This window comes from Cupressus sempervirens, chromosome 11 (assembly GCF_028749045.1).
Source record: "Cupressus sempervirens isolate cs-2001-9-10 chromosome 11, ASM2874904v1, whole genome shotgun sequence".
NCBI classification, from domain to species: domain Eukaryota; kingdom Viridiplantae; phylum Streptophyta; class Pinopsida; order Cupressales; family Cupressaceae; genus Cupressus; species Cupressus sempervirens.
Window position 1 is genome coordinate 413,210,300 of NC_143128.1, and position 72,089 is coordinate 413,282,388.

Genomic DNA, 72,089 nt, shown 5'->3' on the forward strand with positions numbered 1-72,089 from the left:
CCTAGATCATCTAAGATGCAATTCTAAGCCTAGTTTGGAATTAACAAGGACCAAATGATATTTCTTAAAGAAATAGGTGATACTTTGATCAATAGAATATATTGTACATGTTAGTGAACAGATTTTCCTCCAAAGAAAAATATACAAATTAACCCCAAAGCCCAGATAGAAAGACTAAATATGCACTAACAGTTGGATCATTTTGCCATTGAAAAGCGTAAATGCCCTCTGAATTTATTTGGGTATAGCGCCTCATGCATGATTTACAATGAATTCATAGCAATACAAATATGGATTCTTTTAACTAGAAAGCACAAAATATTTACAAACATATATTTGTAAACATGAAATAGATGTGAAGAAACTAAGCGGCTAAAAGAAAATAAATGACACAAAGTCCACTTATTCAGATTTTACATAATAGAAAGAACAAAAACAAAGAATAAATCTTCCATCCTCTTGAGAAAGTGAAGAATTAGAGCTTTTAAAGATATCTTGAAATGATAACATAATTAAAAAATAGCGACATTAAAATGCATTTAGAGAAAACTGAAAGCTATACAAAGATCATGATCAGTGGAAAGAAAATTGCCCTTACTCAAAGTTTTGATGTGCAATTATCTTCCTAGTCTCCCTTCTCTAAAGCATAAAAGATTATGCAGACCTTATTACACATATGCATCAAAGTCACTACATAGAAGAAACAAAAATTCCACCCTTACATTATGCTAAAATCAAGATTTCCTCACTTTTTCTAACACAGTTTACAAAAATGACAAAAACTTTGCACTCTTTTCGCTCAGAAGGACTGGAAAAACTTTGACAAATCTGGAACAAAATTGGAACTCTCTGTCTATGTTTCTATGGTTTATTTAAAATCTTCTCTTTCCTATAACATTTTAGTTACATAACTAATTCTTGGAGATTTTTTCCCATGAAATCCCTTTTATCCTTGTGTTATCCAAAGAATTATGTTTTTCTCAGGTGATGTCTAACAGTTTAGATGACTACCCCCTTTTACATTACATTAGGAGTTTCATATTTACAAATTTTATATTTATAAATGGAATGAGAAAGGATTCTCATGGGATTAAGAGTGAAGGCACATTTAAACAAGTGGCACTTGCTGGTTGTAAAGTGTTGTCATCATTTCATGATAGTCATAGGCAAGTTTGATAGCATTGCACTCAGTCGAGCATAACTTCTTATTTAAAATGAATCGTGCAACACCTTTTGGAGAGGATTTATAAAATTGGCTTTTACAACACATATCCAAATTTTAGGTCAATCCAATAGTTGGATTGTGAGATACAACCCCTACAACATGTCCATTTTACTATGCTCTGGAATTTGTGACTATTCTAGGTAATTTTGATAGACCCACACACATTTATCTATATCTTGCAAACCAGACTAAATTTTGAAGATCACTCTGGCGAGAATTTAGATAGCTAGGTTACGTCTAGCATATTTCAATCTCAAAAAGATCCAATAGTGGAGGTGGGAATTATGGCCCCTGAAATAGGATCTATTTTTTCTAGCATCATTTTCTAAGTGTCGTGGATGATTTTGACAGTACTGCATTAAAACATGTGTAACTTTCTATCCATCAGGAATATTTCCAAACTGTTTTGAGAAAGTTCAGATAATTAGTTTTCTTCAAACATATCTAAAAATGAAATTTGATCCAATGGTTGGATTATGAGTTATACCTCCTGTAAATCTGTGGTCATAAAAATTATAGCAGCTTCTTGAATCCCTCTTTCCATACAACATGGAAACACTTTTTTTTTGTTTGTTTATAGATTGTTCAAGTTGTTCATTGATAACTAAGATGGATTTTGATCTTCTTTGCTTCCATACTTCTTGAGTCTATGAGTGATTATGACTGACACTCACCCATTTGAAGCTTTTAATCCTTGTTGGCATGCATGATATGCTCTGCTTCTTCCAAGTTCAATTCAGATGCTTAGATTTTGCTTCCATAATCAACTCACTGGCCCCATTTAAATTGATATTTTAATCATAATATACATGTGTGAATACTTGAGAGCCCACTAGATTTTTCCTTTAATCTGTGAATCATATATGAACTAGGTAAACCGCATCGTTCTTATTGAATCAAATTTGATCTTCAAAAGAAAACTCTAGATTTTTGAAATACAGCATTCTGACATGTTTGAACCAATCTAAATTGAGTCACAAAAAGTGTGAGAAGTTGTGAGCTTTTCTTTTATACCTAATTGCATTAATGATATGAAGGAGAATCTATGAACTTGGCCTTAAACATAGACCTTGCATTGTTGAACCTTCGAATTTGTAAACTAACAAATTGCATTTTTGAACTGGAAATGAATCACTAAACCTAAGCTAATGGATTATACATCTAAACTTTTCAGAATGAACTATTGAACTTGTGAGAACAAATTAAACCAGTTCAAACCACTTTGAACTTCTTTGAACCTTAGTTCAAAAAGGTTCAAGATTCCACACTAAAAAATTTTAATATTGGGTCTATATTGAGTACCAATAGTATGATAGACTTTACAGTAGATGGGCAATACTTTTGTTGCATATGATAGTTTTCCTTAAGAAGTGTGATGGACTTTAGAACTTGCAGGCGATAGAGTTTGCAATAGCTAGATGATACTTTGACGAGCACGAAATGTCGAGTGATATTTATCAAAAGGTCATGTGATAAAGGGCCAGTGAACTATGAAAACTATAGTTTAGAGCTTGAAAATCATATATTTTGGGTTGATTTTTTGAATGTTTCAGACTAGAATGTAGTGTAGACAGTAAAGGACCTCAATTTATAGCAAAAAACATCATGGTTTGAAAAGAGCAAGCGTAATTAACATGTAATCAAACAATTGGACAATGGAGAAAGAAACCTTGCCAACACACAATTGGGATATTAGAAAGAAGATTACTATGAATGCTAATGAGATTGTTTGTTGTTCAAGAACATTTACACAGGTCTAACACATGCCAAAAAATTCTACATAAGGTCATAGTTCATTACTCAACAACTTGGCCCACACTTAATGCCCCTTCACCTCATAGCAAGTGGTTACCCATGAGAAATATTGGCTTTGTCATAGAAGTTCCATTAGCACAACCAAGGGGACACATATGGTGAATGTAAAATCTTGGGGTGATCCGGGTAATCCACTAGGATCAGTCCTTGCACTAAGATATTGAGTGGAAAAATAAGGTAGTTTCTCACCTAGGGTGTTTAGACAAGGCTTCTATTCATATTACTCACCTTGCACCCAATTACGGGACACCTTACCTTGCAAAAAATAACAGACCTTGCAGTCACAAAAGTACCTTAGGCATTCTTTGTTAGATTTTTTGTCATGGTTCCAATCTCACAAGTACTAGGTCTACCAAGGTTTTATGTCTTTGATAACCTTAAGTTTATAGTGGGTCATAATAGTCGGGTTCACTTGTCCCCACTTGGGTTATTCCTCTTGATTGCTCAAGAGAAGGCCCTATAAAATATTCTAACTTCATAAAATTGTTGACAATTGGCTAATTGTGATATGTAATTGTTATCATTAATAGCAACACATGATGTACATGTTGACAAGAAACCTCAGAAATAAAAATACTTAGTGTTTGGTTATTAGAAAATTGTCTAAGTATAGAATTTGGTTTATAGCAGTGTATTGTTTTGTTTGTAACTTGTTGCAGATGTCATATTATGACAAGCAAAGTTACATGGAGATTGTATACATGTTGGTAATGATGTGTATAACCTCAAGAAATTGTACAGACTATACGAAACAAAGTTAATCATGTTTTGATGAAGCAGGATAGTAGAATTGAAGGAAATAATTGTTTTGTTTGCAAAACATCTACTTGTCCAATTAGGGTCGACATTCTAGATGTTTACTCTAACTTGAAAAGTGAATTGTGGTCTTAGTAGACCTAGCAGTATTTTATGTAAAGACATGGTATTTATGCAGAGGACTTATTGCGATAAGAAGTGTGCTATTATGTATCAAGTGTGCAAACTTGTGAAGATTATGTAATTATGCAAAGTAAGCAAACTTTTGTGAAAGCGATATATGCGAAGTTTTGTATGAACTATCTGGTGATTCGAGATCAAGTTGAAGATCGAGGATCAGTGAAGGAAGGAAAATAACAGTATATTACCTGTTTGAGTAGTGAGCTTTTCTTGTAGTTGAAATTGCATGTTTGGGTAGTGGGCTCTTTTTGCATATATTATACTACAACTCCTAACAGGGTTGGAATCTCCTAACAAGGATTCAAAGTCTCCTAACAGGGACTGTTATACTGAATTTTCTCATTGACTCCTTATAGGGTCAAACCTCTAACAAGGAACATATATAAGTATATTATCTAGTGGGTATCATTGCCACCGGAGTTTTCCCTTAGCCAGAGTTTCCCTAGTTAACAAAATATGGTGTTATGAGTTATGTTTGTGCATTTTTATTGTTACTATTCAACATTACTTTTTTGCTTTGTTATGCATGGTTTAAAATAAGTAAAAATATCCAATTGGCGACTAAAGTTTGTAGATTACAAGCATTTAGAGCCACCTTACAAGAGAGAAACGTTAGTCCAAAATAATGCAAAAAAACCTGTTGTAAAACCTCTATTAGACAGTAGTAAACTTATGAAATCTAAAAAATAGAATGTCGAAGACCCAAAATTGGCAAAACAACTCAAACAGCAACAAGTTCCAAGTTGGGTGATAGTTTTCTACTGACAAAATATCGTACGATGCTTTTTAATATAGGGATACAATACTTCTCTTATGTGTGATATTTCCCCCTACAGCCGTGTGATATAACTTCATATGCTAGTGCGATATAGTTTGTTTAAGTGTACGATACTTTTACTCAAAAAGTATCGCACAATAGTATTGAGAACTATCGTACAATATTGATAAAGTATCACACGATGATCACAACTATAGAAAAAAGAACAAAAATAGAAAGAACAAGTGGAAAATGCAAGATAAAAGCACAAATTACGAGGCAAAATTAGAACATCCAACCCCACGATGGGTGCTTAAATTTACACTAGAATTGTGCATTTCTCTAAACCATTGTATCCAAGATATGTTATGGATTGGAACACTCGAATGTTAGCTTAGAGCTCCCTAGTCATGGAGTACAGGAGGCATAAGACAAGCATGAAGTGAGCTCTCGAATGAGCCTTAGAGATACAACCCTTGCTAGTAAACTATGAAATGGGACATTCTTGAGACAAGAGCAAGGATGCAAGTTTTCAAAAGAATTAAATCTTTGGAGATAAAGAATTTAGTGTTATGAAAAGGAAAAGACTCAGAAGTGAAAAATGTTTACTTTGTGAGTTTGAGCCCAAATCACTAAAAGATGCTTTAGAGAATGGGGATTGGATTCAACTAAAGAATGAAAAAATTGAGTAGATAAAAAAGAACAAAACATGGACACTAGTACCTAGACCTAAAGATAAAAATGTCATTGAAAAAAAGTGGATATTTAAGAATAAACTGAACAAAAAAATGAGAAGTCACAAGGAACAAGTCGACACTAGTACGCAAAAAATATTTACAAGAAGAAGGAATTGACTATAGGAAAACATTTTCCCCTATCGCAACATTTGGAGTTAGAACACTACTTACACATTCTTCTTATAGAGGATTTAAGGTATACCAGATAGATGTCAAATCTGCATTTCTAAATGGAATACTTGAAGAAGTCTGCATAGATAATCTAGAAGGATTTGTTGACCCTAGCAAGAAGAATATGGTATGCAAGCTACACAAGGCTCTATATGGAAACAAGCCCCTAGAGCATGGTATAAAAAAATGCACAATTATATGGTGAAGATTGGTTTCGCAAAAATAAATGATAACAAAAATCTATATTTGAAGACTCGTGAAAACAATGAGGTATTGTTGTTTGAGATATTTGTTGATGATATCATATTTGGAGGAAATGAAGCATTATGCAAATAATTTACATACGAGATGAAAAAAGAATTTGAAATGTCTATGTTTGGTGAGATCAAATTCTTTGTTAGTTTACAAGTATTTCAAATGAAGTAATGTATATTCATTACTCGAACCAAATACATCAACGAGATAATAAAAACATTTGGAATGGAAGATTCAAGACCAATTAGTACACCTATGATTACTAGACATAAGTTATCTAAGAATAATGATTCTACTGATGTGAACCAAACATTGTATAGATTAATGATTAGAAAACTACAATATGTTGTTCACAAAAGACTTGATATTGCATTAGTAGTTGGGATAGTTGTAAGATTTTTTGCAAGTCCTAAGGAGAATCACGTGATTGCAGTGAAAATGATACTAAAATATCTAAAAGTAACAAAAGATTATCAATTGTATTACAAGAAGAATGATAAGTTTGAACTGAAAGTGTTCATTGATTTAGATTGGGTAGGAAATATTAATAGTAGAAAAAGTACAAGTGGAGAAGCATTCTTTCTAAGAAAGACACTAGATTCATGGACAAGAAGAAAAACTATATTTCTAAATCAACAGCTAAAACTGAGTATGCGACAATAGCAATGAATTGTTCAAATATCATATGGATTAGGCAATTATTGAAAGGTATGAAGGAAGAGATTAATAATCCAGTTATTATTTATTGTGATAACTGATGTAGGAGCATCTTGAGTTGTATTGCTATCCTGCATGATTTTTTTCTTATTTGTTACCGAGTTGCAATGCTTTGCATTGTCAAGCTTCGCTAGTGGTTGTCAACTTCTCTATGTTTGTTGAGTTCATAGTTGTTACTAAGTTATCCTTTGTTCGTCGAGATTTATTTGGTTGTTGAGCTCTCTTTGGTTGTCGAGTTATCCTTTGGTCATTGAGTTATCTTTGGTTGTTGAGTTATCTTTTACTCATCAAGCTTTCTTTGGTTGTCAAGTTACTTTGGTTATCGAGCTTGTTTGGATGTGGAGCTTCTTTTGGTTGTCGAGTTATCCTTTGGTCATTGAGTTTTCTTTGGTTGTTGAGTTATCTTTTGCTCGTCGAGCTTTCTTTGGTTGTTGAGTTACTTTGGTTACCGAGCTTGTTTGGATGTGGAGCTTCTTTTGGTTGTCGAATGTTGCTGAGTTCGTCGAGTTGTAGCATTTTTTGCATGGTCCTTTGTTTGCCAAGTTGTCTACGTGTGGTTTCTTGCTAGAGCCAACTTTTGCATTTAATTTAGTGATAGGTGTTTGTTAAGAGAAAACTTGTGACTTGTTTTAGCATTTAAAATAAGAGTTTCTCTTGGTTGTATTTGCAATAGACCAACTTGTGGTCATGCATGTTTCTAATAAGGTTTTGGGTAGACTCTTAGGAGGGGAAGCAAGACTGATGAAGGTAGGAAGAGAAGAAGTAAGGAAATGTGAAGTTTATCTTCAGTGTTCAATTTTTGGGTTGTAAAGTTGGTTGTAACCCAAAAGGACTTACAATTGGGCATGAATCTGATATTTTGATGAATATATGAATGCATTTGTTCCTCTATCTCTCAAGTATGGTGTTATTTAGTGTTTGTTCTATGTTGTGTTAACTCTTGCAGATGGTTTGAATAGTTGGGTGTGTCTTTGGCCCTGGTTATCTCATCCCTCCCTGCATCAGGTGGTATCAAAGCAGAGGTTCATCCTTGTGGAGATTGGATCGAGTAGAACCCAATGTGAATCTGGTTGTAGGGTTGTAGATCTACGGATTTGACCTATAACTTGCAGAGGGTTACGATCTTGCAAGAACCTGATTGTAAAGATGGTTCGAGATAGAGGAAATGTTGACAATGCCATGTTGGATACATTGAGACAAATTGCAGCCAGGTTAGATGTTCTAGAGACAATCCAGAGAAGAGCGCATCTTGATGGTGTGAGTGATGATGAAGTAGTAGCACCAAACCCTGATCCAGAACATGAAGAAGATCAAGATGATACAAGGTTGTTGAGAGTATTATCTAGGCCAAAAATTCAAAACCTATTGTTGAAGTTGTTCCTTACAGTGGAAAATTAGATACCAATGTTGTGTTGAATTAGATCTTTGAAATGGAGAAGTTCTTTGAATATGAAAACACTCCTAATAATAGGATGGTGAAGATTGCAGTTACAAGGTTGAAAGGACATGCCTCACTGTGGTGGGAGCATTTCCAAACTGATAGACAAAAGAGAGAAAATGAAAAGATTAGGACTTGGGCGAAAATGGTGAAAAAGGTAAAGAACAAGTCCCTTCATGTTGATTACCAAGTTAGCCTTTTGAGGAAGATGCAAAATTTTAGACAAAGAGACATGACTGTGAAAGAGTATACTAGGGAATTCTATAGATTGGACATCATATCTAGAGATGTGGATGATGATGTTGAGAAAATTGCAAGATACATAAATGGATTGAGACTTGGAATACAAGATGAGATAAGTTTTGTGAAATTGGAAAGTGTGAAAGAAGCATATCAATATGTCTTGAAAGTTGAGGAGATCTTGACAAAGAAGCATGAACAAAGACAAAGAAGAAGAGGAGATAGATTATAGAGAGGCAAAGGTAGATCTTATGGAGAAGGTGGCAAATCTGTACAGGATAAGGGCAAATCTAAATGGAAAAATGATGATAAAGATAAGACCAAGTGGAAAAGTGGTGATTCTTACCGAGGAGGTACTAGTTCTTACCGAGGAAGAGGTAATTTGTATTCTAAAGGTGGTTTTTGTGGTAATTGTTTCAGATGTGGTAAAGAAGGGCATAGATATTTTGAATGTAGATCCTCGACAACTTGGTAAGGTAACAAAAATGTTGTGGTTCAAGGGCACACTAAGGGTTCACAAGTGGACCTGAGGCTGGAGAAAATCTAATGGTGAGAAGAACCTTATATAATAAGGGAAGTTATGAAGAACCTATCCTAAAGAGAAGTCTTTTCAAAACCAGATGTAAGATGGCTAAAAAATGTTGAAAGGTGATCATTGACAGAGGAAGTTCTACAAATTTGGCATCAGAAGAAATGGTCACAAAGTTGCAGTTGCAGAGGTTAGAGCATTATAAACCTTATCATGTTTCATGGATCAAAGATGAGCATAAGATATTGGTAAGTGAGCAATGTATTGTGAAGTTCAAGATTGCACATTACTTTGATGAAATTTTGTTTGATATTATGCCTATGGGTTGTTCTCATATTTTGTTGGGTAGACCTTGGCAATATGATAGATATGTTATATATGATGGAAGATTGAATCAATATACTCTTTGGGTGAATGGAAATAAGAAAATATTGTTGTCTTTGTTTGAAAGCCCAGATGAGGTTAAATGTACTACTGTGAGAATTTGCATGGTTAATGAAAAGCAATTTGAAAAGGAAATGAAGAAGAATCAAATTTGGTTTGTCATAATTCCTAAGAGACCAAGTTGTGCCAGTAATAACCAAATGTCAATCAATAGTGATCGAGTGATGGAAGTAAATGGTAACCGAGTGACAACAGAAACTGGCAATATTGACCAAGTGCCAGTAGAAATTGCAAAATTGTTGAATGAGCATAAAGATATTGTTGCAGAAGATATACCTAATGGTTTACCTCGAATGAGAAGTATAAGTCATTGCATGGATCTGATTCTTGGAGCTAGTTTTCCGAATAAAGCACCATATAAATTGACACCTATTGAGAATGAAGAACTTAACAAATAAGTGCATGAATTGTTGGAGAAAGGTTTGATCAGAGAAAGTATGAGTTCATGTGTTGTGTCGGTCGTATTAGCACCTAAGAAGAATGGCTAATGGAGAATGTGTACTGATTCCAGAGATGTTAACAAGATCATAGTGAAATATAAGTTTCTTATGCCAATGATGGATGACATAATGGATTGTTTGAGTGGAGCAAAGTATTTTACCAAGATTGATTGGAAGAGTGGCTATCATCAGATCAAAATCAGAGAAGGTGATGAATGGAAGATTCCTTTCAAGACAAAAGATGGTTTGTATGAATGGTTGGTAATGTCTTTTGGTTTGACTAATGCACCTAGTACTTTCATGAAATTGATGAATGAAGTTCTAAAGAGATTTTTGGGTAAGTTTGTAATTGTTTACTAGGATGATATTCTGATATTCAGTAAGACTAACGAAGAACATCTTGAGCATGTTAGGCAAGTATTGTAGAGGCTGAAAGAGGAAAAGTTGATTATTAATCTAAGGAAATATTCCTTTATGCAAGAGAAGATTGTGTATTTGAGATTTGTGATTTTCGCTAATGGTTTGAAGATGGATCCTGAAAAGGTTGAAGCAAAATTGGAGTGGCCTACACCTAAGAATGTGGGTGAAAAAAGGAAAGGAAAGGAAAGGTGGTTTTATAGTCCACGACACTATGCCATAGTTTTTGAGTTTTACATATGGTGACAGTGATATGGGACTACCTCGAACTCTTTTTCAAGAGGCGCTTGGCGCTACAAACGAGGCGTACATACCCTACCCCCCAGTGGGATTTGAACTTGTGACCTCTCTTTCAAGAGTACAAGTTCTCCACCACTAGGCCAACTCAGGTTGTACCACTTCCTGAAGAGGTAAAACCATTTCATAGTTCGGCTAATTTTTACAAGAAGCTTATAAGGAATTTCAATTTTGTTTGTAATACTATGACTGAGACAATGAGAGGAGATAAAAAGGGATTCAAGTGGACACATGGAATTGATAACAGTTTTGAGATTTTGAAACAAAAGGTTGTTGAGTTACCTATATTAGTTTTGCATGATTTCAATAAAGTATTTCAAGTTGAATGTGATCCAAGTGGTAGTGCAATAGGAGTTATATTGAGTCAAGAAGGTAAGCTGCTTGTTTTCTTTAGTGAAAAGTTGAATGATGTTAAAAGGAAGTATTTTGTCTATGATCAAGAGTTTTATGTTGCTGTTCAAACATTAAAAAAGTGGAGACATTATTTGATTCCTAAGGAGTTTGTGTTGTATACTAATCATAAAAGCTTTACAGTACTTGGGAAGTCAACATAAGTTGAATCAGAGACATATGAAGTGAGTTGAGTTTTCATAGAGTTTTGCATTTGTGATTAAGCATAAGAGTGGAGTCACTAACCGAGTTGTTGATGCATTGAGTAGAAGATGTTCTTTGTTGACCAAGATGAAGGTTGAAGTTCTTGGTTTTGATGAGATGGAGTTGTATGACACCGATCCTGATTTTTCTGAGATGTCAAGAAAGTGCAAAGCACCTAGTTTGATAGAACCCCCAAGTAAGTTTGATGAGTATTTTATTCAATAAGGTATGTTATTTAAGGGTATTCAGTTGTGTATTCCTAAGAGTTCTATGAGATTGAATTTGATTGAAGAAAAGAATAGTGGTGGATTGGCTGGACATTTTAGAATTGATAGAACATTAAGAAAGTTGAGAGAGAAATATTATTGGCCTCTAATGTATAGGGATGTTCAAAAGTTTGTAAAGAGTTGTGGAGTTTGTCAAGTTGCAAAAGGAATAAGTCAAAACACTAGTTTGTATACACTTATTTCTATTCCTGAGAAACCTTGAGTGATATCAATATCAATTTTGTTCCTGGATTTCCTAAGACAATGAAGGGATGTGATTCTATATTTGTTGTTGTGGATAGATTTTTTAAGATGATTCATTTTATACCTTATAAGACGACATCAAATGTCGAGCATGTTGCTAAGATTTTCTTCAAAGAGATTGTTAGATTGCATGGATTACCTATAAGTATTATTTCTGACAGAGGCAGTAAGTTTGTTGGTTATTTTTGGAAGATTTTGTGAAAAAAGATGGGTACTGAGTTGAAGTTTAGTTCTACTTTTCATCCACAGATAGAAGTTATGAATAGAAGCTAGAGTAATTTGTTGAGATGCTTAGTTAGAAATGAATCACATAATCGGGAGATGATATTAGCACAAGATGAGTTTGCATATAACAATAATGTGAATAGAAGTACATGGAAAACACCTTTTGAGATTGTTACTCGAATGAAATCTAGAGGAGTCTCAGATTTAAGGGATATTGTTGGTGAAGAAAAGAGAAGTGATGCAGGAGAAGAGTGTGTTGATTTTATGGATTCTTTGCATAAGTGAAGTTGAAGTTGGAACAAAGTAATCAAAAGTACAAGGAAAATGCTGATAAATCTAGAAGACATCATATTTTTGAAATTGGTGATGAGGTGGTGGTTCATTTGAAGAAAGGAAGATTACCTGTTGGAACATATATAAGTTGAAGATGAAGAGGTTTGGACTTTGTAAGATCCTGAAGAAGTTTGACAGTGGTAATACTTATGAAATTGAGTTACCTAATGACATGGATATATCTTCTATATTTAATGTTGCTGATTTGTATAAGTATCATGAGTCAAATGATGAAGTTGGTGTATCATATAATTATGCTAGGAAGCAAATTGAGAGGTTGAACAGATACTAGATCAGAAGGTTGGTAAGAGCACAAGAGGAAAAGATTACTATAAGTATTTGGTGAAGTGGATAAACATACCAATGGAAGATGCTACATAGATTTCCCTGAATTGGATTCAACTCAAGTTGTGACATCTCAATGATCTAGGAGAATCATTTTTTCCAACCCCGATTGTCTGATGCAAGAGCATCCTAGGTTGCATTGCTATCATGCATGATTTTCTTTCTTAGTTCATGATGAGTTGCAATGCCTTGCATTGTCAAGCTTAATAGTGGTTGTTGAGTTCTCTATGTCTATCAAGTTCACAGTGTTGTCAAGTTATCCTTTGGTCGTTGAGCTTTCTTTGGTTGCTAAGTTATCCTTTGGTTGTTGAGTTTTCTTTGGTTGTCAAGATACCTTTGGGTGTCGAGCTTTCTTTGGTTGTCGAGTTATCCTTTGGTCGCCGAGCTTTCTTTGGTTGCCGAGTTCCTTTGGCTACCAAGCTTGTTTGGATGTCGAGCTTCTTTTGGTTGCCAAGTGTTGTTGAGTTTGCCGAGTTGGAGCATTTTTTCTTGGTCCTTTGTTTGCCTAGTTGTCTGTGTGGTTTCTTGTTGGAGCCGACCTTTGCATTTAATTTAGTGATAGGTATTTGCTAAAAGTCAACTCGTGGCTTGGTTTAGCATTTAAGAGTTTATTTTGGTTGTATTTTTCGTGCATGTATCTAATAAGGTTTTGGGTAGAGCCTTAGGAGGGGAAGCAAGATTGATGAAGGTAAGACGAGCAGAAGTAAGGAAATGTGAAGTTTATCTTCAATGTTCAAATTTTGAGTTGTAAAGTTGGTTGTAACCCATAAGGCCTTACAATTGGGCATGTATCTAATATTTTGATGAATATACGAATGCATTTGTTCCTCTCTTGAGTATGTAGTTATTTGGTGTTTGCTTTTCGTTGTGTTAACTCTTACAGATGGTTTGAATAGCTGGATGTGCCTTTGGCCCTGGTTATCTCATCCCTTCGTGCGTCAATAACACCAGTACTATTAACATTTCAAAGAATCATGTAATGCACACAAAGATTAAGCATATTGCTATAAGTATCATTATTTAAGATAACTAGTTCAAGACAAAAAAAAAAAAGTGAGATTGGAGTACGTATGCACTAAGGATAAAATAGTTGTTATATTCACTAAAGCTTTACCTAAGGATGCTCATGAATATCTAAGAGGTAAATTAGAGGTGATTCTCTTAAACAACGCTACTTAAGCCTAGATGGTGCTCTACATAAAATGTATTGATCAATAAGTTGATGCAGAGAGTATTACTTTAAGAAGTCTCCTAAAGTAGTAGTGGAGGAAGAAGGACATGATGTTATATCAATCCTACATAGCTGACAAAGGATGAATTTAGTACTAACATAAAGATATCTACATGATCAAAATGCATGAGATAAATAAAGTGTCTTTGGCATTGTTGTCAAAGAGGGAGATGTTGTGAAGCAATTACTATGAAGAGGAAGAATAATTGAATTCAGCAAGAGGGAGAGATTGACTAAGAATGAGGGAGTTCATAGAACTTATAAGAGGTGTTGCCAGCAATACAAAAGAATCTAATTGATTTCATGCTCTGATATGATGGAGGGAGCATATGTGTTGTATATTAGAGTTGCATTGATGAGAATCACAAGGAAACTAAAAAAAAGAGATCGTTGGACACTGAGATGAGAATTAGAATACAACTAAGGATATTTATAAAGATTTGATACTGCACACAAAGGGAGTTTTATCAATTCAATATATATTTTGGATTGCATGGTTACTAAAGGTGTTAGCATCAATGCCAAAGTGGGAGATTGTTCAAAACTACAATTGGAACAATTGTTATGTTGTCATTGATGTCAAACGTTATTAGTGAGAAAATTTGCTATCTAATTTTAGCGTCGTCAATATGATTGATGAAGAGGATTTGAGAAGTTGGTCATAATAAAAGAACCTAGAGGAAAGGTTGAGTTATGAGAAGAAACTACAATGTACACTTGATTAGTTAGAATTTGACAAGATAAAGTAATTGTTTAAATCATGTTACACATGAAGAAGACAGTTTTACTAAAGCCTTGAAGAAGTGATCAAAGATTGACCAAATATATAGGCTTGACCGAGCAACAAAGAAGAAGATTAAAGAACTCGAAGTATATGCCGAGTGATGCTAGTGTTGACCGAGTGCCAGTACAAGTCGAGCAGAAATAGTATTGACTGAACATCACTATTGACCAAGTGACAGTATATGTGTGAACACAAAAAAATTGTAGCGATTGAGTAAACCAATGATGAACAAATGTCAGAACATAGTGTTGGCTGAGGGACAACATTTTATATCATTTAAGCATCATCAATACTTAGAGAAGAGCCAATGATAAAATAATCAAGCAATCAGCAATATACTGACTTCTAATGAAATCATGGGCTGGGTCAAGTGGGGCAGAAAGCCTCCAAGGTGGAGTGAAGGATAGAATGGATCTGAAATCCTTCCATTCTCTCATCATACGAGGACGACCATCCTTGACATTGTGATTTGCAAGCATTTCCAAAGAATTTGTGATGTAAGGGTTATATTATGAAGTATTTATCTGAATATTAGTAATGATGTGATTTATTGATCTATCATTCATCTTTAACAAAACAACTGTAGAATTATTGCAGAATATTCTGAATTATTTGTACTATTATTAATTAAAAATGGAATCCCATAATACAATTCCTTCATTTTTATTCAAGATATATTTACAAATATATTGCAATTCTCTCTTAGATGGAGTTATTTTAAGGCTAAACTGGGAACAGTGTGCATTTGGGTGTGCACATATGAGGATGACAGCACAGGTGTGTGGGTATACTTGTGCATGTCCTGTATAGGTTTGTGAATGCATGCATGCATGGGCATGCACAAGTGTATGAATGAATAGGCATCATAAATGTGAGTTCATGGGTGTGAAAGCACCCACATGTAAATGCACCCAGCCATCAGTGCATGTGCGTGTATCGGGTGTCCCTATATGTGTGTGCATTAAAAAATGTGTATGCAAACATCTGTATGGGTATGTGCACATGAATGTGTGTAAGCATGTATAAGTGAGTGAGAACATTGCATTTGTAACATCCCCAATTTAGCTGTAAGATAGTCTGCATTCCTTGGTATAGTCTATTTGAACTGGCAAATGCTGCTCAGTGCATAAATGGAATTACATTTATAAGGAAAGAGTAAGACTTGTTAGAAAGCATATTAAAGATTACATACACAAAAACAAAAAGGTGAGTACCATCCCTATCTGACATGTGAGATTCTGACCATTGTGAGCTGATACTCTAAACGAATATTTTAAAAAACAAAAAGGTGAGTACCGTCCCAATCTGAAATGTGAAATTCTGACCATTGTGAGCTGATACTCTAAAAAGAATATAAGTATAAAAGAATGAATCTAATTTACATAATCTGAGAGACTAGAGAAGATTTGAATTTGAAAACTGCTTGCTCCATTGAATCAAATATGATGTGACGCATTTGGTACGTCTCGTATTCCGTTACCTTCAGCCTTTTGCACACCTCATTCAATTCTGGACTTGGTCTGGGAGGGCTGGAGTATGAATTCTAAGCTGTTGACTGGTATAAAGTTGAAGACTGGCTGCTGCATTGAATCAAACATAATCTGAATCATTTAAAAATATTTCATATTCTGTTCCTTTGAGCTTTTTGCACACCTCATTCCAATTCTGGACTTGGTCAGAAAGGGCCCGAGTATGAATTTTAACCTGCTGGCTCTCCAATTTCCTTGATGATACGTTTAAAAACTCTTGCACTTCCAATGCTTTCTGCATCATTTAAAAATCGAATTTACGCATTAGGAAGGTAAGTTCACATAAAATTGATTCTATGAGCTCCAAACAAAAACACTGTGAAGGAATAAAGCGCATATATGACAGACCATAACAGCTTGTTTTATATGACAGACCATAACAGCTTGTTTAAGTAATAATACCTTTGGGTTATTGATTAAGTCTTCATAATATAATACTATATGACGTGTACTTTTGAAAAAGTTCAGAGCATCTCGAGACACCTCCTCAATTCGTTTCAGGTTAGCCAGCAAAAATGTAACATTGATTACTGGCTTATATGTTGCTAACAAAGCTGCCTGCTAAAATGTCATGTTGGTCAAAGCCTTTAGTGGAAGCTTACTATCTCCACATCTAGTACCATCAAACATTCAATTAAAATATGAACAGCTAAGAAATGCTAGAATTTTCCATACAACCAATGTCTCGATCAAATGTGGTAAAAGTGTTTTCTTGATTAATCAATGACAATTGTTTTCAGTTTTTAGTTTCATATATGATAGCCAGATGCATACCTCTTGCTTTGAATGTACATGTGATTTGTGTGTGCCATTCAATTGCTTTGTTTCACGATCATAAGCATTAGCCAACACAGAGACCAATCGTCGCAAAAGATTACGTCTAAACAGCAAGATGACAGATACACCTTTTCTATTGAAATAATCAACTATTTCCCTGTTGTATTCCATCACACCCTGCCATGTACAGTAGGTTAGAAATAATAAGCTAAACTAGCAGACACACAGCTCACATCAAGAGAACTAACTACAAAACTGGGCCTTGTTTCTCATTATCTAAACTGAAACATTGTCGTAGGTATATTTAAAAGAAATAATTAGATGATACAGAATCACAGATCAAGCAACCAGTAAAATATTCATTTTCTTTGTTTGTTATTTTATAAATGTCTAAGTTCAATAAGTTGATGCTGCAAACAAATATTCTCTGTATGGAGTATCCCAAGTTGATGAAATTACAATCAAATATTGTATAGCTGTCCCAGCTTTTCCCACTCGTACACATGTATAAAATGACAAAACCACCTCGCTAATGTGACAAACACCATATAGGTATAACACATAGGAAGAGTATCATCAAAATCCAAAGACATGCATATACTGTAAAGGCATCACCTAATTGGTACTCAAACCTACTTTTCTCCCAGATTACCTTGAAAGTTGAAAGCTGAAAACTAGAAACAAAGCAATAAAAATACAATAGAAAAAAATGTATAACCAAAGCAACAGAAATGCAAATGCCTAGAGGGCCAAATGTTTTTGCAGAGTACAAAGGCTTCAATATACAAATGTTTGGTTCACTTCGAGGACTTAAAGAATACTACATAAAGCTTCTTTAGAGATTGAAGCAAGCTCTGCAGACATACCAACACCTGTGGATTATGAAATATGAGGAACTCATAATAAAAACATACAAGACTAGCCAATTTGTCACCACAGGAAACTACAGCAGAAGTAATTTAACCAATCAGCGGTACATTTAACTTCATAAAGGTAAAGCAACAATAATTACCATGGGCAATAATTGCAGCAAAGTTCAAGCATTACTAGCTCTTAACCATTTATGAAATTAAAGTTGATACAGATTATTTCTAGTCAGAACCTGATAGCAGTAGTCCATTTCCGTCGACATGTTCGGGACATTTGACACACACCTCTGACGCTGTTAGGACTCACCTAATTGATGTTAACAAACAAACTAGATCCAAAAGCAAGTCAAACACTGGAATACTATCCTTGTTCCTTCTTAAAACTCCTTAAAATAAAATGAGTAATGACCTATAAAGAGGCTGAAATGGGATATTTATCCACTTCCAAAGCAATAAATAATGTTTGTATGACAGCCAGGTCTACCTTGTCAATTTTATTAATTAATTTATCTTGGAAAAAGCCAAGGTATATATTTTGGAATGTATTAATCACTAACTCATTAACTTAATATTATTGTATAGTGATCACTATGTCATGAATGCTGTCCAGAATCTATTCCCTGCTGAGCAGGCAGTAAAATATCCATTAGCCCGAATGTACAATTGATCGTCATATTGAACTGTAGTCCTAGTACCAGATTTGTTGACCTATATGGTTCCTAATTGTTTGACAGAAGCAGAAAGTTGCAAGTGGCATATTCTTTCAGCCTATCAAACTACAGAACAGCATATTTGCTAATAGTAATTTCTTAAGTTCCAAGTGCTGTTTTCTTCTTCTAGTATTTTAACTGGATCGCAGACTTGTATTTAAACCACATTTATTAGACCACAATCAAATATCTTGCACATTTATGTGATATGGTAGCTGAAGCTCGTACCATACAGTTGTAGATGAATGTGGGATTAAGTCCTCATTGGCTGTCAAGTGAAGGGTACATACACTGTGACCTGGTGTCTCCAGAATGAACAGAAAAGCGGTATTGATCACCAAAGCCCTTATACTAATATAAGTCTTCCCATTATGAAAGCATCACCCTCATGTGAGAAATGGAAGTTATGAGCTTAACTCAAGAAAAAAAATGAAATATTCATGCTAACTCCTGTTTTCTGAAAGATAATTCAACTGATAAATCAAACAAAAAGGAAATATGCTTGGAACCAATAAACTATGCTTCTATTTCAAATTTAAGGCACAATTACAACATGTGCATACAATTATTTTTGTACTATCCGAATTTCTAATTACAGAAAGATTTTCAGATATCTTACCATTTCAATAGCAACAGAAAGTCCAAGTTTTATAGAGTCATGAAGTTCTACAAAAGATCAATATCTAATGTTCATATCAATACTTCATTTTTCAAAGCACAAAGTTTCTATAATTATGAGGGACCGTTTCATTTTAAGCATTCAGATCACCTTCGTAGAATTAAGAATTCCACAAGACCTTGTATGTAGACATGACTCAGTCTCTTTATACAAAGAAGTTGATGTCTAATTGATTATCCATTTAGAACACTCGATATACATTACATAATTATACTTCACCAATCAACCACGGACACCAAATCATCACCATGACTTTCAAGACTCAAAAAACAAACAGGGATATAACCATGACAGTTTGTCAGCAAGAAGGGGAAACCCACATGACATCTCCCTGGCTCTGCAAAAGAGTATACATCCTTAGATCTCCAATAAAGCTTTCTTAGAATCATAAAATCCAACAAAACATGAATCCAATGTTTGTATTTATTAAAGTGGTGCTTGACCATGATGTCCCAATGCCTTAGCCTTCCTTTTTTAACAAACTCATTGTCCACACTGTGAATGTAGGATTAAGTAACCAAATGTCTGTAAAGATAAAATATACACATACTGTGATGTGGTCTCAGGATTGAACACCTCTTTGAACACAGTGTAAAGAGCTAGCATCATTAACCACCAATGAATCATGTGTGGATGTTGCAAAAGCTGCATTTATATAGGAGATAATTTGATACATTTTCCTATATAAAGTGAAATAAGTGAGTTGACTCCTAAGTCAAGTTTATCATCCATTATGAAGCATCGATAAATTATATATTGATCTGAACGTTTGGCTTCTGTTTGGGTACTTTAAATTATTCTTACAATAGTTCAATCTTTCATCCATGCACATTAGTTTAACCTTCATATTTTGAAAGACTTACATAATTTGAGACGGAACTAAAGTATAAGAAGATGCTACAAAAGGTGAAAGTTCCTTTAATATAGTTTTCTCAGTTACAACTTACAACATGAGAATTTAACATCTCCATTTGCTCTCATTGAACGTTTTAGGCTTTCCATTTATTTGAAGGCTGATCTCTACTACTAAAGTTTGTTTGTAAATGTTGAAATAAATGTATGTTTAAGGAAACATGGGAATGTAAGAAGGAAATGTCTAGCAGAAAATAGCATGGAGATGGGATCAAGCAATGGAGATCTATTAGAGTAGAACATAAAAATATGCCCTACCTGATGCCATGTGATTTTAGGATGTCTGTTGCTTATGATATCCTTCAGCGAATTGCAATTTGAAAATGTTTCTTGATGACTACAACTATAAGATAAACCTTGTATCATACACAAGGAATAAATCTATAACTTGAAATCTCCCAAATAACCCTATGACATTAGGGGACTAACATCAGCAAAATATACAATTATATTTTCTTATGTGATGTTAAGCACTGAAAAAGTGGTAATCTTCCCTGACATAGGTAAGCTTCCAAGTTGATTAATTTAAGAATTATGACAAGTTATAGAAAATAAACTAGATGGCATGGTCAGTGAGAGGCAAACAATCTTCCCTTCTGCCTGTTGCTCCTGTTCCTGTTCTCCTCGCACTTGGTGTTCCTCATCCCTTTTATGCCCATGGGTGCTCTTCCTTGCTTTGCAGGTGCTGGTGGCATTCTTGGATGGTGAGCTGGTCTCTTCAAACTTTCAGATTGTGTTGCCATTGTTCTATTTTACATTTATTTCTAGGATGTTGAGTTCATCCCTAAGGGCCCCCTGAACAGCCATTGGTATGAACTGATCAATGGTTCTGATCCAGTCTGTCTGTGCGTCCAGACAGAGTTTGGGCCACAGGGGGAGGCAGGTTGAACCAGACCACACCCAGTTTAGACCAAGGCGGACCAGGGTGGAAAGCATGGAACCACCAGCAAACTTGGTCTCGTGGATGGTCGAAGTCAGCAAATGTAGAAGAAGATGATGATGCTGATGATGGAGGAGAAGAATATTAATAAATTTTGAATCCATTAGTTGAACTTGAAACAATGATACCTTCACTTAGTGTCATGATTCATTACTTGACATTTTAATGCTTTGAATCCTTGATGTTGAACTTGAGTATATGTCAATATGATGCAATGATAGTGTGATCATGATTCATGATGCTATGGTTACAAGTTTATGGTGTTTAATTGTTTTAATCATACTATGTGACATCCAAACCTTAACTCATGCTTCTAGGCCACACAAACACACTAACGAACCCAAACCCCTTTTCAAAATTATGCCATAACGACGAATTGGTCATTTGCACCCAAACTTGGAACTGAACCCGCATCTTAGGTTCAAACCCATAGGGAAAATCCTTTCATATCTTACTACCCTGCACTTTCTTATCCTGATGATGGATCATGTAGTGTGATCCGAAACGTTGATGAAATAAACAAACACAATCTAATCCAGAAAACTCAGTACTTCAAGAAACAAGGTTTACCCTTCATCGTCTTAATGCTAGGGTTCTTATTTTACTTAAGAGTCTTAGACCTAATGAGAAAATGCCAAAAATTTTGGAAAGCAATCTGAATAATTCGGTAATCTCCTATGGTACTGAATGCGTAGGGAGTCTTAAGACCTGTTCCTTTGTAAAAGGAATGGGCATCAAAGAAAGGACTGCCCTAGGTTGCCAAAAAAGGTGCATAACCCTACAATTACTAGTGATAATAAAGTCCCTAGTAGAAAAATTAAAATTAAAATACTCACATCATCAACGAAACTACTGAAATCATTCTGAAAGAGAAATAGCAAATATTACTTCTACCAATGAAAAAGCTGTGGAGACCACTGATATTCATAAAAAAATCTCCCTTACAAGAGATGAGGAAATATTCGTACAAAAATGGTTGTGGTGAATGTATGTTTACCACCCAAGTTTTTTTTTGTATTAGATAGAAATAGTCCAAAGATTACAACCTCAACCGACTTATCAGATAAGTTTGACAGATCAGGACATTGTCATGAAAAATCATTCAAGAACTACTTATCTAATACAAAAAAACAGTCTCTGTTGACAGAAGAACTGTACGAGTAATTAGATACAAAACCAGTAAGATGGAACATGCTATAAGGAAACAGTAGGATGGAGCTCAGGCTGTGCTAGTGGGATGGCCTCAAATGGTACCTCCATTTCCTTGATCTGCTTTTCTCTGAAACTGTTTTGATCTTCAACAAAGTTCATAATTGCAGTCTCAAACTGGGATCTCTCCTCTGTGTGTCAGCCCATACCATTTTGCAGCAGGTCTTTGAACTTCTTCTTGTTTAACTTGATTATCATAGAAATCTACATATTGATATTAAATATAATGAGTCTCCTTTGAGACTCAGTAAGAGCTCTACTTTTGCCATTAAATAAATAGTCATTCCTACTCCTCCAAATATTCCAAAGAACTTCTATAGAAAGACAAGATAAAATGAAATTACATGATTTCCTATAGCTCAGGATGTGATCTGTAACCAACTCTAAGACACTGACATTGCCATTAACAGATATACCACAAAGATTCCAGATCTCTCCAGCAAATATACAATCAAAAAACAGATGCTTCAATGTCTGGGGAAACTTTACAGAAAGTGCAACTTCAAATTAATATCCAAATTGAACTGAATGGCCTTAGGCTCTTGTAACATCAAAATGTCCATACTCTTATTCATATTTAGAAATCGTTTAATGATATATTTCCTCTCCCGGAATTCCAGCCCCCTAACGTTCCAAGATGCCAGTTTTAATTCCATGAAACTCAAGGGGTGGTATCCATTGGAGTTTTAACACTTCTGAAACATTTAGGTAGCTCATCCCTGTTATTAAAAGTTTCCTTCTTGTCGGTGGAACCCAAGGACCTCCCTCTTTTCTTTTTCACCTTGAAATCACACATTTGTTCTGCACCCAAGGATGGCTTATTAATCTTTTTTTCATTTGCATCCTTTCTTTTAGCTTTCTTCTTACTTTTATGCATACTAAGGGCTTCCACAATGGCCTCACCCTCCATCTCCTCAGACTTCATCACATAAGGCACAATAGCCCAATCTGTCTAAGCAGAAGCAACCTGGGGTGACTCCTCCAAGCTTGACTTCTCCTTATCTTTTTACAACCCAAGTTTCCTGAAAGAGATACAAGAAAAATGACCAACAATTGGCTATTGACAAATTTGAAGCCCAAATTGTCAGCAAGCTTCCTGAGGGAGCCAAGGACTCCGACTATAAGGAGTCCTCCCACGAGCCCAACCTAAACAAGCAAATTATGTATTGGAACATAATAACCCACTCTTTATAAAAAAGCTTGAGGATATAGGTCACAAATCACCAGGATAGCAAAGTCAGAAAAGGAGGCTCTCTGAACAAATTTGAATAGAAAAAGAGCAAAGAAAAAGGTAAAAGGGAAAGGATTCCAAAATGTTTTGATTATTTATTAATTTATATAAAAATCAAAAACCTGGTTCCTCTTCGTCTCCTTCTCAATGACCGTGTTCTGTGTTATCTGGAATATTGGGGAACAGAATACCCTGACAAAAAATACATACTGAGATTGTTTTGTAACATGATGTCAAAGATCCAAAAAATAAAGGCAGTTCACATTCAGTTCATGCACGTATTATAATTGGTCTAGAGGAATTTGTCTTTTTCTCTACCAATCATATGAAGGGAAAGGCTACTGCTGCCACCATTCTGTTATGAGATCCTTTGACATCTTTCATGTTTGTAAAGGGGGGTTACCCTTGTAATAGAGCAGTTTCTGTTAACTTGAGAAAAGACAAAATTGTGCTTACTATCCACTCCATATATGCTCCTAGCATGTGTAAAGAAAGATGTATGCTGTGGAATTGACTTGTGCAATATCTTCCAAGGTTCCCTAAATTTTGACAGGGGTAATCAATATGGTTGAGAACAAAGAGAGAGGCAAGGAGGTTCTGTGCAAATGCATCACATTGTTTTTGGTCCGAAAATCAAAGGGGTTTTCAATACCAAGGACCCTCTGGAAAAGATCAAAAAATCCAAAAAGATCTAGTATACTTGGTGTAAGAACCAAGCCCCTAGTAAAAGCGTGTACTTGAGACTGGACAGAGTATATGTCAATGCAGATTTTCTTAAATTATCTGAGGTAGTGGATCAATTCCCAGTAATTCCTGCTACTGTGTCAGACCATTTCTCCATCAAAGTATTAATTAACTTTAGAAGAGGTATTTGTAAGACTCAAAGTAAAAATTCTCGGTTGTTCAAACTGATTAGCCAGCTGATTCAAGATGAAGATTGTATTGGTCAATATCTGAAGGGTGGGAATCATTATCGAATGTTTCTTACACGACTCGGCCATGGTAGGATGGGAAAAGGTTACAACTGCTTGGAAAGAAATTTGGAAACTTCTCAAGAAGAAAAGGGACCTCAACGGGAGGAGAGTGGAGTGTTTTCTTAAGGAGATATTATTGAAGTTGGAATTTAGCATGCAGCAAAACATTTCTAATATCCTTCTTTTTAACAGCATGATTGAGACCAAAGATGCCTTCAGGACTTGTCAAAAATGGTGCTCAAATTTGAGCTAAGCTCACCTGGCTCAAAGAAGGTTATAAGCGGACCAAGAAATTCTTCAATATCTCGAAGGCCATGCATAATAGGGAGAATCAGCCCCATTCCGGTTGGAGAAGATTTACTAGAATATGTGAACATGATTGAGGAAGCCTTCCTTAGTTTCTATAAAAATTTGTTCTCAATGAAGGAAAACTCTTCCAGCTTAAGCTAGTAGAACATTTATTACAAGAATCATTCCTTCTAACATGATCATTGTGATAGAAAGGAGCTCAGTACAAACATTGATGAGGATGAAATTACTGAAGTAATTATTCTTTCAAATCCAAAAAGTCCCCTGGATATGATGGTATCCCTAATGAATTTTACAAGAAAAGATAGTGATTGGTTGCATTGCCAAAAGTCTTCTGACAGTAGATGTATTTTGCTCCGAACAAAAATAGAGATTGTTTATACTCTTGGACTGTGAATAAACAATGGATTAAATAAGTTGTTGCCAAAAGAAAGTGATTAGTCCTTTGAATTCTTCATATTAAATCTTTGCCAAGCTGCTTACAGTAAGGTTGAAAGATATTCTAATTGTAAATATTCCAATCAGTCAAATGGGTTTTATAAGGGGTAGTTATGTCTTAATAAACCTCATCACTAGAAGGAAACTAGGCCAAATACAATAACCCATAGTTTAAAAATTCGATATTGGCAATATCTCGCCCAGCCCAAATTTTTTGAAAAACTCGGAATCAGCAAAAACTCGGCAAAAAATTCGGCAATAAATCAGCACTTTTATCAAACATTTGAAAATATATAATTTCTTAAAATATTCTTAAAAACGCATACATACACACCAAATTTGTAGAATATATAATAATTTGAGATATCCACCATGTATCAATCAAAGTTTTTAGTTAAACAATAATTCATAGCAAGTAGAACTTCGTAGATTAACATAGTGCTAGAATCATATACCAAAAAACAAGTAGAACATCTGAATATAAATAAATACAATATATAGAAGTCAAACTCCATGAAACTACTACTTCTGAATACATATTAAGTTCAAGTTTCAGTATCAATGATAATTTAAAGTAGCAATCGTAAATTGCATCTACAAGTAAAACTCAAAAGGGATTGTTGTTGTTGGGTGGGTGGTGTTGAAGTAGTTGTTGTGGCAACATCCTCAACAGGTGCCCTAATAGGTGCCTCACACTTGACAAAAGCCTCTGATGGATGACCAAGCTCATGTTGCTCCTCACGTGCTGCCACATCCATTCCCACTCATTTGCTTCTCTCTCAAACTCAGCTAGCTGCTCATCTATCAATAAAGGTTCACCCACATCCACATCTGCATCCTCACCATCAAGAGGAGCAATCCAATCAGCTGAATATGGATCAATGTCATCCAAGTCTAGTGCTTCATATGAAGCTTTCCTTTTCACCTTCTTCTCGTGCAAGAGAAGGTTGTACTTCACATAAACGAAGTGATTCAAGCGCTTTTGAGTCAACCTATTACATTTCTTTGTGCGAATATTTTGAAAAGTACTCCAATTTCTCTCGCAACCAAAAGCACTACAAGGCTGCAATAAAATTTGGATGGCAAGTTGTTGAAGATTAGGCGTTGTGGCACCATAATCTTCCCACCACAGATCTGCAAGGATTGAAAAACCATTTATGATGTGGTAAAACTTCCAATAAACTTCACGAGCAAAATAAATGGTATGATAAAACTAAACACATGTTCTTTTTTACCTTGCTACAAGGGGTATCTATTACTTTTGCAATTAGGAGAAGAAAACAATGGCCCCTCTTTCCTCTTGTAGCTCTGCAACTCATCAAGTATGAGGTCTCAGAGGTTCGTATCAGCAACCAATCGTAAAACACGTGTCCAAGCCAATTTGAACCTCTGCAGCTACTTTAAAAGTGTTGGAGAAATAGTACTTGGGGTTCAAGAAGTAGGCACTTGCATGAATGTGTTGGAGTTGTTTGTTCCACCTACAATCAATGATGTTCCATATGGGTCTACATTTGGTCTCATTTGACCTATACAAGTGTTGAATGGCCTCTTTTGCCCTATCCATGGCCTCATATAAAAACTCCATGGGGTTTTTATCCCCATCCACAATTCATAGAACCTTCACCAACAGTTTTGACACCTAGACATAATAAAACATACAAAAATCAGCCAATGAAAATATTTCAAAATTAAATATTAAATCATCAATGAAGGCTTGAAAACTTACTTTGACGTCCTCCATTAGCTTTTCAAAGCTAGCATCAAACACAATCCTCACAATCTTCTCTGCTTCAGGCTTCCTAGCATAAGGACTCTCTAACCATTTCTTATCAAGAAACATGTGCCTGAGGTTTAGCAATGTCTCAGATATGCTTTGCAAGTTTAGAAAATTAGTAGCAAAGTGTGTGACCCCTGCTCGTACAAGATCCTTACCACTAGTGTGCTCTCTCATAAGACTCAAGACCCATGTATGATTGTAGATGTACTTTGCAATATTCCTTCCATCTTCAACCACCTTTTCCACTCAGCTCAATTTCCTTAGATCCTCAAGAAGAAAGTCAAGACACTAGGCAGCACAAGGGCTCCAAAACAATGTGAGATGTCTCTCCATCAGAAGTCCACTGGCTGCCACATACGCAGTTGCATTATCAGTCACAATCTGGATTACATTAGCCACTCCCACTTCTATTACCACCTCATCCAACACGTTACACAAATTTTCTGTATTTTTTTTACTTGATCAGAGGCATCAACTGATTTTAGACATACCAATTGCCCCCATGAAGCAACTATAAAGTTGATGATCGTCCTATTCCTGCTATCTGTCCACCCATCAAATATAATAGTGCAACCTTTTCGTTCCCAAACTTTTCTTTTCATTCCCAAACTTTTCTTTTCTCTTCCACAAGCTGATGAATATTTATTACCTCGTCATTTAACAATGGCCAACTCGAGTCATAGGGAGTTGGGGGCTTGAACCCCTTACTAGACAAAGAAATGGAAGTTACAACTTGATCCCAATACAGAATACATAAAGCATTGAAGGGAATATCATTGCGGATCCAAAATCTTGTCATCGCCACCTTTGTCTTCTCATGCATCTCTTTGTTCCATGCAGTGCTTAGCAATCCGGGTTGAGCACTAGGAGTGTTACGTGGAACCCAAAAGTTTGCCAAAGACCCACTTGTACTTCTTAATCCTCATATCCGAGGCCGAATAGAAGAACCCTCTCTACCTGTTTGTGATCCTGTAGAACTAAAAGTCCCCATTAGGGCTGCCATGGCCTCGAATGTCCTCTCTTTTTCTACCTTACTTTCTGCATATTTTTGTAGGCTTGTAAAAGCCTCTCTTGTAACCTCTTCCAAACATGCATCACATGGTGTAATATCATTGCATGGAATCTTTGCAAGATGGTATTTCAATCGACTTATCCCTGAAGTCATATGCTTATGGCAATGGATACATTCGACGTGTTCATTGATTACCCCTGGGATCCCATGTTTCCATAAAGGGTCCTTACCTCTACCACCACTGGTCATCTTGTAGACTTATTGAACCTAACACAAAATAAACGATGTATAGTTAGAAAGCATACATTATCTATTAAAAATTCAAATACTAAATTATAAATCTTTTTAAAAATACACTTAAAGTTGATATTGTTATATATAAATTATAATAGTTAAATAAAATAGCATTATTGTAAATTCACTAAATACTATTACATAAATTTCAATAAAATAGTAAATTTAATTACAGTAATGCTATTTTATTTAACTATTATAATTCATATATAATAGTAACAAGTCTAGTTTTTAAAAGATTTATAATTTAGTATTTTATAATTTAAATATATTATAATTTATAAATACTATTAATTTGTTAAATATTGTTGGATAACAGTTATATAAATGAGAAGAAAAAAATACAATCAATTTTAAATAATATATACTAAATAATTATACAGTGACTTACAATTTACTATGAAATTTTAGTGTATTTTTAAACATTAAATTTTTTATCAAAAACAAAATTATAAAATTATAAATCATTTAATATATTTTAATTTTTAGTATTTAGCTTTTAAAAAATAATTAAGTTTTAAACATTTTTAAACTAAACTACAAATAAATTAAATTTTACATTAATATTTAGAAAATAAAATTTTAAACATACTCGGGAAGTGTCAACTTGCAACCTGTGATGAATGCAGCAAATGAAGTGTTGCAGTCTGTCAAAGCTCAATATGGATGTTGAGCTCGGGAGGGTGACGACGTTGTGAGAAAGACCAACTGGAAGTGCCTTGTGGAGGTCGAATCTGAAGATTCTTGAATCCCCACAATGTTCTAAGTCTTGAATCTTGATCGCACTCAACTCTTGACCGACCGGCTTGGCATGAAAGTTGTGATTCAGTGGCTCAAGAACAGGAGTTCTATGAAGTATGAATCACTTGTTTGCACACCTGTTGAGAATCACCTCCACAATTGCCAAATGGAGACCTGCCATCGGAGAACAAAAAAGCCGCAAGCTAAAACAAAAAACTTTAACTTAAGTCCAATATATTTAGCTTGTTAAACCTAAAGTGGAGATGACTTTTCAACATTTTTTCCACCGTGTTTTACGTATTTCTCGCAATATAAATAGGAAAAATTGCGCCGTTATTTGACTTTATTTCGCCAACGATATATTGTGCGTTTATTTCGGTAGACTAAGCGGTTTTAACGAAATACCGCAGGTTTTTTAAACTATGCAATAACCAATAGGTGGTTATGGTGTTATTGGATTTTATAAAGAGCTATGATAGAATCAATTTATCAATTCTTAAAGGGGACCTCTTAGATATAAATGACGTGTAGGGCTCAAAGAATATATCTCCTTAAGGAAACTAGAGGAATGCATCTTCGAAAGCATGGATTGCACCAAAAGAGTGTATGTAAAACATAGTACAAGACATTATCCCTTAATCTCAAACCCTTGCTCTCGTTATACATACATATGCATGTATGTAATTGTACACACAAACACGCATATCCATATATGTATGTACACACACACATGATTTGAAGAATGAAGAACTCCTCTCCAAGAATACATCCCCTATAAAGAATTGGCGGAATCCATCATCAAACCCAAGAGGCGAACCAATTGAGTGTGTTTGTAAACCTACTACAAGACATTAGCCCTAGACCCTAGACCATCGCTTTGGTTACACACATACACACACACACACACATTACAAGGAACATCTAAGGCTCAAAGAACACATCCCCTAAATGGAACTCAAGGAATGAATGCATACAAACCTATATGATACAAGACTTGAATGAAGAAGGGGGCCTAGTTGATCGCAAGGCACATACAAAGCTCAAAGAAAACATCCCCTAAGGGAACTAGAGCAATCTATCTTCAAAAGCTTGGATTGTATCAACAAAACATATTAAACAGTTAATTCCCTCCACCTCAACCCCTTGCTCTACTTATACATTGCTCCCCAAATTTGGGTTCATCGTCCCCGACATCCCCCATCTCCTATTCCCAAAACTCCATACTTAGATTTATGTGGTAAGAAAATATATTTTTACAAGTATTAAAAAAAGAGAGAGAAGAGTAAGTTTGTACTTTGGACAAGTTGCCATGCTCTTGTATACAACTTTATACCTCAGCTTCCTCCATTAACCTTAACCAAGATGAGATGGGATGATATTGGGTTAATCTACATCTTCTATCACACAAAACCATAACTCGTGCATTATGCACCTCATGCAACAGACTTAGAAGTGTTTTGCCTATTAACAAGGTTGCACGAGTATAGGGGCACTCAGGTACTTTCAGTATGAGTACAGCTATTTTTCAAAATAGGGGAGGGGTGTACTTGGGTACGTAAAAAAACTTTTTTAGTATAATTTAATATTTTGTAGAAAATCTGAAAATATGAGTCATGACAATGAGCTTTCAAAACAAGAAAAGTGATAAATTTTGCAGATGTAATGTATTATTTTCATGCTTCTGGGTACGACTGTGTGTGAGTTTATTAGCATCAATGTTTCCTATCATACTTAATGATCCATCATTAGGATTAGAGAGCTAAGAATGTAAAGAGATAATAGGAAGCAGACCCAGACTTAGCTCTCGCATCCTGATAATGGATCATTGAGTATGATCCGAAACATTGATGCTAATAACCTCACACACAAGTGTACCCAAAAGCATGTATTTAATCATGGATTGTGGAAATTTGCTATCACTGATGTAATGTATTGTTTTCAGTTTCAGATTCACAATATGTTTGTAATAATAATATATGCTAAATGTGTAGATGCATAACAGAGAAGGCAAACTTTAAACATGAACAAGAAAATAATAAATCATATAACAATGACATAAATGATAAAATTCTGACTTGCACAGTGATAAATTTTACAGTTAATAATTAGTGTATCAAGTTTCACACTGATTACATACTGAATTAAGCTTGATAAACAGCAAGATGATACACAGAAAAAGCTGAAACAAAAATCAAGGTCCTTAGCTATGATGCTCTCCACTGAGTACCCATTGAGAACCTGGTAATTGGGTACATGTACCAGTACCTGGTACGTGTCCCAAGGGTATGGGTACAAGTTCTCATGGAACATAGCCTATTTATATTGATTTTCAATTTATGTGATACAATTTTTATAATTTTAGCACCATTTGAGCTATCATGTTGATGTTGAATCAATTTCCAGCTGCTGCTCCATGCTGCTGAGACCCACTTACAAAATTCTCTGAGGTACTGCACCCAATCCCATTAGCCAACATTTGGATCCCAGACAATAAAGAGTATGGAAGGAGTTAAACCAACCAATCAAGACCAATTGGGAAGAAGCTAAAGAAGAAAATCCAGCATATCCTCTAGACTAGCGTTCATTTTTCTCAAGCTGACACAAAGATCTGATACTATTGAAGATTAGATGATTGAGATAAGGACTAGGCATAAAGATTTTGGGTCAATAGACTGGATCTAAATTTTGCCCAATAAGCTGCCACAGTGAATTATAATTGGAAGCTTAAAAAATTACAAAATAGAATGATTGCCTCTCTATCCTAATGCCTGAATGCCAAAGAGCTAACAAATCAGCATTGTTAGCATTTCAACAATAGCTTATTAAAAACTTATTCTTTATTTTTAAACAGTTGCAAATGGCACACCATACATTAATATATTGTTCACATTTTAAACATTCTCTCTGGATGATGAGCTTTATTTTTACACTCAACTAAATAGCAGTATCTATCTCAAAAATAGTGAAGTTTAATGATGATCCATATATAGCGAGCTCTAGTATCAGCTATGTCCATATCTATAAAGCCCAACTTACAATTTGGAACATTTCCAAGAATAATTTCTGTTTTTTATTTTCAACTTTGCTATTTTTGAGTCTACCAGAACGAAAAAAGGATACTATCCATGCATTTATTTTCATGAGGACAAAAACACCTAGGTTCTCACTATTATTATAAGTGGAAATCTTTCCTCTCATAGGGTCTAGTAGTCTACTGTGACTGCACACCAAGTAATATCTCAAGACTTGCCATTCTGTAATTCTCCTATTTTGTTTATACCAAAATAAGGAGTTATCTGCATTACTAACACTTAAGTTACCTGTTCTAAATGACATTTTAAAAATGGTCATACATAATCATATATCTCTGTTGTTTACAATCTTTTATTGGAAACTCATCCTTATAAGGTGTTCCTGTATAATTTTATTGGCTGAATACTTTTCCCTTTGCAGGATCAATGACATGTAATAAACCTTTTCCATTTTTGTCATGAGTATATTAATTATTCTAATTTAAATTTTTTTTGGCTACTAAATATTTAACAAAAATTACTTGTGTAATCCTTTTTATCTTCTCAAAAAGTAGCACCCACCTTTCTTTCAAAACGTTAAATCCATTAGGTGAATGTGACAAGCAAAGTTTTACTTGTCAAATTCAATTTCACCTATAAGAATGAAGGGCAATCCCCTCTTCACATTTTAGTGGTGATTGTTCCCTTTAGAATTCTTCCCTCAACTTTTTGGACAGTAGCTTCCATAGGCTACATTGACGTGTGCTATATATCCCTCTACTCATCTCTCCACTTTGAAGGGAAATACATGGCTCCCTTTTCCAAAAGCAACATTGTAAGTACTCTTTAACACCCCACATTGGGCTTTCCAATGTCAATTTCAGATTGTAAAAGTTGCATGGAAGGAATATCATCCATTATGGCAACCAACAGCACGCTATCAAGAATATATCCATGTAACTTCTATTCTGTTTCTTGAAATGGGATGATTCAATTCATAGATATGCAAATCTCCAAACAATACAGATCTACACACATTCCTCATCAAAGACACCATATGAATTTTCAATAAAGTAATCACTCTCGCAAGAGCCATACTTGCACCTGGCAGGCCTAATAACAGCAATTATATTGTCTGTCCATCCTAAAAATGAATCAATAATGAGCTCTCTCATAAGTTATTTAAAGAATGGCATATTTCTCAGATAAAAGATCCACAATGGAACTAAGAAATCTTCATTCCAGTTATCACGTACAAAAGACATGAAAAAAAAATCACAGGGTTAGACAGATTTTTCACTCCAAATTAGAAACATGTACTTTGAAAAACAGACGTACAAACATGCAGTGACCATTTATTTAAAGCTCTGTAATAATTGCCTCAATCCCAACCTCAACAGGTAAGATTAGTTTCAGATAGTAATTTTACAATGAAGAAATTTGTGCAAGGTCAAATATTACAAATTTTCAACAACAAAAATTCTTGCTCATTGCTTGTTTCATATTAATTGGCACTTGTATGCAGTATCAAAATAGTACCTGATTAAGCATCCATTTAAGTCCTATTGCAGCCGAACATTCATTCTTGGCAGCACTACTGGACCAATCCATATTATAAACATTATCCAGTGTTTGCAATATTGTCGAAACATTTTTTCTTCTCTCTTTCACAGAAAATACCTCTCCATTTGAGCTAATGTTTGGATGGCTATTCAATAACGTTTCAAACCACCCACTTCCAGACCTTTGCATGGATAAAATTGCAAAGAATTGCACTGGTGTACAAGCACATTCCTCCCTATTAAAAAAAGGAATTAATGGAACTTTTAAAATTAATTAATAACCCTGAAAAATTTATATCACCTTCAAATACATAAAAATGACTAAGACGGTTGCAATACCTATTATATGTTCTAGGTTGTGGATAGTGTATATATACATTTTCCTGTGACACTGTCGCTGATATCTGACAGGAGCGATCTCTCATTTGCTCTTGACGAGGAAGTACATATTTGGTTTTAACATCTGTATCACTTTGCTTAATGCAAATAAAGCATATATAAATCCCAAGTAATGCAGTGAAAGTCAGTAATATCATTCTCCCTAAGAGAGGTGATTTCTTGGATGTTTTTCCCACTAGCAAATCCTGCATAGAGAAACAACTTACCTCGTCACTATTTCTTATCCATCAGTCAGAAAAATATCTTGAAGAGTAATCACAAATATTTTCAAGGCAAAATAATAAACCCAATGAGATAATTCATAAAACAAAGAGAAGCTTAAGAGTAGAAAGAAGAATTCATTAAACATAAGCAAACAGCCCATGGTCAAATTTAATGATATATTATTATATAGGTTTACATTTCAAATACGCAGGTTCAACAGTAGATCATTTAAAATCATTATTGACAGTGACCCCTTAGACATTTTTTCAGGAGTAGATTACTATTTTTGCCAGTGATGTTTTTAACATTTATTCACAATTAGATTATTGTTTTTACCAGTGACCCTTAGAAAGAAACTGACTCATTTTTTCTGTGTTTATTATCTTTCTTTTTAACTCTGAGATTTTAAATAAAGCTTCAAGCATAGGAGACAACATCACAAATTTCTTTGTGACGACAATCATATTTCTGCATTGACTACCCACTTAGGAGCTAATTTTGCAGATCTGGGAATATAAGCCCAGACAGCTTCAGCTCAGAATTATTGTCATCACTCAAAATTTCTTATCATAATGACTTGGCTCAAAAATATATGACATTTATAACAAATTATATTGCTTGTGTCTGCACAATCATTACAAGTTCCTGTAGAACCCGCGAATATACAATGAAACAAAGAAAGGTATATTTGGTGTTCAAACAATTATTTAATATTTCAATTGGTATTAACATAACTATAAACAACTATACATGACTACCCACTTAGGAGCTAATTTTGCAGATCTGGGAATATAAGCCCAGAGAGCTTCAGCTCAGAATTATTGTCATCACTCAAAATTTCTTATCATAATGACTTGGCTCAAAAATATATGACATTTATAACAAATTATATTGCTTGTGTCTGCACAATCATTACAAGTTCCTGTAGACCCCGAGAATATACAATGAAACAAAGAAAGGTATATTTGGTGTTCAAACAATTATTCAATATTTCAATTGGTATTAACATAACTATAAACAACTATACTTTATCCAATGAAACATGTGAGCATCACCTAGATCCAAAGAGTGTGAAGTGTTCCATTTATTCTCATGAGAGATGGATGGATGTTGAATCACTACTCATGAAACATGGGTCAATGAGTTTGACACAAAAACACACAATTAAATCCTGATAGCAATATCACAACTATACTTTAATTAAAGATTTGTCCACCGAAGAGGCACCTAGCTGGAGGTTATGCCAATGAGTACTAATCAATGTATTGAATATTCTAATCCAATAAATTATGGTCAGTCTCACTGAAAATGAATTTTGTATGATTAGTTCTAAAAAGTAAATAGACAATGGAACAAAAAAAATTATAATCATTCTGATGGAAATAGGAGGATGGTACAGAAGACCGTGAGAGTTTTCCCAAAGGGGCATGATGAATCTGTGTCGGTCTGAACTATGTTTTGTGAAGCTACAATTTGGGTTTAAGACTCAAGAGGAGCAATAGGAATCAACAGATTAGGAAAGAGGTTGCCTTCCACTAGAAAACAATCCAAGACAATTAAATAATACACACACACACACTCTCTAACAGGAAATGAGTTCTGATCATGTTTTTAATGAATATTCTGATGGCAAAGGAAGGGGTTACTGTCCAAGTGTAGAATATCAAATGACACTGCACCAAATTCATCTAGTAATATTTACCAAATTTCATCTCTAAAACAATTTCCATCCTAACAAATTTGACTAGTAATCTGAACTGAGTCACACAGAAAACTAAAAATGGGATTGCAAAAAGAAACAACTTACATGGGGGAGAATTTGAACTGGCATCTTCATTCCATTTGGCCATGATACAAATTGAAATCAGTTATGCACATTAGAGTGCTTATTGTCTATATTTTGTCTCTAATTTCTTTATATACTATTTGCGATGCATATCATGAGCTACACCTTAAAAGTGCCAGTTAACATATTGATGGTCATTCGAGAATTGTTTTTTTGAAGTTACAAGCGCTCAAATTGTTTTTTATTTTGAGATTTATAAGAGATTTTTAATATATAAGCAACTGGTTGTCCTGATGGGAAATTGATTTTATATTATACCACTTTATTTTACAGCCAAGGATACAACAGAGTAGCGTACAATATCAGTAAGCTCAACTCCCGCCAAATATGGTTGAGATGAATGTCAAATAGCATTGGCCATTTGATTTATTGGCTTACATTAAATTTGGATATGTCCATACTCTTTCTGCCCAATTCAAGATAACAAGCAGTGACACTTACAAGCTAGTATAACAAATCTTTCCAAGGTCAAATTCTTTTATTGTTGTGGAGTTGTCCTTGTTTGAGTTCTGTTATTACTCATGTTTCATTTCCAGCAAATTATTCACACACGGTCTAGAATAAACCATGCTCAATCAACTTCCATTCGATGTTTATTCCAGCAATAGCAGGAATATTTATATTCCAAAGATGCATAATTTTCAAGCGAAAAATTAGGTAATTGTAAATCTTACCAAAGAAGTTAGATTTTTTAATGTTTTTCAGAAGCAGGTAAGTTAGTTGTGTGGACATAGAAGGAAGAATTGTACCCTTATCAATCAAATAGGTGAGACAGACTGCTAGAGAAGAACTGTGGCATGGGGGACTTTGAAGAGCAAGGCATGACATTTGCATTCATAACTGGAATTCAAGATAAATAAACAAAAACTTATGGTAAAGCAACAAGCATCCACATATAAGGTGGTTTGTGTCTTTTCCGAAAAACTTGAAGTAGAAGAAGAGAAGCACCACTAAGAAGAAAAAAAGAAATGACAGATGAAGAAAAGAACAATCAAGAGAAAAACTATGGACCCAAGATGCTGAAAACATAGATTGTTGAAGCAAATGTCTGTATGCTATAATGTGAGTGAAGTTGATAAAGCATTAAAGGTTTTTTTGCTTTTCTAAAAATTGAAGAGAGATTTAAGAAGCAGCCAATAGTTGCTAAAAGATGATTTCATGGAACTGTTAAATACTATTTTAGTACATTTTTCCAGAAAGCACAAAGGAATAAGAAAGCAAAAGGAAGAGAAAGGAAGTAAAGCATGCAACAGAAACCTACGTGGACTAAGTGTGCATAAACACACTTGGATAACTCAAAAAATATGAAAATAATGTCGATCAGAAGCTCTGGTCTCTCATTGAAATGGAAATGTATGTATGATTTTCACGATGGGACAAATAAAACTTATTAAAATACAAAGTCTAACTTTCCAATATCAGGAAACCTACAAGTGAGACAAAGTATCACCATTCAAACTCTATCATCAAAAGTACAAGATAGTGTGCACTTAAGAAAGATCTACAGGGTCTGATTGAATGTCATTCAGCAAATTGTATAGTTGAATTTTATACAAACAAATATCAACTATAGCCATTCATGAGCCTCGTATCCTATTTGTTGAAATTACATCCATTAACACTTGTACAAAAATCACAATGTTACATCCATCCCAACTCTAAGAGAAGAAGATTCTGTGTTATTCTTACAAAATCTTCAAAAACCTAAGAGCTCCTGAAAATTCTTCAAATTCTACAAATATGCTCCATAACTAGAACCTAATCATTCATTCTTACATTTTGATTTTATTTATTTATTAATAGCACGATATGACAATACTCGACTTTTCCTGCGATCACAGCCTTCAGAGATATTTTGCATTCCTGGGTCCATACATATCTTGACATATTTTTAATAATTTATTTAATTGCAGAAATTTTAAAAAAAATAATATTACCTAAAACTAAAAGTAAGTCCTTTCGACTATTTCAAGTTCATAAATCAGATTTCCCTAGACATACTTGGCCATCATAACATTACAAGTTCATCGGGCCACCTGAAGATTAACTGGTTGAATACAATGCGAAACCAGTGCCTTATATATTAAATAACAAAACTAATGAAGATTGTGCATTATGAAATCACAAGTAGGATCAAATGTATGTCCCAGGATTAAAAGCGCATCTTCATTAAGACAGCGCCCTAAGGGAAAAATAATATTGGCCACAATGATGGATGAGTGGCAATTTTGTCTAGGATGTTTCGCACATTATGAAGACGTCCTCATACAGCTGAATTGAAAAATGAAGTTCCGAAGTTTGTGAATGACCGCCTCTTGCCTTGAAACGGAGAAACCGAAGGTGTTATTCCTATTAACAAAATAGGGTTTAACACGAACAAAGAACTCCATATGCAACATATATCTTTTAAAACGCTTATGATTCCTTAAAACATATGTCATGGCTTCCAAATAAAACGCAAAGTTTAAGGAAGAAGAATCGTAAATTAAAACTTGACCCCTTATCCATCTTCAATTTTTCTTATTTTCGCTCAGATCTTCACTCGAACATTAGTAAAATTTAAAATAAACCATCAATATCGCAGGCTCAATTGCCAGATATGACCTACAGTGTAACAACAAGTGAAATAATTTCCCGGAGTGTCCTTTGTGGGATAACAATTATTTAGCTGGAGAAAAGGAGGACTGAAAATAACACCACACACGTTCATCAGCGACTGTCCCTTTGCAAATTTGGACCGAATTGAATAGCTAATTTACAAGGCTGCGTGTAGAATTGTGTGAAACAAGGCCCTTAGACTCGATCAAAAATTTCTGTAAGGAATGCCTCAGCTCTATATCAAATTTTATAATGATTTGTTGGGATCAAGTGTGCCAGTGTATTCAGAGGTAGACTTTAGCTAGGCCAAGATTATATCTATAATCTCTATAATTAAGTAAAACCCTACCCAGAACCCAACCTTCCGTATTTGAAGCATAGAACCTGGGATTACAAAAATAGAGAACCGCTGAAATGGGTCTGAGGTTTCAACACTGTTTAATAAAAATGAGATGAACAAGTATTTGGGTCAAGAACAATGATGTTTAACATAGCTGAGGACAATGAGAATGAAATAGCAGACCTTGTACCATGTGCAAGTACAGCTGAATCGGCATCTACTTTTAGACCACTCTTCACTCATGGCTTCCAATTCCTATCTGCTATCTTTTTGTTATTTCAAAGCGGAACAGGGACTGCCATGGTTGCGTATTTGCAACATCAGGTGCTTGCAACAGATAGTATGATAACAAACAATGATGTAATCCAATCATATAAGATAATTGGCAAATAGGCAGGCACGAATGACACTGAAAGAGGACTCGGAGCGCAAAGAGAAGTGATTACTTTTCCCCTCCTCGCGCATGCAAGCTCCACTTGCTCCACCTTTCTGCAGCACAGATTTCGCCAGAATCACCAAGTTCAACAGGATAAAAATAGATCGTTTAATTTAAATAAGGATGCGATATTTTTGGCCTGCAGCTAATTTTGGGATGCGGTTCCGAGGGGCCCACAATGACCACGAGTGTATTTTCACCATCGTTTCAGAATTCAAACCCCTGATTCCTTCCCAACGGGAATGTCTTTACTTTGTGGGAAATCTCTTCACAACCAGGGATTGGTCCTCTCTTTAAAGTCTCTTCTCTTGCTTTCATTCTCTTTTTACTTTACACCACTGAATTTTTTGTTTTTTTGATGGAGGTCATCCACAAACAAGTTTTAGGTACCTAATATGGGTCCAGTGTGTTTGAAACCTCTTTCGCTAAGAGCCACACTATCAAATTTGCCTGCGGCATGATCCCGGCCTCATCTCTATGATGTCTCCAAGCCTTGCATTCAGCAAGACTTGATCCCTGGTGGACTCTTTGTGAACCATTCAACTTCACTAGTAGACTAAGGACCTACTGACACTTCTTGTATTTTTTACTAATTCTTTCTTTATTTTTATTCTCTTGTTTTTTTAAGTTTCGTTGACACTTCTTGTATTTTTACTAATTCTTTCTTTATTTTTATTTTCTTGCTTTTTTTAGTTTCATAGATCAATGTTAGTTTTCTGTGCACATAGAATTGATGAATTGTGTTTAAAGATAGTTTATTAGGTTAATAGTAGAGGGCATATTAAGGTTGGTGGGATGGATTTGATTTCTTTAAAAATAACTAGGTTAATTGATTGTGTATAATAGTGATTCTTAAAGGTATTTAAGTTTGATTTTTGAAAAGGATATTTATATTTTAATAGTTATGGATGAGAAATTTTAATTCATATTTATAGTGAAAGTCAAACTTTAACATAATTAAGAAGGTTTTCTATTTTTAAATGATTATGGATGAGAAATTTTTAATTCAAATTTGTAGGTGAACTAGTCAAACCTTGGCATTGCTTGAATGTTTTTAATAGATATGGCTCTAAAATTAAATGAGAATAACAAAACAAAAGATATTATGATCCTTTATCTAAACTAGAAATTAATAAAGAGTATTTATATAAACTATTATAAATTGGAAGCAAATGTAGTTCCAATTACTCTATAAAAGTAAATGAGAATAACAGAACAAAAGATATTATGCTCCTTCATCTAAATAGAAATTAATAAAGAGTATTTATATAAACTATTATAAATTGGAGTAATAATTGTACATATATTTATTAAAGTTAAGGCATGTTGAGGTTGATTTGGAAGAATTGAAGAGATGTGTGGGAATTAAAGAGGTCTAGGTACTACAGAGGTGACATTTAGGGTGGAATGGACACAGAGGACGAAGAAACAGAGGCAATGTGATGCTATATTGAAGATGAAGGGATCGATGGAGATCACATGCGCACACATTTTAGCTCAAATGCAATTTGCCTCTCTTGGAGCCTCTGTCTAATTTTTGGATTAAATTTTGGTTCTTCTTTTTTAGAAAATTTGACTAGGGCTAGATTGGTGAATGTGTAAAATTGTGTAATTTTTTTTTTTTTTGGCATCTGTGAATAGACACTATTAATGTCATGGGAGCTATTGAAAAGGGTTAAGTTGACTTAATGTACAAACTTGAATACTTTGTTCTCATGATATTAATTAAGGGTGGGTGGAGGGTTTGGTAGATGTTTCTAGATGATGCTTGGACATGTTATTATCTTTGTAAAGAGATGAGTTTTAACTTATCAATAAAATAAACTGGTCTATCACCAAGAAAGGAGAAATTTTATATCTATCTATATAAGTACTACAAGGTAACCTTTGTGAAAGGGTTTGATGATTTGAAAACTACCCCTTATGGCTTATTTAAAGCATTTATGTGAGACTTGGAAGCGAGCATTAATATACTCAAGGAACAAGAATATTTTCAGGTGATTCTATAGGTATTGGAGAGGGGGACACACATAGTTTGTTCAACTCAAGGTACAAATTGCACTTAAGATTGCCTTAGGAATTTTGTATGAGTAGGTACATATTTTTTACATAGGTTCCCTAGGTTTGTTATATTTATGAAGGTGTTAGGAATAAATTTATCCTTTGAAAACAAATATATAAAATAGCCCAAAATGCCCAAAAAAGAACAGATGTCAGTAATAGTTGGAGAATTTAACATTGGGTTGATAACTTTCCTCTGAGTTGAGAGGTATAGCTCTCTCACAATATATACAATGATTTAAAATACTAAACATGCTTTCTAAAAGAAATTAATAAAGGTCGTTGACATCTACCCATAGCCATGCAAGTAGATGCAATAGAAATTGATTTCCAAATCAAATGACTAAAGTGGATGAAGCTAAAAAGGAGCAAAGAGTGAATATCTAAGACAAAGCCATAATAATCCACACTTTACATTAGAATACTTCAAAATGAGAAACTTATATTGAACATAATTCAAGAATAAGTCACAACTTAAAAGAAATTATGTTTGCATCTCATAGTGTTGAATAGAGATTAATGTACAATTACAAAAGTCCAAAGTCTATATATGTAATCGGAAGACAAGCCTAAACACACATATGATAAGAATTGTCATCATTTTATTAATGTTTATATAACAGTTCAAAGATTGCACTTTCATATTATGAGATATTTTAGTCTTTTTCTATTATCCATCTTTCGCTTCCCCCTTAAAATAAAAATAAAAACTCCTTTATATACAAAATTCTTTCAAAATAATTGTTCACCTCCCTACAACAAATGTTATGGTATTGAATAGATTTGTGTAATAATTACCAAAGATACCTTAAAAGACATCTGCATAATCAAGATTAACCTTTGAAGTACAAGATCGTCATCCATGTGAATCATGTTGAGAAACTCATCCATTTGCCTAAGCAATTCACCTTGAATATGGCCTCCTCCATGATTCTTGAGTATCTTACAAAGTTATTCTCTATCTCTTTCTAGTCCAAGCTCAAAAATATCACTTTTATAGCAAAAAAAAAATGGTCTTGTATTCCCACACAATTGTGAAAAGGCTAGAGATAATGTCAAGTTATTCAAATTCTTGCATTGACAAACTAGGTTTCTATACTGGTTGAGGGTATTCATTCCAAAACTTGGCATTTGTTGGTAATCTCATTCAAAAAGCTAAAAGAAAATTCTAGGTGGGGCAAGCACAAGGTGTCTTGGATAAGGAGATGATGGAGAATTAATTTGAGAGATTAATTATAACATTTCTCCTTGTGAATTTAATCATGACAACCTAGAAATGATTTTTTGGTGGCATGATGATATAATGCACACACGTCAACTTTCTACCAAAACAATACAATTTCATTCTCACATTTCAATTTCCCTGCTAGTAGTCGTGTCAAAATTTTCAAGGATCCAATATGAATAAATTCATACAAAATTCTCAATTTCTTGGACTGAATCACCTTGATAAACTTGTCATCAATGTATTTCTTCTTTTCAAAAGTTTTAAATTGGAGGTCATGCATTGTTGCACTTTGGAAACAAATGACTAAGCGATAGGTCACAAGATGAAGCCAACATGAAATTTCAAAGTAGGATTGGTTTTCTGGATAGTTCAGCTAGAGTTGTAGAGGAAGATTCATTTGATGAGGTTTGTGGTCAGTGGGTTATGCCATGCACACTTAGAAGGGTATTTAGGAATATGTTCTAATGCTATGTCTATGTTTTTGGAAAGAGATATGAAGTTTTTGTGAGATTCATAGAAGATTTTGTGGAGACTGCTCTTAGAGTGAGTTTCTAGTAAATATTTATTGGTAATTATGTTGTATCTTTTCAATGAGGTTGAGGATCATTCAATCGGCTTGGATTATTGTAGAAGATATGTTTAGGATGATTTAGTTAACATGGTGGAATCATATGCTCATTTTGCGAGGATTTGTGGAGATTGTTCAATGTATCATTCCCAGGAAGTCAACTTTTGTAAATATCTTTATGGGGAGTGTTATGTATAATGTAATGTGTAATGTAATATCTTAATGTGGTCCTATATTATTCATTTTAAATTTGTAAAGCCTCAAGACTGACTCAGTTCTTATTTTATGACTTGGTATAAAGGAAAGGTTGTTTCCTTGGTTGTAAGTGTGACAGTGTGTCATATTATGTTTTAGATTACGGTAAAAATAGGTTTTGAAGGGACCTTGAAACCCTTTCACATCCTCAAAAAAGGAAAAGGCGAGCCATCCAACATGAAAGAGCCCATAAACCTACTGAAAAGTATCATCAAAATTAGGTTTTGCAGGGACCTAAAACCACTAAAAAAGTCCAGATAGAATACCCAGGTTTTACAAGGACCTGGAACCTACAGTACAAGATAAAAACTAAAAACTCAAAAACAGGACCAGTCACAGGAACCAGAAGCACCAGCCAGCAAACAGGACCCGTACAGGAACCAACCAAAGAAGAAAACCCATGAAACTATTGCAATTCCATGATCATCTTCACAGCCTCCTTACCAATCTTAGTTGTGCCCTGGATGGAGTTAGTAGCTGAGGAAGCAGTAGCAATCAAAGCTTTTTTCCTTGAACTCTATCTTGTCCTCTTGCTTGGGCCCTCCGAAGAAATGGTTCCTTCATTAACTCTTTTACCCAACGTCGTCATAGCAGCACATATGCTAGAGGTAACTTGCTCCATTTTTGTTCCACTTTCCCTGATGAGCAGTCTAAGATTCTGCTCATAATCCTTAATTTTTTTGGGGATATCTCCCATTTGCACCTCCATGTGTTGAATATTAGCCCGGTCAGCCTCCTAGTTATGTTGCAAGGTATCCATTTTCTTCTTCAGCCCCATTATTTCATTATATAAGTAGGAATCGACCTGTAGGAAGGAGTCAGCTTTTTGTTTAGCAGAGTGAAGGAAGGAGAGATTGATTTCCCTCACCGGGGAGTCACCTGCATCATCAGCAGTGGTGTGTGGAACAGGGCCATCTTTATCAATATGAATCCCCCCATCCAATGGCTCCATGTCACCAAGCTCCGCATGAATATGATGGCTCTGGCCCTCCTTATCATGATCCTCAGTCTCCTTAAGAGGAGTGGAAGCTTTCCCCATGTTTTCCTCCTCACTCAGAATGGCTAAATCATCATTTTCTTTCTCTTTATCACCTCCCCTAGATACGATATGAGTGTCCTCATTTTCAGACTTGCTCTGTTTCGAATTCACCTCTGTAGTATCTTCCTCTCTCCCATCCTCATTATTGTCTTTCGAGTTCGGGTAACTGTCTAGGTTAGGGCTAAACTCCCCAGCATCTGTCTCCTCCTCTTCCTCAAGGGCATCCTTATCAGAGCCATCAATTCCTTATCAGAGCCATCCTTATTATGTTATACTAGCTTTGGATGTGAATTATGTATGATTAGATCAAAGATTGATGTTGTTGATGTGTTGTGAGCTTCAAAGGAACTGTATTGGAAAAGGAGTTGTTGTTTAGTTAGTTTGATAATTTGGATATGTTATCCTGAAGATTGTTTAGTAAAGACAATATGAGGCTATTTAAACGGTGGGTTCAATTGTCCTCCTTTCAAATTCTAATAGGGATGGCATGACTCCTAATAGGGTTAGAATCTCTTGACAAGGATTCAAAGTCTCCTAGATAACAATGACTCATATATACTAATTTTATTGCATTTGACTCCTAACAGAGTCACATCCTTTCACAAGGAACTTTGTATATTAGTACATTATTCTGTGGACATCATTCCCACTAGGGTTTTCCCTCTGATCAAGGGTTTCCCTAGTTAACGTATATGGTGTTATTGTGCATGGTTATCCTTCTATAGTTGTTGCATCTTTTGATTACATATTTCAAAATTGATAAAGTTATTGAGAATTATTTAAGTACATAATTGATTCATACCACCCCAAGTTATCATGGTAGTCTTTACCTTCTAGCAATTGTTATTAGAGCATCAAGTCCTTGAAGGAAACATTTGACAACTTAAGGAGATTCATGGCTTCTTATTTCAAGAAAGAAATTTTGAAGTATGATGGGATAAGTTATGATAGTTGGAAGGAAAGGATGAAGACTCACTTGATGTGCATGGGTCCAAAACTTTGGTTGGTTACATTGAAGTGGAAGGATATAGTAGATGAAGATAAACTTGACTCTTGTGAATAGATGGAAAAATATCTATTCATGCAGAACATGCTTGCTAAAGAGGCACTATTGTCAGCTCTTCCTAAATCTAAATATGTAGAGGTAACAACTTTAGAGCTTGCAAATGAAATTTGGACTAGATTGCAAAATATATTTGAAGGTGATGAGTATGCAAAAAAGTCTAGATTACAGAGTTGGATATGTATGCTTCCAAGTGCTACATGTAGGAAGATGAAACTATAATGGGATATTTTGGTAGGATATATGAGATTGTTGTAGGAATTAGAAGTTGTGGTCGAACAAGAAAGAAGAGTATATTGTATGGAAGATTCTGAAGACTTTGACACATGTTTATCATAAAAAGGAACAAATTATTGAAGAATTCATTCCTTGCATACCTAATTTTACAAAAGAGACTCTTTCTTTGAAATTTGTAGGCATCTAAATTGTGAATAAAAATAATGATGAACTAGCTAGAGTTGAGATTTGTTTTTGTAATAAAGACATACCTACCTTGACAAGGAGTGCAAGTGCAAGTGGAGATTATGCTAGAGAATGAGTAGCAAAGCAAGAGGAAGATAAGAAGATTAATGAATGACTTGCATTGCTTATGAAGAGAGTGTTAGATTGTGGTGATTGATTAGGAAAGTACTATACATACTCCATAATTTTGTGGGGTTTGAGACATCGCCCCAAAAAAAAAATTTGGTACTATTCATAGATTCGCCATTCGTAGATTCACCACTAAAGTTATGGCTAATTTATGGCTGACATGTTATAACCCTAAAGTAGTTTAATACTTGTTTAAAAGGGCTTAGGGTTAGGGATTTTTGTATACTGTGATGCGAAATTGGTTCTTGCAGCGGTGTTGAGTTGTAAGGGATTACAGATTGTAATCACTGGATTGTAATAAGATTGGACTTGTTATTTGGTGGACGTAGCCCAGGGATTGGGTGAACCATGTTAAATCTTGGTGCCTTGTGTTCATTTCTGTGTGATCTATTATTTTCTGTTATTGGTTATATTTGCATGTAGTTTTTATTTCTATCTGTGGTTTTATCCTAACAGAGAGAACCTAAAGGTAACAAAAAATTTGTTTGTTGGACATATAAAGAACTTGGTCATTATTCATCCAAATCTCCTAAAAGAGAAAAGAATATAAATCCTAGAAAAGGCCTTACAAGTCTAGAATACCTACATATTGCTTCCTTGTTTTTTTGTTAAGTAAAATAGATTTGAATAGGTGCCTGAAACCCAATAGTAAACAAAATAAACCAACATTAAGTCCTGAGCAAGAAGCAGTTCGATAAGAAATAATAGACCAAAGAAGGCCACTAGAACTTGGCAAAATAAAAACATTGCCTCTGATGGAGCAGACAAGCCTAGCAAATAAAAATCCTAAGGAAAAACATAAAAGCCAGGATAACTAGTCAAGGCACCATATCTTTAACCAACTCTATAGCCTTGAGCTCCAACTTTTCCATGGCCTCTACCACTTCACTCATTAGTTGTATGTCATCAGAAGTGTCATCCCCATCCCTCTTCTTCTTGTTCAATCTCATTTTATTGCTCAAGCTCTCCACATGAGATTGCTTCTTTGTTAATGAACATGAGAACTTGATTTTAAGATGGTAAATTTCCTGTATGATAGTGATGATGAGGATGACAAGCTAGGATTTGTTCTTATTAAGGAAGAAAGCCCAAACAAAGAAGAAGTAAGAGAAGAAAAAACCTTAGTGTCAAATGTTGAGATGAAAAAGTCTTATTAGATTATAGATAGTGGATGTTCTCATCATATGATAGGAGATGTGAATAATTTTGTTCAATTAAATAGTTATGATAGAGGAATAGTTAGAGTTGGAAATATGTAGCATGTCACATTAAAGGAAAAAAATCTATAACTCTTGATGGAAAAACTAAGACTAAGTATGTTTACTTTGTGGATGGATTGAAACATAATCTTTTGAGTGTTGGAAAACTTGTTGATAAGGGATATCGGTTGTAGTTTATAGAGAAGACTTGCATTAGCAAAGATAAAAATGGTACATTGATTGGTACTAGCACAAGGACAAGAGGTAATGCTTTTTAGTTGCTAAAGTGAATGACAATTGGTTATGGCATAAGAGATTTTTTCATATTAATTAGGGTACCATTGTGAAGATTAGTACAACATTTCTAGTTAGAGTTTTCCTACAAATTTCTTTCCCCGTAACTTTGTATCCAAAAACTTGACCTAAACCTAAACCTAAAAACTCTATTTATACTTGCTAGGACGGTCTACAGAACATTCTAGATTATTATAAAATAGGAAAATTGACCCTACGAGACCAAAACGGCTTATAGAAAGATCTAGATCCTTATCTCTTGCCAAAATGGCTTATAGACTATCCTAGAACAATATAGAATAGGATAAACTAACCCCACAAGGACCTGTACAAACCCCAAGATAAACTCCTCTAGTCAGCTCGCACAAAACTGACACTCAATAGTGACCATTTGGCATATGTAGATTCTTTATTTGGGTGCTTCTACACCATACTCCCAAGGACAATAGAATCCAAGTCCCTTGGATTGGCCTTCCTCTTTCGTGCTTTCCAATTCTTTGGTATTTGTTGTTTGTACTCTTGACTAGTATCCAAAACAATTGTCATATGTGCGTAAACATTTGCCATATTCAAATAGAAATTTTGCAAACCTACAATGAATGGATTAGATGGAACCTCATTAAATATGACTTCACTAATTTGGGTTACCGCAGGAACTGTTGCATCCTTTGTTGTGATGTCTTTATGCTACAATATCTCCATGCTTAGAGACAAATTCATCACTATTGGAGCCTCCTCTATCCTCTTAGCTTCATCACAAGTCTTCTTCCTTGTTGATAGTATCCTTTTGATAGGCTAGACCACCTTCTTTCTTAACTTCAAATGCCATTTCTTGTTTGGACCATCACATCCAACTATTTATGAGCCATTTCATCACAATGCTCATCAACCATTTCAACCTCTTTTCTATCTTCAAGAACTTTTGAATCGTAAGTTTTATCAAAAACATGTTGTTTTCCACCTTGTATATCTACATCACTGTGTTTATTTGGTATGTCAGCATTGATCTGTTCATCTGGTATATCAGCATCAATGTGATCAGGTTATTTTTTCAATTGACAACTCTTCTCTTGCAATGTATTAGTATAGGCTTCTATAATCTGAATTGTTTGATGCTCTAGATCTATATTTTCTTTTCCCATATTTTTCTGTAATTCCTCTTTTAGTTGCACTGAATTTTCTTTGTGCTTTCTCAATTCCTATGTTAGGAATTCCATTTGTTATTTTATCTTTTGATCTATTATGGTTTCCTCTTCTCTTTTCTTCCTTTTCTCTTCTACTCTTTTCCTTGCTTCTTCCTTCTTCTTGTTATGAAAATCCCAATATGAAACCCACGCATCGAATAGTATCTTCTGATCATGAGATAAATCTCCTCTTGTGACCATTGTCTTCTATCTAGGTTCTCTCCACTCAACCTAGTCTTTTGGCCACACTTACAAGTTCTTTCCTCAACCTGTCACAAAATCCAATTCACCTTAGAAGCTGAAATCTTTCCCCAAGCTTTTCCCAAGTGCCTTAGGAGCTTTCCCCAAGCTCTGATACCAAAAATGATGCAGAGATAAACTCAACGGAAGCAAAAAAAAAAGGAACCAACACTAGAAAGAGATAGATACTAATATTCTTCTATTGATTCATCAAATGAACAATATTTACACTTGCTCTCCTATAGATTTCTTCTCCCTATAACTTCGTATCCAAAAACTTGACCTAAAACTAAACCTAAAAACTCTATTTATACTTGTTAGGACGGTCTACAGAACATTCTAGATTATTACAAAATAGGAAAACTGACCCTACAAGACCAAAATGGCTTACAGAAAGATCTAGATCCTTATCTCTTGCCAAAATAGCTTATAGACTGTTTCGGAATAATATAGAATAGGATAAACTAACCCTGCAAGGACTTGTACAAATCCCAAGATAAATTCCTCTAGTTGGCTTGTACAGAACTGACACTCGGTAGTGGCTATTTGGCATATGCACATTCTTTATTTGGGTGCTTCTGCACCAGATGACAAAGTAGAAGAAAAGTTCATTTCCAAAAAAAATGTTTACTACTCTAGCAAAATTGGAGATTGTGCATATAAATTTGAGTGACCCTACAATAACAAGATATTTTAATGGTGAAAGGTACTTTTTGCTTCTTATTGATGATTTTACTAGCATAACATGGGTTGCATTTCTTAGAGAGAAATCTTAAACTTTTTAGAAATTAATGATATTTAAGAGTAGATATGAGAATGAATCTAGATTGAAGATTAAGTGTTTGAGACCAGATAGGGGTGGAGAATTTATTTTAAATGAATTAAACAACTTTTGTGGGCATAATGGTATAACGAGACAACTTTCTTCCCCTAAGACACCGCATAAGAATGGGATAGAAAAAAGAAGGAACATAACAGTGACTGAAGCAACTAGAACAATGATGTTTGAAAATAATATATCACATATATTTTTTAGAGAAGCAAAAAATACTGTAGTATACATAATGAACAAAGTTCAAATTAGACAAGGCACTAGTAAGACACCTTATGAACTTTGGTTTGGACATACACCTACTATGAAATACTTTAGAATCTTTGGAAGTAAATGCTATATCAAAAGAGATAACAACAATGGGAAGTTTGATTTAGAAGTGACAAAGGAATGTTTCTTGAATATTAATTGAAGAGTAAAGTATATAGATATTTTAATCACAGATTAAAGATTATTATCGAAAGTGATAATGTGAGAGTTGATGAAAAGTTTAGAATTCAAGAAAGAATACTTGATTATAATTCTGATGGAGAAACTAATCAAAGGACTAACAATCATAATGTTGAGCAAGATTTTTTTTATGAAATTGACACTAATTTGCAAGATGAATTACACAGAGAAGAACCAAGAGCTGCACCTAGAGAGAAATATTAGAGTTAAGAAAGGAACATCTAATATAAACATTGCAAAAAATAATCATGTGGATCAAATAATTGGGAGTGTGAATAAATGATTTATGACAAGAAATAAGGTTAGTGGAGGATTATGGTTGATATCTCAAGTTGAACCCAAGAGTTATGATGAAGCTTATAAAGATGATTTTTGGATAAAAGCTATGAAAGAGGAATAGGAGATTGAAAAGAATACATTTTGGGAATTGGTTCTTAGACCTAAAGAGAAGAATGTTATTGGAACTAAGTGGGTATTTTAGAAACAAGATGAATGAGAAAGGTGAGGTAGTGAGGAAAAAAACAAGGATAGTTTCTAAAGGTTATTCATAGCAATAATGAATTTATTTTGAGGAAACTTTTGTACACATTGCTAGATTAGAGGTAGTTACAATATTTTTGGCATATGTAGCTAATAAGAACTTCAAAGTTTATCAAATGGATGTTAAGTCATCTTTTCCTAATGGAAAACTTGGAGAAGTGGTATACATTGAACAACCTGATGGATTTTCTCTGATAGAAGAAAAGGATATGGTTTGTATATTGAAGAAAGCATTATATAGACTGAAACAAGCACCTAGAGCTTAGTATGCAAGGTTGGACAAACATTTGATCAGTTTGGGATTTTTGAAAGGAAATGTGGATAGCAAATTAACTTAAAGAAGAATGAAGATGATTTTTTAATGATATCATTTTTAGAAGTAATGATGAATCTAGCAAGACAATTTTAGGAAAGATGAATAAAGAATCTGAGATGAGTATGATTGGTGAGATAAAATATAATAAGGATGGAATTTTTCATATCACAAGATAAGTGTTTAAGTTGATGAAAGATCAACCCCATAGCTCCCAAGAATCACCTGCATGCAAACACTTGTCACATAAGAGAGAAGCAAAAAGCTATGGATGTTGGAATTGCCAAATCCATAGATGAGACATTCTTGATGAGCAAAAAGATAAATTGTTATTATCAAAAGTGAATCAATTAATAATTACAAATAGAGATTGTCCTTATAAAGGAGATCAAAATCCTAAAAAGGTCTAACATAGGTTGCATCATAATAATTAATAAAAGAATTAGTTATTAGATGCCTAAGGTTTAGCTTAAGCAAAATAGAGTTAATTAGAAAATATATAATTACTCTAACACCCCCCTTAGATAAACTTAGGTAGTAGCTAAAAACCTAGAAATTACTATAGAAAGTAAATTTGGGTCCTGACAACAAAGCCTGATGAGGTACCCAAGCACAACCAAATCTCTAAAAAGAGGAGCAATGGAGAAAACCACATGGAAAACACCCTACACCAAAAAGAGATGGAAATAATGTTGAAAGAAACTAGTGAAGGATTGAAGAAGCCTCCAAACTAGGGAATGTCCTAAAAGATAGGAAAGCATGCAGAAGTTGCAAAGCTCTGTCAAAAGTAACTATTGATCTGAAGAACCTCCACTAAAATAAAACCTGACCAAGTAGATAAGACTATAATCTACATTGAATTAGGAGGCACACAAAGGAAAACAACTGAACTCAAAGATACAAATGATATGAAATACCAAAAGTCTAAAGAGTTGATCAATTGAACATGGAAGGCTATAACCAAAGTAGGAACGAAAAGAAGAGTGTTTATATGGTAGATGATCCATCTCACCAAAATGCATAGGTACCCAACCAGTGTATCCGTGTAGTATATAGGAACAAAAGTTAAATACATAGCTTACTCCATTGAACCAAGGAAGCATGAGAAATAATAGAAGAACCCCCCTAATGCAAACAAGGGTGAGGTGATAGGAAACTGGAAAAGTGGGCCAGAAGAACTACATATCAAGGAACCAAGATCAAGATGCACAAAAGACTACATATGTGTGTACTACGATGATCAATCTCAGACACTTCATGAAGCTAATGTCACAGAAGGGAAGCTCACTAGACAAAGGAAGATGGAAAACAAAGACAACACATCAACCCCCCAAGGCACTTTAATCATGAGTTGTACATATACAATTAGGCACAAGATATGGTGAATCCAAGAATACAATAATTTGCATGAGTGTTGTAATGCCCTGCCTAGAGATCCTTGCAACAAGGATATATATATATATATATATATATATATATATATATAAAAGGTATGGATGCACACGAAAATCAACATACAAGGATCACAAAGACCACAATGGAAGACTTAGCTAACAATCCCAATGACCAACGAATCTCCAAGCATCACTACTAAACAAACACTCCCAAACTGAAGGATGAGAACCAAAGATGATAACAGAACATAAAATCTATGATTTTCTGAAGCTTGGAGATACAAAACAACCTAAAGGGTACTCGAAATAGCAAAATGCGTTCCCCAAAAAATAACATAGATGACCCCCATTTTTCATACGGGGAAAGACAACAACAGTCTCACGTGAGGAAGTGCCCCTTCATGTGAGGTAGTGGACCATGCCATGCCAGGAATTGGCCTCTCGCATGAGGAAATGTCTTGGGACAACCAACAATTCCCTCCACTCTGCTACTGAAGGGAATACACACAACTACATGAGGAAGTGCAAAGTCATGCATGGGAGAGAGTATAATCTCATGCGAGCTTCCTCTAGACTTCTCATGAGAGAATGCCTTCTAGTGTAAGAGAACATATTCTTGCACAAGAAAGAACTTATCTACTACAAGGAAGTATAACAACAACAAGGAAAATAAAAGACAAACAATTAGGAACAACAATTCCTCCACACTAGGGAGTATTGGATCCACGAGTCGAGGTTTGGACACTCAAACATAGAGCAACAAGAAAGAACAAGAAACTAACCATCTAAAACATAGCAGTAAATGAAATGTATTGAATGTAACATCGCAATGAACAAAAACAAAAAAAATCTTGTGTAGTTCCTCCCAACCATAATAGGATCATGAGACCTCGAAGGTCCTAGCCATCCCCTATGCATAACATCCCAAACTGCTAACCAGATAGTCAGAGTTATCTTGTTAGGGCGTCACAATTAAAACATAATAACATCATAAGAAAAAGGAAATCTAACATGCTAATCTAGTAAAGAAATAAATACTCCAACTAAGTAAATCACATCATCTAATCATATGCTAAACATCATAATATAGGAATGCGTCAAATAAACTAACATCATCTAAACATGATATCCAAGCATTCCAATGAAAGCATAAATCACAAGGAAGCATACTTTGAAATCTTGAATATTACCAAGTGAAACATCAAGCATTGGTCATATTGGAATAATAGACTGTCTTTATACACCAGTCCCTAGCAGTGGTATAGATAGCTATACCTCCCAACAACATGGAACCCATAGGTCCACTCCTATCATGTTGATGAAGATAATGATTCAACCAAAAACACACATAAAGAAAATGTTCATGGCTAACACTCACGCTAGATAAAAAAGAGGACTATAACCAAGATCATGAGATAATGCAAGTGGATTAGGTCCTGGTCAGACACTCAATGGGTAACTATGTAGGGACTCACCTGGAGGGGAAATTGTTTGGCATCAGGTAGCCCAAGCTAAATATCATGCAGTTCAACTTCGTGCAGTTCAATTAAATGTGTGCTTGAAATGTGGGCACACTTCTATGAGTCATTATATCCAAGATTGCTCAAGAATGAGGTCTCAAATGGCAACTCATAGCTCTTTATTCATGGAGTGCAAGGATTTATAATGAAGGCCCTCAGTTTGTGCCCATGCAATTACACCATAAAACGAGAGATTCAATGATAAAAAAATGAATGCAAATGGAGATGCAAACTAATCTAAATGATGACAATGCAAAGCAATGCAAGAAAGAAAATCTAATCTATGAAAGGAAATAACAATGCAATATTAATCTGTGAAAAAAAAATGGATCTAAGCTAATATGAAAATGCAAGGATGAATTATGATGATGGAAGCCATGGATGCATGAGAGAAGAAGACAAGAAGATAGAAGTTCTACACAAAAAGCTTTAATATTCAAACTTCTCCAAAAATTGCTCTCCAAACCTACAACATAACAATAGCATAATAATGGATGTCAAAAATGAGGAGAGGGATCTCCCTTATAAAGAAAAATGTAGAGGTAGAAAGCTTCTCACAACCAATATGGGATAATAGAGTTTGATCCATGTGAGACAAAATTCTACCAATGAGAAAAGCAGAGGAAAATTAAATGAGGGAAGGAAAAAGGAATTTATTTAATTTTTATTTATTTCATTTCATTTTTAAGTGAGGATTTTTTTAATTAAAAAGAAGCAAGTTCTTTTAATTAAATAGGAAACATTTAATTAAATTAAAAGATGGATTTTTCTCTTAATTAATAAAATGTGGATGAATTATTTAATTAAAAGAGAGGTTTTCTTTTAATTAAATGGGGACTTATTTTATTTAATTAAAAGGGAGTTTTTTTTTAAAATTAAATAAGACTTAGGATAAATGATCAACATTAGAAAAATAAATAATTGAATTTGATCAAGGAAATTGATTTGAATTGATTTTATAAAATATTGCAAACCATTGATTCAGGAAATTGAATAATGGGGGCCCATTGTTTAGGCGACCATTTTAGGGTGCATACAGGCATCAGGTAGCCCAAGCTAAATATTGTGCAGTTCAACTTCCCAACAGAAGGCTCTCAAACTATGTCTTTTTATTATCTTAAGTTTATTACCTAGTTAATTTATTTAATTATCACTTGTTAGAACTTTTTCATGCCAACCCTCTGGGCACAATTAATACTAGGGTGTGAGAGAGAAACCCCCTCCATGCTACCCTACCCTACCCATACTCATCCAACGATGAGTGTCTGAAGGCATGCATATTCCCAACCTAACCCCAATGAACATACTCACTGAATACAATGAGGAGTTTAGGCCTCACAAATTACCTGACAAATGCACATGCATGTGCTTGTGTGTGGCACAACACCATCACGAAGTTCATAAAATAAGGGTTGGATGATAACACAAGCAAAATATGTTAGAATCTATAGTCCACTAATATAACGAAAGGGGGGTGGGTTGTGAATTAGTTATACAACTATTATCACAAACATTAACCTTAAACAAACTTAACCATGTCAGTAATATACAATGAAACCACAACAAGATACTCATGCACAATTAACTCCAGATATGTTAACTAGGGAAACCCTTGATCAAAGGGAAACCCTCTATGGGGATGATACCCACAATATGATGTATTAATATAAATATTTCTTGTTAGAGGACAGACCTTGTTAGGAGTCTATTACAACATTCAGTACATATGAGTCCTTGTTAGTAGACTTTGAAACCCTGTTAGGAGATTCCAACCCTGCTAGGAGTTGTGGAAGATAACTGGACCCACTACCCAAGCAACTTCAAGGTTAAGATCAAAGAACCCACTGTCCAAATGATCTTTGTATTATTCCTTGCAGAATAGTAGAACTAAAATGTACTTCTTCCTCTATCTCTATCCTATCAATTGGATTTATGCTCCTTCAAATCTTGTAACTAGATCTCATACTGTGCATCCAATGATCCCTTGGATTGCTTACACACATTTAGTAAGCATTCTACTCCTTCTCAAGCTACACACTAATAATTCACATTCCACTTGGTCCTCTTTCCACCAAGTCTTATTACAGATAAGGAAAATAACTTTCCTTTATACCATATCTTCATACTAATTCCTTGAGTTGGCCTTGAGGCTTTCTCAATTAATTAAAATAAGTTAATTAATTAATTCACAATTACAAGAACACTGTCAGCTCATAGTCTATACAAAAATTTACATGTGTAAAACCATGTCTTGCACACATGATGGTGTCACCATATGATCATCCTCTATCACTGTTATCTACGCATCATCTTCATTACATCTCAGATGAAAGATAGTGATAGATCATCAGAACTTTGTTTTCCAATGCTTTATTTCTGCACTACTTCTAGTAAAACAAGTGTAACTTCCATACAACATCGAATTAGATTTAGTCCTTTGAACCATGTCATCTGGAGAACCTCGGAAACATGTCCTCCACTGTGCATCATTTAAAAGTTCATTAACTCCTACACATACTAATATTACTAACTATTATTCTTCCAATCTTTACAGAATTACTGTTGTGTTGACATCAATGACAAATACAATCATGAATGCAATATATCAATACTCTTCAATGCTTAGGATAATCCCCCAATGTAGTATCATCAGCATTATGCTAACAATCTCCCCCTTTGGCATTGATGACAACATAGATGAAAAACATCTAAGTTCTAAGAATAAAAAACTATACTCTACTTCTATCTTCTTTTGAAATCCTCTTCATCAATCTAAGATCTTTCTATAATGTTGTATTGTTGTTCTTCTTCTTTTAGGATCAGTAACAATTGTTCATAATGAAAAAATTCCAATACTCTCTAGCTACATCTGCACACTTGCACATCCTTCTACACACTAACATGAATCTTTCTAAATCTCCCTAAAGAGATAACTCTCCCCCATTGCCATCTCAACAGGTGCTTATCTTCTTATGTACATTCACTCAATGTATTTTTCATGTACATTCTCTCCCTCATTGACATCAATGTTAAAGGTGTCAATCACAATTACCAATTGTTACATACCAATTGCTAATCAGCTGCTCAAATCATCATCCGGCTCAAGTGTCCAAAGATAATGTTCAATACCGAATACCTAGAGTCTTCATGACTCATTACATATTAGATACTCCCCCATATAGGAAGCATCAACATTTAGTCCAGTCTAACCATAGTGCTTTGTACCACTAGACTTATGCACTCCTTGCATCAACTGCTCTGAAGTAGGTAGGTGCATAACCCCTAACATACCTCTTAGGTACTAAAAAGTATCTTTAGGTACTAGCTTTGTAAAGATATTTGCAATTTTATCTTTAGTGCTTACATACTCAAACCTTATTTCTTTCTTTGTTGCCATTTCTCTCAAAACATGATACTTTATGGATATGTGCTTAGTCTTAGAATGCACTACTAGATTCTTAGACATACTTACTATACCTGTGTTATCATAGTAAATGATAAGAAGTTTTATAAAATCAATTCCAATATCCTTTGACATTTGTTTCATCTACATAACTTGATTATAGTTATTTGCTACTACAACATACTCTACCTCAGCTATACTCTAAGATATACAATCTTATTTCTTGCTCAACCAAGAAACCAATCTTCCTCTAAGAAAGAATGCCCCACTACTAGTGCCCTTTTTATCATCTATACTTCTTGGCCAATCTACATCAGTATATGTGCACAAGGTGAAATCACTTGATCTATCATACCATATTCCATAATTAGATGCGCCTTTCAAATATCTAAATATCCTCTTTACTGCTACATAATGATACTCTTTTAGATCATCTTGGAATCTTGCCACAATCCCAACAACATTTACTATATCTGGTCTGATGTGAGTTAGATATTGCAATCCTTATAAAATAGATCTATACTTCTTATGTTCAACTATAGGTGTCTCATCCTTACTGGATAACTTGTGACCAACTATCATGGGTGTTCCAACAAGCTTGTGATTCTCCAAATCAAATCTTTTCAACAAATCTTTCAGATCCTTAGTCTATGAATTAAATATCCCATATTTATCCTACACAATTTACAATCCTAGTAAAAACTTCATTTCTCCTATCATGTTTATTTCAAATTCATTTTTAATCTCTTTAGCAAACTTATCACTTTCTTCATCATTTCCTCCAAATATTATTTAGTCCATAAATATTATAATGATAAATAGACCATCATCACTTTTCCTCAAATAAAACTTACCATTTGTTGTACCTTTTATAAATCCAAGCTTTGATAAATACCTATCCAACCTTGCATACCAGGTTCTAGGTGCTTGCTTCAGACCATATAGTGTTTTCTTTAGTTTGCATACAAAAAATTTATTTTCTATCAAAGGGAATCCATCATGCTACTCAATGTAGACTTCTTCAAGTTCTCCATTAAGAAAAGCTGACATGACATCCATCAGATTAACCTTGAAATTCTTGCTTGTTGCATAAGCCAAGAACATCCTTATTGCTTCCATTCTTGCCATGGGTGCATAGGTTTCTTTATAATCTATGTCTTCTTGTTGTGAGTAACCTTTGCAAACAAGTCTAGCCTTATTTCTCACAACTTCTCCTTGCTCATTCATCTTATTTTTGAATACCCATTTGGTTCCTATCACATTCTTGTCTTTAGGTCTAGGAACTAATTCCCATGTTTCATTCTTCACAATTTGATCTAGCTCTTCTTTAATAGCTTGCATCTAGTGATCATCCTTACATGCTTCATCTTGTTCTTAGGTTCCACTTGAGAAATTAGACACAATTCCTCATTTACTCTATTTCTTGTCATCACACCTTTATTCTTGCTCCCAATTATCTACTCTGGAGGGTGATTCTTTGTCATGTTTGTGTTGGAAGTAGGAGTTGACATCTCAACGCTGATCTCTTCCCTAGGTTCAGATCTTTGATCTTCTCTGTGCTTAATAGATACTTAATTCTGCAAGTCATTGTTAGTCTCAAAAAGAACTTCAACATTCTGTCTAACTATTCCATTATTATCCTTTTCTTCATCAGAATTATAATCTACCATTTTTTCTTTAGTACCAAAATTTTCATCAATCCTTACATTTGCACACTCAACTATTGTCTTAGTTTTGTAGTTGAAACATCTATATGCTTTGCTTTTCAACGAGTAACCAAGAAACATACCTTCATCACTTCTAGGATCAAACCTACCAATATCATCATCTCTCTTTATGTAACACTTACTTTCAAATTTTCTTAAATACTTAACTAATGGTGAGTAACCAAACCATAACTCATAAGGTGTCTTGTTCATACCTTTTCCAATTTGTACTCTGTTTAGAGTATATATTACAGTGTTAACCGCTTCTCTCAAAAAAAAAATTTGAGACATCATTCTCAAATAACATCGCTCTTGTTGCTTTTTCTATTGACTTGTTCCTTCTTTTAGCAATCCCATTATGTTCAAGTGTTCTAGGTGAAGATAACTATCTTTTGATTCAATTCTTTTCACAAAACATGTTGAACTCTCTAGAAGTGAATTCTCCACCTCTATTTGATCTTAAACACTTAATCTTAACACTAGATTCATTTTCAACTCTATTCTTGAATATCTTAAATTTCTCAAAAGCTTCAAACTTCTCTTTAAGAAATGCTATCCACATCATCCTAGTGAAATCATCAATAAAAATCATAAAGTACTTTTCACCATAGAATCCTCTAGTTCTTGTAGAACCACTAAGATCTATGTGAACAATTTCCAATTTCTCTTAAGTAGAGAACTTCTTGCTAGGAAAGGACAATTTCCTCTACTTAGCCAAAATACATTCCTTACAGAGAACATTAGTAGGCTTAATAATCTTGGGCATGCCTCTCACTGCAAATGCACTACTAGCTTTCACAATATTATCAAAGTTTATATGATATAACCTTCTATGCGAAAACCAATTGTTATCAACCTTTGTGACCAACCATGTTGTATATTACCCCTGGATCTGGTTCTAGTACCAATCAACTTACCATCTTTGTCTTTGGTAATACAAGTCTTCTATGTGAACTACAATAGATATCCCTTGTCTATCAATTGTCCAACACTCAACAAATTATGTTTCAAACCATCAACAAAGTAAACATCGTCAATGTTAGTTTTACCATCAAGAGCAATAGATCTAATCCCTATAGTATGACATGTTGCATTGTTACCAACTCTAACAATACCTCCATCATGATTTTTAAACTTAACAAATTTGTTCATATCACCAGTCATGTGATGTGAATATCCACTATAAATTATCCAATTTGATTTCTTCTTAACTTGGGTAACTAGAGCTCTTTCTTCTCTAATTTCTTTATCAAAGTTATCTTCCTTAATAGCCAAAAATCCTAATTCATTATCACTTTTACTGTGATCATTTTCACCATATTCTTCGTCCTCATTAGCATATAAGCAATTTCTATCCTTAGCTCTTCTATGCTTAAATTTTCCTCTAAACTTTTTCTCTCTTTTAGGACATGTAGATACAAAATGACCATATTCATCACAAGTCCAACACTTAAATATTTTCTCACCATCTTTTTCTCTTCTTACCAGAAGGGTTATTCCTTCTTCAATCTTCTTATCTTCTTCAGATCTGCTACTACTGGAAAAGTCTCATCTTGTGCTTGTACTTCTTGATAGATTAGGTCGAATGTACATAACACTAAAAGTTGTCTCAACTCTAGCTAATTCCATAGACTGTATCATTTCTACTTCTACAGATTCTAATCTCCCAAGCAAAGTTTCCTTTGTGAATTCTTTGGTGCGGGACATCACTAGTTGAATCATCTAAGCTATTTGCTTGAATGGTGGCGATAGAATTTTCAAGATCTTCATATAACCTCATCATCATGTTTTGTTCCACCAAGAGATTGAACACCTACAACAATTTTTGATATTCTTCCTATATAATTTCTAATGGACTCATCTTCCATCATCTTAGCATCTTGAAATTTCTTCTCTAATTTCTCTATCAATCTTATCTTCCTTAATAGCCACAAATCCTAATTCATCATCACTTTCACTGTGATCATTTTCATCATATTCTTCGTCCTCATTAGCATATAAGAAATTTTTGTCCTTATCTCTTCTATGCTTAAATTTTTCTCTAAAATTTTTCTCTCTTTTAGGACATTTAAATATAAATGTCCTAGAAATTTAAATAACCATATTCATTACAAGTCCAACACTTAAAGATTTTCTTACCATCTTTTTCTCTTCTTACCAGAAGGTGGGAGGGTGAATTAGTTATACAACTATTATCATAAACATTAACCTTAAACAAACTTAACCATGTGAGTAATATACACTAAAACCACAACAAGATACTCATGCATAATTAATACTAGATATGTTAACTAGGGAAACCCTTGATTAGAGGGAAAACCCTAGTGGGGATGGTACCCACAAGATGATGTACTAATATAAATATTCCCTTTTAGAGGATAGACCCTATTAGGAGTCTGTTACAACATTTAGTACATATGAGTCCCTATTAGGAGACTTTGAATCTTTGTTAGGAGATTCCAACCCTGTTAGGAGTTGTGGAAGACAACTAGACCCACTGCTCAAACAACTTCAAGGTTAAGATCAAAGAACCCACTATCCAAATGATCTTTGTATTAATCCTTGTAGAATAATAGAATTGAAATGTACATGTTCCTTTGTCTCTATCCTATTAACCATAATTTTTCTCTTTTGGATCTTGTAACCAGATCTCATACTACACATCCAATAATCCCTTGGATTGCTTACACACATTTAGTAAGTATTATGCTCCTCTTTGAGTTGCGCACTAATACTTCACATTCCACTTGGTCCTCTTTCCACCAAGTCTTATTACAAATAAGGAAAATAACTTTCCTTTATACCATATCTTCCTAATAATTCGTTGAGTCAGCCTTGAGGCTTTCTCAATTAATTAAAATAAGATAATTAATTAATTCACAATTACAACAACACTATCGGCTTACAGTCTATACAAAAATTTACACATGTGAAACCATGTCTTGCACACATGCTAGTGTTACCATATGATTGTCCTCTATCAGTATTATCTGCACATCATCTTCATTACATCTTAGATGAAATACAGTGATTAATCATCAAAAATTTATTTTCCAATGCTCTATTTCTGCATTGCTTCTAGTAAAACAAGTGTAACTTTTGTACAACATCGAATCAGACTTAGTCCTTTGAACCATGTCATTTGGAAAACCTCAAGAACATGTCCTCCACTGTGCATCATCTAAAAGTTCCTCATCTCTTATGCATTCTAAGATTACTGACTGCTATTATTTTAGTCTTAACATAATTACTATTTTGTTGACATCAATGACAAATATAGTCATGAATGCAACATATCAATACTCTTCGATACTAAGGATACTCCCCCAATGTAGTATCATCAACATTCATGCTAAAAAATAACACTCAATAAAAAACAAGCTTGGGAGGACGGATGTGACATGTATCCCAATATAACATAAATAACAATGGCCTAACTGACATCCTAGAGATAATCCAAATCTACAACCAACATCGTGCCAAGAAAACTTGATAAAACTGGGTGGCATGCAAACTGAGGTAAAAACTTCAATGTTCAAAAAAATTAAAATTAAAACCCATTTGGTCCTAGGGTACAAAAGCCTCAAAAATCCAATAAAATTTAGGTTTGGACACTGTATGCAAAAACAACCAACATAATGGTGCAAAACCCCAAACCCTCATTCCAAAAATTGGGAAAACATTCATACCTGACTAACCAGGTAGGACCAACAATAAAAAACAAAGAGGAATACTAGTTCTCAGTGTCCTAACATATAGCAACAAAAAATAAAAGCATAAATAGAGTTGAAACACAAAAATGAGAGAGCCCTACCTAATAGCCAAAATGGCTAAAACTAGAATCAACCAGATAAAATAAATATCCCACACAAGCTATAGAAAGCATGACAAACCAAGGTCTCCTCAAGCTGGACCCAATGAGACTGATCTCACGAAGATCCCACACCCGTAGCTCTCACAACGAACAAAAATGCAATCCTCCAGAAGAGGATTTTGGAAAAAGCTCTCAAATTTCTAATTTCCAAAAGTGAGAAGTGAGGAATAAATTTTCTCTTTATATACTTTATCACTTTTTGAGTGAATAATCAATTAGGCTAAATAACTAGGTAACATAGTTAAACCTTGAATCAACCCAAATGAAAACAAGCTATTCCAAGTAATTGGAATTCATCTATGGAAAAGCTTCTAGAAATTAGAATCAATTAAAATAAAGCCCCAAAACCCAAAAACCAAAATCATAGAAAACCTTACAAACTCTCATGATGAAAGTGAACCTCTAAATGCACAAACACATTCACAGGTCTAGTCACATAATGCAAATGAGTCTGGATTCAATCAAATCACTAGAAGGTTTAATTTAAACAATCAAATAAGATATGCCGACGAAAGAGGGATGACATTGGTAAAATATGAATAGTTGAACCACTAACTCCATGTGCCACTACTAGGGATATAAATCATGCACACTAAAACACATGATCAAGTGCAATTACATATAATAACATAGTTGAAACAATAAATGCATTAAATAACCTAATTTAACCATTTATTTCATTATTATACTAAAAATAATCTATTTACATCACTCACATTTGCATAAAGTATAACAAAGCAAGAATGAAGTAAATAACCATAGCTTTAAATCTAACATATAAAAAATTAGAGATGTGTCCAAATACTAGATAACCAAATATCATCATAAAACATATTGTCATCTCAAATGTATAAATAACATGAGTAACAAGTATCTCTCGGATCAAAATATAACAAGGTATAAATTGCAAACATGAAAGGCACTACATCCTCCCCCACTAGGCATAAGCTTAATCCTGGAAGCCTACAAAAGATAGGGGTACAAATATCTCAACCATGTAGCATCTTCCCAAGTAGTAGAAGTCTCATTGCTTGGGTCCCACTAGACCCTTACCTACTCTATGTGTCAACCTCTCAAAGTTAGTCTCTAATGCTAAAGGATACAAATGGGCTCTAAAGAAAGTTTCCCATCCTCCACGTGTAAAGCGTCCCTATCAAGAACATGGGTCACATGAAGAATATACTGTCTCAAAACATAAACATGGAAAACATCATGGATGTGATAGGCTAGGTGGCAACACTATTCTATAAGCAACAAGACTAATCCTCTCTAGGATCTCAAATGGTCTGACAAAACATGGCACCAACTTAGCTCCTTTCCCATAACAGATGGGGTTCTTCCTCAAATGCACTCTCAAAAATACCTTGTCACCAACAGAAAAGTGATGATCCAACCTATGGGCATCTGTGTACTTCTTATGTCTATCTTGAGCAATAATCAAATGCTCTCTAATATGAACAACTTTTTGCTCCATATCTTGAAGCATCTCTAGACCTAGAAGTACTCATATCTCCAAATAATCCCAACTCAAAGGGGTATGACACGGTCTATCATATAAGGTCTTAAATGATGACATGCCATGAGAACTATGATACCCATTGTTATATGAAAATGCAAAAAGGTACAAATAATCCTTCCACTTTATCTGCTTGACCATCATATACATTTGAAGCATATCTTCCAGAACTTGGTTCACTCTCTAAGTCTAACCATCAGTCTCTGGGTAATAAGCTAAACTAAAATTGAGCTACACATCCAAGGCATGCTAAAGAGATGTTCATAGTGCTGAAGTAAACACTAGATCTCTATTCAAAATAATCTAATAAGGGATCCCATGCACTCGAACAATATCTTCCAATAAAACATGCGCTATAGAAGAAGTTATGTAGGATGTCCTCATGGGTGAAAATGTGTTACCTTGGACAATTTGTCCACTGTCACCATCATAAAATCATGTTGTCGTGATGAAATAGGCAACCCTATGATGAAATCAATAGATATCGTATCCCATTTCCATTCTAGAACAACATGTGGCTACAAAAGACCCATTGGATGTTGATGCTCTTCCTTCACTCTTTGGCACTCAAGACATTGAGCAACAATATTAGCAACACCGCACCTCATCCCTATCCAAAAGTATAATTGTTTAAGATTGGCATGCATCTTCTTGATGCCAGGTTGTACAAAATACGATGAATGATGTGCTTCCAACAAAATCAAGGTACAAAGATCACCAGAAACTGACACATAGATATGCCCAAAATATCATAGTAGTCCATTGAACTCAAGTAAATAACCTAAAAACCTCCCCTTAAGGGTATGTCCAGACTCGATCTCCACTCTCACCTCCTGATACATTGTGTCACTAAGAAAGGCCTCCAAGATATGACTTCACAATTCAAATCCCAATGACAAAATTGATATGTCATGGTGCCTCCTACTCAAGGCATCTGCAACATCCCCTTAATGTAGTGAACATCAAAGTCATACTCACACAGTAACTCCATCTAGTGATGTTGTCATGCATTCAAGTTTGGCAGAGTAAAGATATGCTACAAGCTCCTATGATTAGGCACTGTAAGGACTGGTGCACTGGTCAAACACTCCTTAAGAGTAATAAATTTTGCCTCACACTGGTCTAACCAAGCATACTTCTTCCATTTATACTAGAGAGAAGTGATGGGATGAGCTACATGTGAGAAATCCTTTGCGAAGCAACGATAATAACTCGTCAATCCCATAAAATTATGAACCTCATAAACATTAGTGGGTACTAACCAATCCATGATAGCTCATATTTTCTCCAAATCTACTACAATACCATTATCAGTGATGATATGCCCCAAATACTTTACCTCTGACTGGAAGAATCCACATTTACTCGAGTTTCCATACAACTGATAACCTCACAATCAGTGCAACACCTAGCATAAATGGACCTCATGCTCCTCTACAGTCTTTGATTACATCAATATGTCATCTAAGAATACAATGATACACTAATTGAGGTACGTGTGAAATACTCCACTCATGAGGCTCATGAACGCCAACGACACATTGGTTAACCCAAAGGGTACAATCATTGTAATTATGCAAAAATGGTCATCTAGACTATGAGCTCCCTTTCTAGCAAATTTTCATAGTTGATCTAATGCTTATCCTTGATCAAATCTCCAAAAATTCATTTATTTGATTTTATTCTATAGTTTGACCACTTTATCCTAAGTTCATATTTAATTAAAAGAACATGTCTCTATTTTAATTAAATAAAAATCTCCACTTCCCACTTATCCTAAGTGTGCACACATAAAACATTATTCCTATTTTAGAAATAAAAGAAAAGGCACTTTTGTCTACACATGAATGCACAATTTTCTAGGAGGGAGGAATCTCCTATTTTAAAAATATCTTAAATTCTCCTCCACACATTTGAAACCTTCTCAAAAGTTAACTCTTCAACATGATCGGTGGAGATGCTTGTGCACATGGATCACTCAAGATGCATTCTCCTCCCTTTATTATGCCTCTTTTGCCTCTTAATCTCTACCATCCATTTTTCTTTAAAAGGAAGGGCTCTCTCATTCAAAAATTTTGGTCTCTCATGCTATTGTTATGATGCAAGTTTTCTTGGTGATTTTGGAGCCTTGGAGCATTCTTGCATTGTTTCATTTTAACTTAGCTCTCATTCTACTTACATTATGTCATACTTTTTAGTTTAGTTTCCTTTATGCTTTAGCTTATTTCTCTTTATTAACTTGCATTTCATTTAGAATAGCTTGCATTTGCATTGCATTTTATTCTAGATTCTTTGATGCTAGCATTCTTGCTCTCGTATTTGAATCTCTTGTTCTATGGTGCACCTTGCAAGGGTTTCATAGTTTGATTCATTTGAGAGCCACCATCTCATATCCTTTTCATATTATAGATAAAGAGTTATAAGCCAACTCTTGAGACTCCCTCTTCCATGGGTTCTCTTGAGAATAATGGTTTATAGAAGTGTGACACTTTTTGTACACATATTTTTGGCACCCACTATGGGGCTACAACCAAGTTTCTAGCTCCATTTTCTTTCTTGCATTTTTGTTACATTATCATTTTTAGTTTTTCACAATAAATTCTTGGATCTAATCAAGTGGTTTTATAGGTTTCTTACTTTGGTTTTAAGGCTAACCCTTGTGTAGATTTATTTGAAGGCGAAAACCCTAATTTTGAAAGATTTGAGCATATCTTCCAAACCACTTTGAGTTCAAATCTTAGTTTTTTTTTGAAACTTGGGGATGCATCCAACATGTCTCAATCAAATTTTGAGATTTTTTTGAGTTGATTTGCGTTTGTTATGAATTTTTATTTATTTATCATAAAACATCTTTTTTGGTCACAAATCAATGACTTTTTTGGGATTTTTTTTTTTTTGGAAAGGTTTCTAAATTCTACAGGGGGTTAGTTCTTTGTGTTTTGAATTTTGAACTCATATTAGGGCTCAATAACTCAATTTGAAAAACCTATTTTATTTTGACAAAATGATTTCCTAGGGCACAAATGAAGAGATATTGTTATTTTTCTTAACTTTTTGGAAATATCTCTAGTTTTTAGCAAGGGTCTCTTCTTTTCATTTCTATTTTTGGATCCAAAATCAAAGCAAAAAAGTTCAATCTTGTTGATTGGGTCAAAAGAAAATAGTAAAAATGAGAGCAGTTGTGATTAGCTTGCACTTTCTTTGCATACACTTAGTTGAAAGATAAATTGGATTTTTGAGCCAACTAATCACTTTGTGTTGCAGGTCTTACTTGATTATTATGCCCTAACCTTGGTTTTTTTGTAGGGAGTTCTCATTTCATTGCTATAAAGAATGCATGTCAAAGCTTCAAATGCACAAAGGCTACTAACACTTGTTTGCAGGGTTGCTTAACACATAAAAACCAAACACTTGCTTGTATTTATTTCATTTTATGTGTAACATCTTACTAGTTGTTTAACTTTCTAGGCACATAAAACTTGTAATTTGGATCCTTGGGTGATAGGAAAGTATGCTCTTCACCCTTGTAGTGAATCAAAAATTTTGATTCACATTTTTTTTGAGAACAAGAGGATTAATTGAAGCTTTTTGGCATGTTTTGGAGAAAAAATCAAGATATGAGAGTATGCTCTTCACCCTTAGAGTGAATTAAAAATCTTGACTCTTGAAAGTGGATCCAATTTGATGTAGTTAGAATCCTTTAGAGGGCCTGCTCTTTGACAACCAAGAGGAATGACTCAAGTGGGGAAAAGCAAACCCAACTATTCCAACCCACTATAAACTCAAGGTTATCAAGGACACAAAACCTTGGTAGAAATAGTGTTTTTCTTCACTTAGCATGAGTACTTGTGGATTGGGACCATGAGGAAATTGCTAAGAAAGAATGCTTAAGGTGCTCTTGTGACCACAAGGTTTATTACCCATAGCAAGGTGGGGTATCCCATAATTGTATGCAAGAGGAACATTACAAACTAAAGTCCTTTCTAAACACTCTAAGTTAGTAACTACCTTATTTTTCCACTCAACTTCTTAGTGCAAGGATCGATCCTAGTGGATTAACTAGATTACCTCAAGATTTTACACTCACCATTTGTATCCCCTTGGCTATGCCAATGGCATCTCCATGAAAAAGCCAATATCTCTCATGGGTAATCACTTGGTGTGAAGCAAAGGGGCATCAAGAATGGGCCAAGTTGTTGAGTAATGAACTATGTCCTTAGGTAGAATGTGCTTGATGTGTCTCCAAATGTGCTAGACCTGTGGAAATCTTTTGAACATACACATGATGGTAGTTTTAGGGCTTTCCTTTTTAGACCTCAGATATGCTTGTATCATGCAAGGTTGTTTTGTCCCTGCTCTATTTCTTTAAGAATAGTCCATGTGTAATTATCTTTTCTTGGAAAAAAATTTATTTTGAACATCAAACTTGGTATGCTATCAACTATTGCCAAAGGTTGTCAACCAAGTCAAAACATTAAGTGCAAACATTTGCTTGTGTTTCTTGCTAAGGGATTTGAATTTTCTTTTCTATGTCTCTAGTGTCGAAAATCTGATTGAAAAGATCATTATTGAAAAAGAGTACTATCAAAGAGGGAGATTGTTGCAAAGAAGGAGATTGTTGATAGAGAATGTTTTTAATCATTATTTTGTCACTAATGTCAAACCTACTGTTTGCTGGAATGATAATTGCTTATAAGATCCAAGTACTATCACTTAGTTGATTGGTGAAGATGATTTAATCAACAAGATGTAACAAAAGTACCTAAGGGAAAGGTTGAGTTATGCTTTTGTAATGAAGTGCAAGGATTAGTTAAGACATTGGTAAAATGATGTACTGAAAATATACTTGAAGATATAGATGTTGGCCACACTTAGAAACACTAGATGTATAAGTTGTAACAAGACTATCTACAAAGTTTAACTAAGTTCATTAGTGAGTGTCGAGCAAGCTAGTTCATGCCGAGTAGATTTTCAATTAGTGTTGAGCAAATGCAAAATCTAGTGTGAGTCGAGTGATATAGAAGGAGCCAAGCAAGTTTAGGTGCCGAGAAAAGTAATAGGTTCCAAGAAAATGAAAACTTAGTGGATGTCGAGTGAATCCACAGTAGATGCCAAGCATTAGTAAAATGTAGTTGGTGCCAAGTAACATAGTAAGTGCTGAGCACTAGAATTTCAATAGTGCCTAGCTATTGCATTATGTGAAAAGTCAAAGATTCGCTAAATCTGAGCTGACATGGTTGTTATCTTGAATTTTGTGAACTAGATGGAGGATAAGGATGATGAGCTAGAGGCACAAAATTTTAGATAAACCATTTTAAGGTAAATTCAGGAGGATTCTTCATGATATTTCTAGAAGGAACAAGATGTGGGTTAGATTCAATCAATCTTACCTAATCCATTCAAACTAAAATTAAAGGAGGGAATAATCAAGTGGGAAAAGTAATTCCAAAGTTCTATTTAAGGAGTCACAGGCCAAGAAGCAAGAGCTGCTGGTGTGCCAAATTGCAAAGTGGTTGAAGGGTGTCAAGGAGAAGGCATCAAGGTAAAGAAAGAACAGAGCATAGAGACTTTGAATCGATAAGTGGTCATATAGGAGATTGCACTAGTATATTGAGCATGAAGACTCAAGGAGACAAAGCTTGAAAGGGGAACAAGTTGTCAAAGCTATAGAGATGAAAAACTAGGCAATGTTATGAGTTGAAAAGTGATCTAAAATCTACAAGTTAAGTTGTGAGTTGTATCAGGTCAAAAGCCCTTGTTGTTACTCTCTAACAATTGTGTCAGCTAGGGTAAAATCCTATGGACTTAGGTTAGTTTGATATCCATTTTTAAATCCTTTAACAAGTTGGCATTCCAAGTGAATGTTCTAAAGTCCTCTAACAAGCCTACTTCTAACAGAGCAGTTAAATCCTTTAACCAGATCACATTTAACAATGTGTTGTAGCCTTTAACAGGGTAGGCCTTTCATAGGGAATCACTTCAGAAGAGTGAGAATTGAGTAGCATGTTACTGGTGGTTTTTCCCAAATTGGGTTTCCACATAAATCACTGTGTTATGTGTTGATTCTTCATGTGCTATGCTTGCATGTTGATTTACAGTAACTTGCTAAGTAGGAAAGTTTAATCTTGGACGAATGAACAGTTTGATGGGATCACTTTACCTGATGAAAATGTTTTATTAGGACATTTGGACCTTGAATAACTGATTCACCTCCACCCTCTCAGTTATTCTAAAGCTTTTCTAACATCTAGTACTTGAACATGCTTAAAGTGACTCGTTGGTCTTAGTTCTCTTGGTCTTTTTATCTTCATGGTCTATGTCCACTTTATAGTTATCTTTTCGTTGAAATAGCTACCTTGATTTTCTGACTACACTCTTGGGTTGGGAAAGTTATTCACTTGTCACCCCGCTTGCTCTATCTACTTGGCTATTTGGCTTCTTTCCTATCTCTTGACTTGAGTCACTAGTGTCATAAATTTCTTGGACACTTTCTTGATAAGTCACTTTAATCTATCTTTATTATTTTGGCAAGTGAACACTCTACCTCTCTAGTTTGGACATCAAGTTATCGTGTGTCACCTTCTTAGCTTCAACTAATCTCCTTCATACTTGATTTTCTATCTACCACTATGGGCTTCAAACCTTGTGCTACAAAACCTCAACCAAATCTAGATGTTCATGCACTCCTCCATGCCACTAAAGAGTTTCAAGATCTATATGCTCAATACAAATAACTAGAAGAGACAAATGATCTTTCTTAACTTCATTTGTTTAAGAGCATGATAGAAATGAAGTCTAAACTTGAGAAAAGGTTAGAGCAAAAGATTTCATTTTTAAATGAATCTCCCTTAAGACCTTTACATACACATGGGTCATCTTCTTCAAGATCTACATATTCTACTCCAAGACATCAAATGTCTCTATCTTTTAGATCTAAAGACCTCTTTAGAGAACAAGCAAGTGATGCCTCCTTTGAGCCTATGCCAATATTTCATAATGAATCCATCACATTACCAAACAACTCTAGACCTTATGAACCTAAAATAAAACAACCATGGTGGACAAATGGTAATTATTGTCACTTCCATAGAAATATATGTCATAAAAATAAAGATTGCATTGAGCTGAAACATAAAATCCAAGATCTTATTGATGATGGGATTATTTATACTGCTGATGTCTCATGTGATGAGGCTACTTCTCTTGAGAAAAATCATGTTGATGAACCTATGTCTAGTGATGGTCCACTTGACACCTATAGGATGAGAAAATGGGATAATATCCAACATAGTATGAGAAAATCACAAACTCAATAAACATACATTGATACCCTCTAGTCTACCATGAAAGACAAATAAACAAAAGGAAGAACACAAAGTTAAAACTCCCTCTTTCACTTGAAGCTTCCATGTCCTTCTTTCTTCTCCATGTGATGTAGCTCCAATTGCCTATAGTGCACACTATTAGGAAATAAAATTCTATGATAATGATAATGCTATGAGAATAATAGAAGATGTGATTTAAGCTTGAGAGAGCAAAAGACAAAGACTTAGATCCTAGGG

At 34.5% G+C, this 72,089-nt stretch overlaps 1 protein-coding gene and 1 long non-coding RNA gene across 4 annotated transcripts; both read right to left on the reverse strand.

Annotated features, from left to right (window-relative positions):
- Positions 1-15,520: 15,520 nt before the first annotated feature.
- LOC149530213 (uncharacterized) lies at positions 15,521-39,347 on the reverse strand. Of its 3 annotated transcripts, none has more exons than XM_089809230.1 (6): positions 39,268-39,347; positions 33,774-34,018; positions 33,412-33,670; positions 16,764-16,943; positions 16,392-16,547; positions 15,521-16,224 (listed from the first exon to the last, which is right to left on the reverse strand). In XM_089809230.1, the coding sequence occupies exons 2-6, from the start codon at positions 33,968-33,970 to the stop codon at positions 16,051-16,053; spliced, it is 966 nt and encodes a 321-aa protein (XP_089665356.1). In that variant the 5' UTR covers positions 33,971-34,018; positions 39,268-39,347; the 3' UTR covers positions 15,521-16,050. The 3 variants fall into 3 exon arrangements, with proteins under 3 accessions (XP_089665356.1, XP_089665355.1, XP_089665354.1); XM_089809229.1 differs by having other exon boundaries at positions 39,012-39,347; XM_089809228.1 differs by having other exon boundaries at positions 39,005-39,347.
- LOC149530214 (uncharacterized) lies at positions 25,519-28,065 on the reverse strand. The gene is made up of 2 exons (XR_016358767.1): positions 26,764-28,065; positions 25,519-26,676 (listed from the first exon to the last, which is right to left on the reverse strand). It is a non-coding gene; the product is annotated as an uncharacterized LOC149530214 (long non-coding RNA).
- Positions 39,348-72,089: the final 32,742 nt, after the last annotated feature.

Bases quoted from the DNA above. Each gene is read 5' to 3' on its own strand.
- LOC149530213 (XM_089809228.1), bottom strand. From the start codon at position 39,064: ATGAGTGAAGAGTGGTCTAAAAGTAGATGCCGATTCAGCTGTACTTGC. The intron at 34,019-39,004 runs GTCTGCTATTTC...TTCTCTATGCAG, and splicing joins GTACTTGCACATGGTACAAG to GATTTGCTAGTGGGAAAAAC. The intron at 33,671-33,773 runs GTATTGCAACCG...TTTTTTTAATAG, and splicing joins CAACCTAGAACATATAATAG to GGAGGAATGTGCTTGTACAC.